Source organism: Myxine glutinosa, chromosome 10, assembly GCF_964187855.1.
Source record: "Myxine glutinosa chromosome 10, kmMyxGlut1.1, whole genome shotgun sequence".
Classification (NCBI taxonomy): Eukaryota; Metazoa; Chordata; class Myxini; order Myxiniformes; family Myxinidae; genus Myxine; species Myxine glutinosa.
The window spans coordinates 50116854-50188942 of record NC_136270.1 but is presented as its reverse complement, the minus strand read 5'-3'; the positions used below and the strand labels follow the sequence as shown (position 1 = coordinate 50188942).

The following is a 72089-nucleotide window of genomic DNA, read 5'->3' as shown; positions in this document are numbered from 1 at the left end:
AAGTTTTCACTACTGTGCCTTCGCACAATTTCAGAGCTGGGTCATGTGGCTCTACCAGCAGGTCTACCTACCTGTGCACCTCCGCCACTGAAGTCGCCACCCGAGCTTACCATGCTCCTTACCACTACCCTAAATCGGGGAAGCGCCTCCTGGCTCTCTCACCCCTCTGATGCCCTCTCTGGCATTGGGCTACCCGGGTCCTTCTCCTGGATCCTCGGGCCCCGCTGAACACTACTCTGACTGGCTCCCAGAGCCTACCTGCGGCCTCACCTGGCCGACAAACTACCAGTGGCGGAGTGCCCGAATAACCATACGTACCAATTAAGCCCACACGCCCAGCCATTTCCACAGACTCGTGCACCCATCTAAGCATTCCTTGCCACTACCTGCACCACAGATGCCAATATCCAACCACAATTTACCTATACCCTCTACCTAACTCTTAAACTACCCTCCCCGGGTATTCGTGATAGGGGTCCATCCTCCCCATACACTCCCTTCGCACCAACCACTCCACTCCACAGTTTCCACCATACTCACTCCACACCATCCATTCCATACTCCATATATTCCATACCATACATTTCATTCAACCATTCTCCATGCACCTGTTCGCTCACTTGCACACCTGTGCTCACACACCTGGTGCTTCCTGCACCCTCCTTCCTCCCAGGCTTCTTCATTCACTCAATACAATGCACAATCACAATTATTCCTCATACACTGCTCCACACACTTCCACGCTCAATACAACCCACAATCGCACTTTTCACCATACACTTCTAACTCTCCAAACCATTGCCTCAGGCACCCAAATTCTCCCATGCTCATACACACATCTCTCTCGAGCATTGCCCCTCAATTCCTCATTTGCTCAACATGCTCACCCGCAAAAAAAACTTCCATTCCAATTCCTCATCCAATAAACCACAAACACACCATCATCTAAGCTGACGACTCCCTTATGAAACTTGCCCTTCCCAGTCGCCCCTTATATTATCGCGCTCCCTCGTCGTTATAATCCAACGAATCTATTCTATGTCCTCGACTACCTGTACAATGTCGCTACTTACCTCTACCGTTACCTATGGTCATTTTTCTAGATCCCTATACATTATCCAAACCCTCCCTGGCTTGGTTTTCACTGCCATAACCCCATAACTAATGCTCATGTGCCCGGGGAGATGTGAGGGATGGTGGATTTACCATCCTTGCACATCGGGCATTTCCCACTACAAATTTTGCCCATCCAATTTTCTGCCAATCAAATTGGCCAATCATTTCTGCCAATCCTATTCACTATTCTCAATTTCGGATCCAAAACACTATCATCATCACAGTCCGCTATATCCGAGCCTCTCGGTACGTCATTACCTCATTAAAACTCGGCTTTGCAAAGCCGAGCAATGAATTCGGGTAGTTTGGTCACCTGCAGGTTGAGTCCGTCCGGCATTCGGTTCAGGGGAGGCGGCATGCTCGGCCCGAGATTCCATGCACCATCTCGGCGCGGATCCTTGCGGTCTCCGGCCCGATGGCTCAATCTCGCCCGGCCGGAACGCCGCAACCACAAGGGGGCACCGCTCTGGTCCCTCCTACCTGCCCTTGAACCGGACCGGTCGCCTTGCCCGGCAAGGCCCGGACTCGACCGTGCGGGGTGGGGCCAGGCCAGGATCGCGCACGACGCTTTGAAGAGAAGTGACGCTGCACCGATCCCCGCCGGCTCCCGCAATACCCACAGCCCGGCACGGACCGAGAACCCGCGTCGGCTAACCGTTGGTCTAACCGCCGCTCCGGTCCACGTCGATGCCTTACTCGCATGCTCACATGCATACGCGGCCCTTTTTACACTCACCAAGCCCGGCGTCTCAGCGCCTCTCATGCATTCCACACACTCCATCCATTCCACCACCGCACTCCTTGTAACGCACCACACCTCTCGCGCACCTTCTTGCACACACTCGTCATTCGCACACTTCCTTAACACACCTCCTTGCACACCGTCTTGCGCACTCTCCCTCGGTACGTACTCTGTACCACACATGGGGGTGCACTCTTGCATCCACCCACTCACGCGCTCCGATGGGCCCTCTCGCACCCGCGCCACAACCAACTCAGGTGTGCGTTCTCGCACACTCTCAACCATTCCAAGCGTGCATTCTCGCACCCGCTCCTCATCCATTTCACTCTCCTGATCACTCTCATCACCGCACGTACTCCGTATCGCTCTCACTCTCTGTGTCGCATTCACTCTCCGACGCACACTTTTTTCTTACACGCAGGGTATTCTTTCTCACACCACGCACCCCGGACCTCCCACAAACGCCCGGGTGCCATGTCGACCCCAATCGCGCAACAATTCTTTTCGCGCCAAACACATTGCCGAAAAACCTCTGAGCACCATACACAGCCCGTCTCATCTTCGGGGTTCTTCTTCCTCTGTGCTCCAACACCTGCAAATCTTTATTGGGGTTAAGCACGGCATCAAGGTGTGAGCACGGACTTTGCACATTATCCATCTCTCCCTGCCGCGAGTGCTTTTCTAAGTCCCCGGTCTCTCCAATTTCAATTTCCACTATTGCTTCGAATGATTCAGACTTAATTTCTTTTTTCTTTCCCTCGACGACCGCTGGTCCGAATAAAATTTCCTTTTCTACCTCGGCGGTCACCGGCTTTTCCATACCCCGGGTCGCGATGTCTACCCCGCTCCAGTTACATGTGCCTTGCTCCGACTCGCTCAACCTGCGCTCCTCGATTCGCGTTACCTCATCGTGCACCCCAGCAACCTCTTCGCTCAACCTGCGGTCAACCTCCCTCTCGGCTTCCCTTACCTCATGTGCGGCTTGCCCCCTTGCCAACCCCTCATTAATTTATTTGGCTTGGCCAATTATGCCCCCCAGTTTGTCCCCTAATCTGCTTCCGAATCCCTCCAATTTGCTTCCTAACTTGTTTCCTACTCCTCCCACTTTGCTGTTTAATGGGACATTTGTTGAGGGACATTTGTTGTCTAAACCCTCTAATTTGTTGTCTAATCCCTCTAATTTGGCTCCTAGCCCCCCCGATTCGATTTCCCATTCACTCCCCCATTCTACTTCCCAAACCTCCAATTTGGTTTCCCATGTCATTCCTCAATTCTTTGAAGCTATCCCCTGTTTTTGCCACAAAGGCCATCATCTGGTTCACAAATAGGCCCCAGTTTATTGGCGCCTCGGGCGTGGCTGCTGCGGTCACGTGCGCTGCGCCATTTGGTGCTGCTGCAACCTCGTGTGCGAGGCCGCCATCTTGTGCGTCTGAAACCTCCGCAACCCAATGCATATTGCGCTCCTCCTCCATCTCTCCCATCTCCTCCCTGGGGTCCTGGGTCGACTCTACCCCTTCTTCTAACTCCCCTACCGGCATCCGGTCGCCTTGATCATCCATGGCACGATTTTAAAATTTAGAATATTAAATAAAAATTTGGCCACTCGTAATTTTGAGTGCGTTAAGCGCACTTCGGGTCCGAATCCCACACCTGACACCAATTGTTACGGATCTGGGGGACGGCTCTCCCGTTAGCAAGGGGGGTTAATCCCCTTGTCCTGTTAAGCTGGCCGTCTCCGCCGGTCCTGGTACTTGTAACGCTCCTTTGCGAGGTGGGATTTATCAGGGTTATTGGTCAAGGTGTTCTCCCGAATACCTTCACCAATCCCTCCGCAAAACAGGGAGACAAGTACCGCTCGAATCCCGGTTTTAGATGTTCTCGTTGCCGAGCGGTTTTAGCAACACGACGTTCGAGCCATTAACAAAGACTAAACCCGATTCTGAGCGTTGGCCAAATCGTGCCACAGGTGTTCAATGATGGAAAAGACAAGGACGATTGGACGAGGAAGAAGAAGAAGGCAAAGGTAGGAAGAACAGAGATTTATTAATTATTTACACAACCACAATCAAAGAGAAGAAAAGATAAGAAATGTAATTTACAGGGAAAGATGGACACAGAGCTACTTATACTTATACAAACTTACTTAAAACCCCAGACAAGACAAACAAAACAAACTCACATACATGAATGGATGGAATGGCAGTTATGGTATGGGAAGGGAGAGAAGAGTCCAGGCAGATGGTAGCGTCGTGGTCCGGCTTCAGCTCGCGGTCCATGCTCTGGGGTCAAGGCAAAAAACCCGGCAAACAGCCGGGAGCTTCAGCCGGCAGCTCCACGTATTCGGCTTCACCGGCAGCGTTCTCCACCTCCTGCGTCTGTGAAACTCCGTCGACACCCACGGGACTCTTGTACGGTTTCTCTCCCTGCCGACTCTCACTCGTCTCAAGCACCTCCCCTCACTCGTCTCAAGCACCTCCCTCCACAGAACTGAGGTGGGGGTTTCCCGCACTCGGTTTTATAGGCCTCACCTTAGAATCTTCTTGAACCTCCTCGATGTTTCTTGCTCCGCCCTCTCAAGCCAAACCCACTCCTCGGTTGGTTGGGCGGGGCTGGCTCACTCCTCCTCCTGATGACGAGGTGGGGCCATGCCCTTCTTCCCCGAGTTAGAGCACATGGCATGGCGGCGAATGCAGTTGGTAACGGGGCAATGCAGTTGGAAATGGAGCAATTCAGTTGGAAATGGAGACATGCAGTTGGAAATGGAGCAATTCAGTTGGAAATGGAGCAATGCAGTTGGCAATGGAGGTTTTGGGCAATTGAAAGGGGATCTATCTGATTTGATTTGGTGCAACGCAATGAACTCGTGGAAAAACAGAGCCTTATACTGACATATAATAATGAGATAACTATTGAGGGAAGCCTACTATTTGCTATGTGATGCGATGGACTAACTAAGGTGCAAACAATTAACAGCCAATTAAGGGGAAATGTACACGGGGAGTTATTAGGGATTTTAATACTAAATTTGATAAAGTGAAGGTTCTAAAAACCGTAACAATATATATAATATGATACCAAAATAAAAGCGAATGCGTTTACTCGTCCACAAATTGACAAAAATTTACACAAAATGTCATGAAAGATTCAGATTCCAACACAGAATATCTTGAAATGGGAAATATTTTGCACGTTTGGATTATATACAGTCACGTGAAAAAGTAAGTACACCCCATGTAAAGTTTTGACTTTTTCAACATATTTCAACATACAGCTATTTGATTTTCATTTCAACAATATTGAAAGATAAAGGTGATATAATATAACAAATATCATTAAACATTTACACTTTGTAGTCCATTGTATAATTTAAATAAACATAAATGCAAATTTCTAATGTGGAAAAAGTAAGTACACCCTTGGCTCTAATAGGTGGTATTGCCCACTTTGGCAGAAACAACCTCAAGTAGGCGTTTCTTATAACTGTCTACCAGTCTCTGACATCAACTGGGAGAAATTGTTGCCCACTCCTCCATGCAGAATTATTTCAGCGGTGTGATGTTTGAGGGTTTTCTTGCATGCACAGCTCGTTTCAAATCCCCCCACAACATCTCGATGGGATTTAGATCCGGGCTTTGACTTGACCATTCCAGAACCCTCCATTTCTTTCTTTTCAGCCATTCCTGGGTGGATTTACTGGTATGTTTAGGGTCATTGTCATGTTGCAAGGTCCACCTTCGGTTGAGCTTTGACTTTCCGACAGATGGCCTCACATTATCCTCAAGCACCCTCTGGTACAATGAAGAATTCATAGTGGATTATATGATGGTGAGCTGCCCAGGCCCTGATGCAGCAAAGCTGCCCCAAACCATAATATTTCCACCACCATGCTTTACAGTTGGTATCAGGTTCTTGTGGTCAAATGCTGTCTTTGGTTTTCGCCAAACTTGTCTTCTGGTACTGTGGCCAAATAGCTCTACCTTTGACTCATCTGTCCAGAGCACATTGTTCCAGAAGTGCTGGTCTGTGCCTCAGTGTTCATTGGCAAACTTTAGTCTTGCCCTGATGTTCTTTCTGGATAGCAAAGGTTTCCTCCTGGCACACCTCCCATGTAGATCAAATTTGTGCAGCCTCTTTCTAATGGTAGACTCGTGCACTTTGACATCAACAGTGGCAAGAGCTACCTGTATGTCCCGTGATGACATTCTGGGGTTCTTCGAGACTTCTCTCAGGATCTTGCGGTCTGCTCTCAGGCTGAACTTCCTGGGGTGCCTGGCCTGAACAAGTTGGCAGTTGTTTGGAATCTTCTCCACTTGTAGATGATCTTCCGGACAGTCGAATGATTGATTTCAAATTGTTTGGAGATCTTTTTAAATCCCTTCCCAGACTCATAGGCATCTATAACCTTCTTTCTGAAGGCCTCAGAGAGCTCTTTTGATCTAGGCATGGTGACGCCGCACACTTCAACAACAAAGAGCAAACCAAACTAAATGTCTGAGGTTTAAATAAGACAGGTTCCTCCAAGATCCTCTCCAACGATGTTCTAATCATTTGCACCCGAGCTGGTGCACCTGATTCTAATTTTAGGTATTTGAAGTCGTGATAAATGTAGGGGTGTACTTACTTTTTCCACATGCGAAATTTGCATTTATGTTTATTTAAATTATACAATGGACTACAAAATGTAAATGTTTCATGATATTTGTTATATTATATCACCTTTATCTATCAATATTGTTGAAATGAAAATCAAATAGCTGTATGTTGAAATATGTTGAAAAAGTCAAAACTTTACATGGGGTGTACTTACTTTTTCACGTGACTAATTTATATAAGCGTAGTGCATAACCGAGGGCGCACCCCCAGCTAGGAGACCATGTGACCTCCAGTTAAACGGCAATAAGACGGAGGGCACTGGGCCACGTGGTTAACTAATTGGCATTCTCGGTTGCGTAGCAACCCGCCATGACACTAATTTATTTGTGTTTGGTTGCCTCAATCCCGGTAAGTTTGAGGGGAACCGAGGATCCCCCCTCCCAGTGGACCCAAACCCTTGGCTGTAACAGTATTAACTGGAAATGGTATGAACCCGATTCCTCACATCCACGGATATTTCTCTAATTTGATATATTTCCGTATTTGGTTGTTATCTCCACATGCGGATTTCATAAGGTGGAACGGAAACGCCCCCCCCCCCCCAGCTCCACCCTCCCCCGCAAGTCTCAAAGTATCCACCACCAAAATGTGTGTGTCTGTGTGTAGACTTAAATGTTCACATCAATGTATATCGTATACTGAACATTTTTCGTTAGAAAATTGCCAATCATCCAGAGATTACAGACATGTGCAGGACACTGCGGAACACAACTAGAAATGACAAAATTTAATGGGGAAAGGTGGGGCCATCAGCCTTTAGCCTAGCAATTATAATTAAAAAACAAGATCGATAGTCTTAACAACGGCGAAGCCGGGCTTGGATCTGCTGAGTGGAGGATCTGCGGTCCCCCTATCACGTGACCAAATCCTCAGCTCTGATTAGTGAACGTTCATGAGAGACATACATAAAACACCGGACGGACAGACAAACACTGTTCCAGACAGCATTGCCCTATGAGTTATGCTGTAAAAATATGGCTGCTGGACAACGTAACTGATGACGTCATCCAAAAAAATTATTGACCAATTTATCCACAGATCATGCTCAATAAATTTATACTGATTGGATCAAGCATTCTACTTGTCGATTTATGACATCATAATGAAGGCACACACCTATGACATCATCATTAACATATGTCATTCCCCATTGGGGAGTACTTTCCAATGAGCTGCCTTTCAATCTTTCCATGACGCGGTTTCGGAGATGTAGAGATGCAAAGTTTTTCGGTCTTTCCAAGATGGCGCCCGTACCCACGTGACCTATGACGTCATAATTATCATTAAAAAATCTTAAAGGAAGAGGTGCTCTTAGGGTGAAAATTTCATGTCAATTGGACCAACAGTAGCAGAGAAAACAATTATTTTAAAAGCGAGTAAACCCGCAAAATGCCGGCGGAAGGGACATACATACATACATACATACATACATACATACATACATACATACATACATACACTGGACGGACAAACGCTGTTACAGACGACATTGGCCAATGGGCTGCACTGTAAAAATCACTCCTTGAAATTTTATTTTAACTTGGCATGTTAATGCTCAAGTACCTCATGTCCAGATATCGAATTATAAGTAGAGCAATTTTGTAGCCGAACTAGTGGCTCAGGATAGTAAGGATAGTAAAAAGGAATGGATAGTGCAAAGGGATGGATAGTAAAAAGGGATGGATAGTAAAAAGGGATGGATAGTAAAAAGGGATGGATAGGAAAAAGGAATGGATAGGAAAAAGGGATGGATAGTAAAAAGGGATAGTAAAAATGGATGGATAGTAAAAAGGGATGGATAGTAAAAAGGGATTGTAAAAAGGGATGGTAAAAAGGGATAGTAAAAAGGGAGGGTAAAAAGGGATAGTAAAAATGGATAGTAAGAAGGGATGGTAAAAAGGGATAGCAAAAAGGATAGTAAAAAGGGATAGTAAAAAGGAATAGTAAAAGGGGATGGTGAAAAGGGATAGTAAAAAGGGATGGTAAAAAGGGATGGTAAAAAGGGATGGTAAAAAGGGATAGTAAAAGGGGATGGTGAAAAGGGATAGTAAAAAGGGATGGTAAAAAGGGATGGTAAAAAGGGATGGTAAAAAGGGATGGTAAAAAGGGATAGTAAAAGGGGATGGTGAAAAGGGATAGTAAAAAGGGAGGGTAAAAAGGGATGGTAAAAATGGATAGTAAGAAGGGATGGTAAAAAGGGATAGTAAAAGGGGATGGTGAAAAGGGATAGTAAAAAGGGATGGTAAAAAGGGATGGTAAAAAGGGATGGTAAAAAGGGATGGTAAAAAGGGATAGCAAAAAGGGATGGTAAAAAGGGATAGTAAAAAGGAATAGTAAAAAGGGATAGTAAAAAGGGATAGTAAAAAGGGATGGTAAAAAGGGATAGTAAAAAGGGATGGTAAAAAGGGATAGTAAAAAGGGATAGTAAAAAGGGATAGTAAAAAGGGATAGTAAAAAGGGATAGTAAAAAGGGGTGGTAAAAAGGGATGGTAAAAAGGGGTGGTAAAAAGGGATGGTAAAAAGGGTTGGTAAAAAGGGATGGTAGAAAGGGATGGTAAAAAGGGATAGTAAAAAGGGATAGTAAAAAGGGATGGTAGAAAGGGATGGTAAAAAGGGATAGTAAAAAGGGATAGTAAAAAGGGATAGTAAAAAGGGATGGTAGAAAGGGATGGTAAAAAGGGATAGTAAAAAGGGATGGTAGAAAGGGATGGTAAAAAGGGATAGTAAAAAGGGATAGTAAAAAGGGATGGTAAAAAGGGATGGTAAAAAGGGTTGGTAAAAAGGGATAGTAAAAAGGGATAGTAAAAAGGGATAGTAAAAAGGGATAGTAAAAAGGGATAGTAAAAAGGGATAGTAAAAAGGAATGGTAAAAAGGGATAGTAAAAAGGAATGGTAAAAAGGGATGGTAAAAAGGGATAGTAAAAAGGGATAGTAAAAAGGGATAGTAAAAAGGGATAGTAAAAAGGGATAGTAAAAAGGGATAGTAAAAAGGGATGGTAAAAAGGGATGGTAAAAAGGGATGGTAAAAAGGGATAGTAAAAAGGGATAGTAAAAAGGGATAGTAAAAAGGAATGGTAAAAAGGGATGGTAAAAAGGGATAGTAAAAAGGGATAGTAAAAAGGGATGGTAAAAAGGGATGGTAAAAAGGGATAGTAAAAAGGGATAGTAAAAAGGGATAGTAAAAAGGGATAGTAAAAAGGGATAGTAAAAAGGGATAGTAAAAAGGGATAGTAAAAAGGGATAGTAAAAAGGAATGGTAAAAAGGGATGGTAAAAAGGGATAGTAAAAAGGGATAGTAAAAAGGGATAGTAAAAAGGGATAGTAAAAAGGGATAGTAAAAAGGGATAGTAAAAAGGAATGGTAAAAAGGGATGGTAAAAAGGGATAGTAAAAAGGGATAGTAAAAAGGGATGGTAAAAAGGGATGGTAAAAAGGAATGGTAAAAAGGGATGGTAAAAAGGGATAGTAAAAAGGGATAGTAAAAAGGGATAGTAAAAAGGGATAGTAAAAAGGGATAGTAAAAAGGAATGGTAAAAAGGGATGGTAAAAAGGGATAGTAAAAAGGGATAGTAAAAAGGGATAGTAAAAAGGGATAGTAAAAAGGGATAGTAAAAAGGGATGGTAAAAAGGGATGGTAAAAAGGAATGGTAAAAAGGGATGGTAAAAAGGGTTGGTAAAAAGGAATAGTAAAAAGGGATAGTAAAAAGGGATAGTAAAAAGGAATGGTAAAAAGGGATGGTAAAAAGGGTTGGTAAAAAGGGATGGTAAAAAGGGATGGTAAAAAGGAATAGTAAAAAGGGATAGTAAAAAGGGATAGTAAAAAGGGATGGTAAAAAGGAATGGTAAAAAGGGATGGTAAAAAGGGTTGGTAAAAAGGGATGGTAAAAAGGGATGGTAAAAAGGAATAGTAAAAAGGGATTGTAAAAAGGGATAGTAAAAAGGGATTGTAAAAAGGGATAGATATTCTACAGCGAAAAGGGTTTGGAGTGTGGGAGAAAGGGTAAAGAAGGATATAGGAGTTGGGAAAGGCAAGTGGAATGTATGGAACAACAAAAGGAAGCCATAATATCCGCGTACGTAATAAATAGATAACCACAAACTGTTCCTTTGCATTTCTTGCAAGCATGCGACCTGCTTAATGAGAACTTTATCTTGTTAAAAATAAATGTTTGCAAGAAAAAAGAAAAAATACGAACGAATGTCTCACCCACTTGCGATGACGCCATATTTCTTCTGTGGTTTGCGATTCAACAGAACAGGAATGACGTCAGTGGAAAATGACGTAGAATGTGCCTTTTGGAGCTTGCGCTTTAATTTGGCGGTCCTACTGTGCGTTTCCACTCCCTAAGTAAATTTTATGGTGGTAAAAAAAACAAAAAAAAAAACCATCATTACCTCCGTCACCAAAGGTGTATGTAGGTTAAGTTTTCACCCTTGTCTGTTTGTCTGTCTGTGAACAAAATATCTCGAAAAGTTGTGGACGGATTCGGACGAAATTTGGCAGAGATGTGGCGAATGTGACAAGGACGAAATGATTAAATTTTGGTGAAGATCCGGATTCGGATCCGGCTACGAGAATTTTAAAAGTGATTCTTCACCATTGGGAGATAGGGCCAAAAACGACACATAGCAGGATATCTCAAAAAGTTGTGGATGGATTTGGACGAAACTTGGTGGACCGGGTGGGTGTCTGACAAGGACGATTCGATCCAATTTTGGTGAAGATCTGAATTTGGATTCGGATATGAGAATTATTTAATTTTTAAGTGATTCTTCACCAATGGGAGATAGGGCCAAAAACGATACACAGCCGGATATCTGAAAAAGTTATGGATGGATTTGGACGAAACTTGGTTGACCGGGTGGGTGTCTGACAAGGACGATTCGATTCAATTTTGGTGAAGATCTGAATTTGGATTCGGATAAGAGAATTATTTAATTTTTAAGTGATTCTTCACCATTGGGAGATAGGGCCAAAACGATACATAGCAGGATATCTGAAAAAGTTATGGATGGATTTGGACGAAACCTTTTGGATATGTGTTTGTGACAAGGAAAAATCGATTCAATTTTGGTGAAGATCCGGATCTGGATCCAGCTAGTATAATTTAAAAGTGATTCTTCACCATTGAGTGAAATGGCCAACCAGGCTGCGGTATGCTCTCTACTGAGTGCCGTTCTAGTTTACAATGTATATATATAAAACACAGTTTGTGTGTGTGTGTAATGTTACCGATAGACTCCTAAACGGAGAGGCTCACGTGCTTGATATTTGGCACAGACATGGCCATTGAGCCTGGGAAGAACATGGCCGACCTAAAAAAAATTATTTCATAATATTTTTTTACCATATTTTTACCTCAGCGCATTTCAGCGAGGAATATTATGCACGGAATCTGAGGCGGTGGCAGAGCAGCGCGCTGATTCGCTCAGAGCGATCACGTGATGTTCCTTGCCACCATAAACTCACAGTTACGCGTTCGCACGTAATTTAGAGCGAAAAGCGATTGCGTTTTTTCACATTTTAGCGAGGAACATTGCCATTCACACCACATAGGTTTTTTTTTCTTTCATCTTTAGATCCATATTTTTTTTCAGCGAGGAATATTATACATGGAATCTGAGGCGGTGGCAGAGCAGCGCGCTGATTCGCTCAGAGCGATCACGTGATGTTCCTTGCCACCAAAGTAGCATAGATTTTAGCATGATTAGCATTTAGCATGATTTAGCATGATTTAGCATAGACAGTAGCATGTTTCACATCGATTTTTTTTCAGCGAGGAATATTATACACGGAATCTGAGCCGGTGGCAGAGCAGCGCGCTGATTCGCTCAGAGCGATCACGCGATGTTCCATCCCCGCCGCCAGACCATTGAACATAAAACACAGTTTGTGTGTGTGTAATGTAATGTTACCTCCCCCTCCCCCCCTCCCCCCCTCTCCCTCCCCCCTCCATCCTCCCCTTCCCCCTCCACCCTACCCCCTCCCTTCCCCCTCCATCCTACCCCCACCCCTTTCCCCCTCCCCTTCCCCCCTTCCCCCCTCCCCTTCCCCCCTTCCCCCCTCCCCTTCCCCTCCCCCTCCCTCTCCTCCCTCCCCCTCCCCCCTCTCCCTCCCCACCCCCCTCTGTCCTCCCCTTCCCCCCTTACCCTCCCCCTTCCCCCCCTCCCCCTCCCCCTCCCCTCTCCTCCTCCTTCCTCCCCTCCCCCTCCCCCTCCCCCTCCCCTGGGAAACCCGATTACCGGCGTTTTCCCCCTCACTCGCCATTTACGTGGACCGCAAGGTTTTGCTTCTGATAAATGGCGTGTGCGCTTCCTTATTTTATTCATAAAAAATGGTGGGAAATACTGGACTCCAGTTCTGTTCTAAACTAAAATCTGTCGATATATCTGTATTTATAGTTTTCATTCCCGGGTGGTTCAAAATCCAAACCAAATCCAGACTTGGAAAAAACAGGATTTCAGTACAAAACACTGAATTTGATCCGAGACTGATGAATACTTGCAATTATTAGTTGTGAAAGGAAGTGTGTGTGTGGATTACTTTCCTGGATCAGCCAAACCAACAGAAGACCAATGAACAGAACGCTTTCGATATGTATGAATGCCATGGCAATAGCTGCTGATAGGTCCATGTTTGGCAACCGGACATTATTCTTAAAAGCCGAAGTTTTGGTCCACCATTGTTATTGTATCAGCGAATATTAAAAGTAAACAGAACTCAATGTGACATAGGTTTCTTTATTTGACTCGTATCAGTGCGTACATACGAAGGTTTACTAGTTTAGAAATCATAACATGATTCATCATGTATGTCCGATCAAGTATATTTAAGAAAAAAACATATTGTGCATTGAATAAAATCCATTAAAATTTCACTCTGAAAAAAAACAAAAAAACCCCCCCTCCCGACCCACGTTTTTGAAAAAAAAAGTGATGATATAAAACAGGAAATATTTTTTAAACGAGCCCAAATTCATTCCCATTTGTTTGTATTTGAAGTGAAGGGTGGGAGCGCTCCAATGGAGGGGTTTAGTGATTACCGGCGCGTTCTTTTCCTGTCCCGCTATTTATTGTAAATAAATCCTTGTATTATTTTCTTTTATATTCAAAATCCTGTGTTCGTGTGAGTTCATTCCCTGCAGGATCGGAGCTGCCGTCGGAGCGTCAGGTAAGAGCTTTAGCTTCTTCTTCTTCCTCCCGTGCTGCCGAGTCAGGTCCGCGATCGATCGTCGGATTCGTCGCCTCGGAGTTAAAGCCCGTTTGGCCATCCGCGAGCCCACGGTATTAACCGATGGCATTCGCGCGACAATATTGTACATTTTTGTGCTTTATCAGAAGTAACGAACTTACCTTGGAGCCGTCTTGCTGTGGTCCCATTCCCGACCAACACCGCCCGAGTGTTGCTGATCGCGAGCACGGTGTTTCATCCTAAAGTTAGTAATGTTGGGAAGCATGAGCTGCACCGGTTAAACACCCCACGGTGTCTTTTCTGAAGAGTAGGCGAGTTTTCGCTGGCACTGAACAAATGACAAATTCCCACGCAAACCGGCGACATTCGAACGTCAAACCTGTCCACCTGGTTCGTGAAAGACATGGGCCATAAAGTTCCCCCAACGCTAACCCCACAAGGTGGGATAAATTGGGGCCATGAAAATAGTGGTCGTTGTGTAGTCGTAACGACAGCCGAACGGAACTTCTGGGAATGATAAACACGTCGGTTCAGTCGACATCGGTGTGAACCTTGATGGAACAAATCATTAGCCCCGGTTGGACTTGGTCTGAAACGGGGGCTTATGGATTGGGTTTCGTGCGTACGTGCGTGCGTACGTACGTCCACAACCATTTCTCGACATGCATGGACCGAATTTGTTCAAACTTGGCGCAAGCACAATAATGCACGAGAGTAAACGTATGCAGAACATTTTGTTTTGTCATCCGACCAAAGATGGCCAACTGATGGACTTTGAGTACAGCAAAATTATTAAAACCAGGGGGGCGATGACATTTTATGTCTTTTTTTCTTCTTCTTCAATAGTCAGATGTACATCGACACAGGGAGCTACAGTTTTCATTTGCATCCAATTTTCCATGCAAGTGAATTGGGGAAAAGGAAAAGAGAGTTTGTCCATCCTCCCAAAATAATCCCATTCTCCTCCCCATCTTCGTATCACATCAGTTTGGGATTGAAAACCTTTCTGACCATCCACCCCCTATTTCTCCCCATCTTATCACCTTAACATATCTACCAATCTTCATGTCTCCTCCCCATGCCAAGTCTTCTCGGTATCTAAACGACACTTCAATTTATTAGGCCAAGTTACTTTACCAGGGCAGAAGGAGGGATTACCATTCATGAGTTTAATTCATCAGATAGAAGCTGGTCTGAAGAAGAGATACAGTGAGGAAGTTGTAGTACAAGCTGAAAATGAGGAGCTACCTGGAAAATCAACCTTCTTTAACTTTTTCAAATCTGAGACGAATTCCGAGATGCCATTATCACGAAATATCCTACTCAACTTTATCAGCTGCTTAGTTCGGCGAAGCAAGAAACTAAAGAAACCCCAAAGGATTTTCTTATCCGGGTCCACAAACGGAGACGTGTATATTTGCTTCCAAAGAGGCAGATTCCCAAATAAAATATGATCCTGAACAGGATTAGAATGTATTGAAACGGTTGGCAAATACTTAGGGTTTGAAGGATTAGAGGCATTCTCAGCCAATAGTAAATACAAAATTAATGAAATAACTAGACCGCAAGTTATCGCATCAACGAAACAATTTTTACTTAATATGACCTCTGACGTTTGACCCCAAAATCTCAGTTCATGTATACATCATGTTACATACATGGACCAAGTTTAATTTAAATCTCTTCAGCCGTTCTAAAGTTATCACATTTTTACCTGACGACCTCTGACCTCTTGATGCCATAATCCAATCAGTTCATCTTTGCATCATATATACTGTCCTGTGGACGACTCCATGACGACAGAGTCCACGGATGGCAATCGAGCTTAATGAGGCATTATCCAATTCAATGGCGGATCATACGCGAGCAGGGGGGTTTGGGGGGAGAATGCCGACTTACCTTCACGCGCTCAGGTGTCTTCAACCTGAAAATCAATAAATCAAACCAGACAGAAATTATGGTACAAAAAGTAAATGCGGCTTTATTACCGGACTCCGAGAACAAAGAAACGCGACGATAAATAAATGTCCTAAATCGGGACGCCCCCCACACCTCACTTCAAATACAATACAATTGGAAAGGACAAATAAAGAAACCGTTGTGTGTGCATTTGTGCTGGCTTATCTGTCTGGATGTCAGGAATGGTCCGGCTCTGAGCTCGGCGTCCGACCACAGCTCCGGCTTGCGCGGACCGCTCGGGCATTGGCGCAAACAGGCCTCGCTACAGGGTCTGTCCCACGCCACACAGCACAGCACTCACACGCAGGCACCAGGCGAGGATGAACGTCGGCGCCCCACCGTCTTTTCAACATCCACCAAAGTCTGAAGGCAAGTGAAGGTCCAGCGCAGAGGGACAGTCCAGAGCAAGAGGGCAACGGTCAGAGACAAAATGCCGGCCAGCGAGAGGTTTTACTCGCCGTCTCGTGACGTCAGCCCTCCTCTCCTCCAACCAGCGCGGCACTCCTTGACCTCTCGAATCTTCTGATCACATCCGTCCCCTCTGATTGGCCGAGCGACTTTGCCCTTTGTCATGCCATCGGTCGGTGGCCAATCAGTGTGCCGCTCCTGCCAATCATGGGGAGGATTTCTGCCCCTCCCCCCTGACCAATCACACATCCTTCCCTACTCTGCCAATCGGTGGCCTGCTCTTTGTTCGCCCCTCCCCCCCCCCCCCCCCCGAGAGTCATGAGCCTTCCTGGGCGTGTCTCAGCCTGCCTGTTTGATGTCTCATCGCCATGGTGTATCACTGCGCAGCTGCTTGCTGTCTGCTCTTCCGGTCAGTTTTATCGTCTTGTGGCGGAGGAGGATTGAATTAGTGTGTGTACTAATGGATCTATCTAATGTATGTGATGTATGGCCATACGGGACACCGGAATGATCACAGAGGTTTCACACACGCGGGAATTAGCATAGACCCGAGAACTATTTAACATACCCCATTCCTCGTAATGGGGACGAAGATACACCTTAATATAAACAAACCGCCTAAACAGAACTTATTACAGGTGAGGTTCTCTTGCACGACAATCGAAGCACGATACCTATTCAGATCTACCTAAATCTATATATGCCCCTACCCCAAAATTCATAACAATACTTTTACAAAGTTTGTTAAAAATCCCATCACCGGTTCACAAGTTCGCCGGTAACATAATTTTTACTCAGCATGACATCCGACCTTTTGAGGCCAAAATCTAATCAGTTCATCGTTGACACAGATGCAGTGACTGCTGCTCTCTGTCCTGCCATCTGATCCATAATGATGATCCGTCGGCACAGCCTTTGATCTTAGGGCAATGTTTGTGCCTCCGCCAGTGACTTTGTCTGACCGAGCAATCTGCCTTGATGCAGTCCATCCACCTTTTTGGTGGCCTTCCTCTTGATCTGGTGCCATTTACTCTTTCTTCTGTGAGGATTTTTATAAGCCTGTTCAGGGGCATCCTACGAATGTGCCCAAAGAATGTAAGCCTTCTTTGTGTTATATTCTCTGTTATTGTACGTTTTACTCCGAGGGTTGCCCTTATTATAGTATTCCTTATTTTGTCCAGTCCAGTTAATCCTATTATTTTTCTGAGACCATTTCAAAAACATGGGGGCAATACCCCGGCACGCACTTGGTAGAATAAACAGTATACTTCACTGACGAAAAGTATTTTAAACCGATTTCAATGGTTGCTAGAAGACAGGACAACATGGAGAATCATACTAAACTAACATAATCATGAGACTTTAAACAAAAAAATACCTATTTTGGGGGGCAAACCTCCCCCGCCCTCCCCAGACCCCAATTTTTCTAATGCCTTGAACAAACATTGGTACATCACGGGTGGTGAAGGTTGTGATCAAGTTTCATCGAAAGTGTGTAGTTTCAGAGAAAAAAGCAAATACCTATTTTGGGGGGTCAAACCTGAGCCCAAAACTCCATTTTTTTTTCATGCCGTGAACAAACTTGAGTTGCAACAAACCAAATATCATTTTAGCCAAGTTTTGTCACAATCCCATCAGCGGTTTCCAAGTTTCAAGTGTTTACAGACTAACGATCGCCATTCCATAAGCTCCCCGGAACTACGGTCCAGGTAAGGAAGCAAGGAGTCGATGTTCATCTTCTTGCTTTAATGTCCAAGTTTCTAACGCATACATCGATATTGTGAGAATCAGAACTCTTATGTAGTTCAACTTTCATGTTATGATGGATGCCTTTTGCCATCCTAATACTTTGTAGCCGTTGAAATGCTCACAGCGCTTTCCCAATTCAATCTTTGATGTATTCGGTGCAAGTTCCATCCTGTGATTATGGTACCCCCACAGATAAATAGTGCATTCAAAAAGTATTCAGACCCCTTCACTTTTTTCACATTTTGTTGTTGCAGCCTCATGCTGAAATCGTTAAAATTCATTTTTTCCCTCATCAATCTACACTCGATACCCCATAATGACAAAGAGAAAACAGGATTTTAGAAAGTTTTGCAAATTTATTAAAAATAATAAACTGAAATACCACATTGACATAAGTATTCAGACCCTTTGCTATGACACTTGAAATTTAGCTCAGGTGCCTCCCATTTCTCTTGATCAACTTTGAGATGTTTCTACACCTTGATTGGAGTCCACCTGTGGTAAATTCAATTGATTGGACATGATTTGAAAAGGCACACACCTGTGTATATAAGGTCTCACAGCTGACAATGCATATCAGAGCAAAAACCAAGCCATGAGGTCGAAGGAACTGCCTGCAGAGCTCAGAGACAGGATTGTGTCGAGGCCCAGATCTGGGGAAGCTTACAAAAAAAAATTCTGCTGCATTGAAGGTTCCCAAGAGCACAGTGGCCTCCATAATCCTTAAATGGAAGAAGTTTGGAACAACCAGGACTCTTCCTCGAGCTGGCCGCCCGGCCAAACTGAGCAATCGGGGGAGAAGGGCCTTGGTAAGAGAGGTGACCAAGAGCCCGATGGTCACTCTGGCTGAGCTCCAGAGATCCTGTGTGGAGATGGGAGAAACTTCCAGAAGGACAACCATCACTGCAACACTCCACCGATCTGGGCTTTATGGCAGAGTGGCCAGACAGAAGCCTCTCCTCATTGAAAGACACATGAAAGCCCACAGAATCTTGTTTCTCAGTCTGAGTCCTTTAAGTGCTTTTTTGCAAACTCCAAGTGCAAACTAAGTTATAACATAATATCACAATTTTGTTATAACTGATTAAGTAAAACACTGAAGACCATTTGCAATTATTTCAGGTCGGCATTGCACAAAATTTAAAATATAAATACAAATATTTAACATCAACTGGCAGGACCAGTAATGGTAAAATATATACAGTAAGTCATACCAATTTGCAAGCATAATACAGTACCGAGAACCTTCACAATACTGATAGCATTCAGTACAATACAGAGCTTTGAGAATACAACAAAGTCTGCCGAGAAGTTAACAGTGAACATGTACGTGTTATCTTGTGCACGAGAAGTGTATATCTGCATGGGAGATGAGTAGTTGCCAAAATGCCAACATCTCCCCCCTCATGGGTAACCTTAAACCTGTGCAATGTACAAGATACATTCAGAAGCCAACAATATGATATACATCTTCACCAAATGCTAGCTGTTTGTACAACAAGATCCTTTGCAGTTTCCAAAAACAGGAGTACACTCAACATCGTGCTTCTTGCATGTGCACCTCACGCTGCTGCAGTCGGTCTGGCAGTTGCACCCGATGACCTGCAGCAGCTCCTCAGCAGCAGGAGCTAGGTCTGTCTGGAGATGGACAAGCCCCTCGTCACTCTGCCACCATCCCCACTTATAGAAGGAATCCATTCCCAGACCCCTTCCACTCTTGAACCTGAAAGTACACATGGAGGCTGTGGTACTTTGCTGATGTAGGTGTACGTGTCACATACTGGAAACCACCTTCTCACAGAACCACTTGTGCCACAGAGGGTCTCACATTGCAGAGGATCACCAAAGTTCTCTCCTGCAGCTACATCATCACCGGTAGAGCTGAATGGGCATCAAACACCTTGGCTTGCTCAGGGAAGTGACTGTTGGTCTTGAATTTATTGAGGGAAGCTTCTTTCCTGATCCCATAAAGACGAGATGAGTCACATGCAAGGGCAGCATGGAGAAAGAGTATGGGTTTGCATATGTCTGGACCAAGCTGTTCCTGATGTGAGGGTTCTTTGTGTTCTTCTTAGGCTCTGGGTAGAACAGGTCATGAGACCAAGCTTGCATGGTAGCACAGTCGGACGAGGAGGTTTGCGTCAGCCGACCAGCACACTGTTGGTGACCGTAGCAGATTCCACAGCCTTCTGCACGAGATCGGCTTTCCTGGGACAGTATGCCCGACAGTTCAGTTCCTTTCATCTGATTTCCCACAATCCAAAAATAAATAAATAAATAAACAAATCAGGTCTTTCCCCTCGCAGGGTTTCTTAAGACTTTCTGGGGTGCATTTCTGAATGTCTCCATTTCATCATACAGAGGGGGGTGTGTGTTCAGACATTTCTGAACACATCCTCTTCTGTATGATGAAAGGGAGAGCTTTTGTTGCAATTTGTTTGAGGTCATGGTACATAATGCCTGTACTATAGCTAGGAAGTGTACGGTAGAGTCAAAGGCTTTCAATTCTGAGAAATGTAAGAAATTTAGGTCTACCAAGGAAAGACTGAACACACACAAATAAATAAGATTGTTTTTTTGCAGGTCTGTCTGGACCATCTTTCGTGACTGAACACAATGCAAGATGACCAGTCTGCGGCAGATTGATACACTGTGCCCAGGAAGAGTCGAAGCTGATGATGAGACCCAGAACATTTTCATGTTCGGATTGTGGAAATAAGGTGATTTCACTTGGACGATTCAAGTGCCAGCTTGAGAATGTGAGATCCATCTGGACTGCAAGTCCAGTATCCATTTTACAGGTGAGCAGCAAAGGAAGTCACCCCTCCTGGTCTGTGGAATTGTACAGAGTAGTGTCATCTGTGGGGGGTGTGGGGGCAGACAATGTATTGGGTTACTCTAACCACGATAGGGAGAGATGAAGAATCTGTTGACAGCAACACTGCCTGAGAGGAAATAAAGCCAAAAGAATGTGACCTTGTACTCCAAAGGCAGACAGCTTGGCAAACAGAGCTGGGTGCCAGATTGTGTTGAATGTCTGAGAGTGAGACGTCTGGGGAGAGCAAGCCTTGACCGACTGCTTGACGTTCAGGACCTCTAAATTGATGAGAATATCCAAATGAGTGGCCAGGTCAGAGATCAGGCCGTTTGAGAAATCCCGAGAGCTGTAATAGACTTCACTTGTAATTGGAATCCAAGAAAACCAGCCTTGACGCCTTGACACCTTGATCACCAAATCATAGTTTAGCGTGATGCAAATCAGGTACCATTCTTGTGTATCAGTGATGTTGAGAGTTTAAACCAGATGGGAGGTGACTGAAGTTGATAGATGGCCTGAAGGAAGATGACATACGAGTAAGCGAGGCAATGAAGGATCTGGGAACGCAGACAACAATACCATCTGGCCTTATTCAATGTGGAGTTGAGGCTGATCAGAACTCCCTCCGCCTCTTCTCAGGTGAAAACAAAGTATTCAGGAGTGAGTGGTTATGAAGGGACCATTTGGAGATGGAGGGCAATGTCTTTTTTGCATACATAGTTGAGGCTTGTGGAAAAGCTCGAACACTAAACAGATCAAGACGACAGAAAAAAAGGAACAGTAGAGAGGGGGAAACACCAACAGCAGAATGGAAGGACAAAATAGATGGAGACGTAGACAAATGATGGTCATCGGGAGGAATGAAGGGAAGGGAGGACACATGGGGTGGAAAAGATGGATACGGAAGCAAATTTTCAGGAAGGATAAAGTGAAAATTTGGGGGGGGGGGGGGGGCTTTGGGGTTAAAATGGGTCAAAAAGAACATCGTTTCAGATGGGGGATGGTGGTGAACCGCTGATTGAAGACCTAGGGGTAAGAATGAGATTGAAAAGAATGTGGAAGATTGTTCCACAGGCAGGAAAACAAATAGGAACAAATAAGTGGAGGTGAGCAGTGATTGTTTTTTGGGAATTTCACCAGAAGGGGGTTGATGGTAGAACGTGTGCCGTGCAGAAACCTGGGGGATGGGGAGGAGAGGGGTGATTGTGGACAGAAACCTGTTGTATGCAGGGTTTGGAATCGATCTGAGTAAAGACATTCGTTTCAAATAGAGTCAGCCGTTATGCCATTTGATACGATGCAGGGGTATCGAAGTGCAACACCAACCAGCGACTTCAAGGCGTCACGAACTGGAAACGACTCGTCGTCTACAATGAAAAAAACGCAGATTTCTGGTTCAAAATCATTTCTATTTTACACTTCCTGAACTCCAAGTCAGCGAAGGGGAATTCCAAAGTTTATTAGAACAATGCTCACAGCAGACATTAGCGTACTGACCTTTTGAAACAAGGTCGACACATTTGGATGTATTCACTTCAAATCAATTCAGTTGATTTGAAGGAGCATGACATGCGATGACATGCAATGAAAACCAACGCAACGTATTCTCGTCACATGGAATCTATAGCGAGTTTGTGCAGTACGAACAGGGTGAGTTCAATCTTCAAAACTGCTATAGAATCCATACACGGGTCAAAATTAAAAAAATAAAAATAAAGAACTTGCTGTATCCATATTAAATCGATTTGGGAACAAAATTAGTACGGGGGAAGGAAGTTTGTGGGGGGTGAGTAGGGGGGGGGGAGCTTTATACAACTAATGTAGATGCAACTACCACACAACATTCCATGCAAGAACCATTCCTCAAAAGAAGCAAAAGGTAAGAATTTTATTTAAAAGTTGAAATTAAAATTTGTACCATATTCCAGTGAAATGAAAACTAACTTCCTAACCTCTCAACCTCTACAACCAAAAAACAATTATATAAAATAAAAAGAAATCAAAAACAATGGACACAACCAAATCCCCACATCAAATCTAATCTACAATTTGAACAGCAGCAATGAAATAGCACAAATTTTTTTATTCAAAGTAAAAACGCTTGTAGGTTATACAAAGTGAAGTGAAATCATAAAAAAAAAAAAAAAATTAGTAGTAAAGACGAGGTGGCAAAAAAACCAGACCATCTTGCTGGTCCGAAACAAAAACAAAATAATCAATCCCTTTCTAATGATATTCCGACAAGCACTTGCTCATCTCACGATACTACAGTTCACATTGGTGTTGAACCAAACCAAAAAAGGAGTTTTACCAACTAGACGCAGAAAAAGCGAACAAACCTCGTAGTGTACAAAATGCTAGCTCAGTTGGAGCTGGCAAACAAACACGTTCATGTTGAAGGTTTCAATGCTGTGCAAAATTAAGGGGGCAGGGGGGTATAAATGGGGGGGGGGGGGGGGGGAGCAAAAATGTAATAAACCACACTAAATGAAACGAATTTTTTTCCCCCTCCCCCCCGAGAGATTCGACAGTGATGAAGCCAAAGGAAAATAGTACGGTAATAATAAAAGAACCAAATATTTGTACACACTGGTTAAAATCAACCAACAACAGCAATGATTAAAACTCTCTGGTAGGCACTTGAATGAACCACATGGCCAGGAAGGACCAAACAGGCAGGATTTAGTGCATGACAAAAAAGAAAGAAAAAAAAGATTTTTTTTTTTTTAATTCCCCCCAAAATAAACGGTAACATCAAGCTTCTCCTCCCATCACCTTACGCTTCAAAAGACACCTCAGACTTGTACCCACGACGCACCGCTCCAGTGAGATGGATTACATAAAAATGTCTTACCAACATGTCCCCCAGTGCATCTGGAGGAGGCAGCAGGTTCACACAGATAGGCAAGAGCAATTTTAGACCATTCAATACAGTTTCCCAAGCAAATGCTAGCCAGCTAGCTTCAAATTGGGGCAAAGCTACTTAGGAAGACGGTTGACCTCATTGAGGATCAGGAGTAGAAAATGAGCATTGGAGTCATGTTTGAGCCGTGATTAGGATAAAACCACTACATCTTGCATTGCATAATCTTAAAAATTTTAAATCATGGACGCTGGAGGATGTCGCAGTTAACGGTTGAGTGAAGGAGGCGTGGGAACATTAGATCATGCGGTCCCATTGCCATACATGTCTGCGAGTTTGCGGAAACGCGGACCCCAGTCCTTCAGGTGGTCATACTCCTGGTTATTATCACTTGAGCCAGAATTGACAGAGCTGAGAGAGCCAGCAAACGAGCCAGCACCCTCACAGTCAAACACGAGGAGAGAGTCGTATGGTGGAGCTGAAGGGTCATCATCTGCAGCTTTTAGACCCTAAGAAAGAAAAAAAAGAAAAAAATAGTTCATGGCCAAAAGGGAGTTGAAAGGGGAGGGAGTAGTGGGTTGAAGAGTGCAAGGGTGAGATATCATAAAGAATCGTAAAAATAAATTGCAGAATAAACTCCCCCACCAAAAAGAAATTATCGCGTATTCTCACCTCATCGATAAAATTCCCAATGTCATTAGGAGGCTGCGCCCCAGTCCTTGGTAGGAAACGAGGAGCTGCCATATTCATGACAGGCTGGTCACGCCGCACCACCACTGGCTTGTAGTCAATAAAGGCACCTGGGTACTCAGTTGCTGGCTGCAGCTGACTTGGGTCATAGTCCTGCAGAAAGTAAAGATATATCATTAGCTCAAAGTATAAGTGTCTGGTGAAGTTGCCTCTTTAATTGCTAATTAGTAAGCCAAACTCAAAAACACCCCCAAACATTGAAAGCCCGAAAAATAAATATTTTATTTCATGATTTACCAGTCAAATCATTTATCCAATGCTTACAAAGATGGAGATACTTGATGAAAAACCACATGATACATTTATCGTGGTTATTTTTATTTTTTTTACACCTGTCTGTTTGTGAGCAGGATATCTGAAAGGTTGTGGACGAATTCAGACAAAGCTTGGTGGACAGGTTGGGTGTGTGACAAGGACGAATCGATTACACGTTGAAGATCCGGATCCAGATACTATAATTCAAGTGATTCTTCGCCATTGAGATGTGGGGCCAAAAACAATACATAGCACAATATCTCAAACGGTTGTGGACGGATTCAGACGAAACTTGGTAGATGAGTTGGGTGGCACCGTGTGACAAGTACAAGTCTATTGGATCTTCATCGAGGTATGGATGCCAGATCCAGCCCATCAGTGGAATACAAAATGCAAACCGGTCAGCCTGGCGGAGGTATGCGCTCCGCCAAATGCCGTTCTAGTTTTCCATGCAATGGGGGCAATGGGGGCAATGGGGGCAATGGGGGCAATGCAACATTTCCATGAGAAGTTCAACAACCCCCAGCATGGTTCCTGTGCAGTCCAGATTCAGTGGCAAAATAAACTCAGCTGGAACTCTTAAAATCCCAGCCTATAAGGCTTGCTCATACTGTTTAAAATAAGCAATCTGGTGACAATAATTATCCAATACAATGTCATCTTGTTCAAATCGACTCATCGTACGCACTTACTCACCCAGTCATTAGGCAATGGTTTGCATAATAAATGGGGTCGTGCCATGTTCCAAAACAGTGGGTCGGGGACAGAAGGACTGATGGCTGCGGCGACTTCCTAGTTCACGCGAGTCAAAACCACTCCAGCTCTCTCAAATGGGTCTCAATTGGACCTAGTGTCCAGTAACCATGGTGATGCTTTCACCTGCAGCAGCCGCTGATTGTGCTCATCTCAAACCAAAGATAGCATTGGAGGAGTTTACACACCAGAAATGAATGCACAATATAAAAACTTTCAAAACCATGCATGGCAGGCAGCCTTCGACTAAAACCGTTATTTAATCAATCACCTGACATCGCACAGTAAAACATTTTAAGCCAACTGTCTGGCTGGGTAGATAACATGGGATGGAAATAACATGGATAAGTGAATGCCAAAGGATTTCTTTACCCGTTAAATCCTAAACAGAACCTGTGTGCATGGCTTCAGACACAATTTTAAATTGTGACCCACATGTGTAAATAATCATGGACCTCAGCCTTATTGAGGTGCAAGGAATGCTTGTAATGACAAGTACAGCTCATTCTGCCTCTTCCCTAAAATTAATTATGGCCCTGTGACAAGGGACATGTGCGAACATTAAAATGGAGATAATTAATCAGGAATTGTAACAAACAATGCTGTTAGGTTTTGCCATTATTATTATTATTTGAATTTTCCCATTACCTGATCCTCCTCTCCTCCTCCTTCCTCATCATACTTGAGAATGTTGTCCCTTAAATCATCATCTTCATCTTGTCGAAGAAGTGGTACTTTTCCTTTCGCTTTCTTCATGTACATCGCAAGGACCAGGACAAGTACTGAAAATGAGCAGCGTCGTTCAAATGAGCCTTTAACTTAGAAACACGCGCAAATAACCGAGCCACACATGTATGCATGCGCAAATAACCGAGCCACACATGTATGCATGCGCAAATAACCGAGCCACACATATTTATGCATGCGTAAATAACCGAGCCACACATGTATGCATGCGCAAATAACCGAGCCACACATGTATGCATGCGCAAATAACCGAGCCACACATGTATGCATGCGCAAATAACCGAGCCACACATGTATGCATGCGCAAATAACCGAGCCACACATGTATGCATGCGCAAATTACCAAGCCACACACACAAATAACCAAGCCACACTCGCACGCGAAAACAGCCGAGCCACACTCGAAAACAGCCGAGCCACACTCACGCGCAAATAACCGACACACACACACACACACACACACACACACACACACACACACACACACACACACACACACACACACACACACACACACACACACACACACACACACACACACACACACACACACACACGTTATGGAAAGAGTGAAGAACAAACAAGGATTACCAATCAAAAGGATCAAACACAGCAATAATCCGAGGATGCCGAAAGCACCAAATCCAGCTCGGTTGATGGCTCTTCCCCGCTTCGAACAGACTCCGTTGCCTTCACACTGGCACACAGTTAATATCATCGAAGAAGTCCCAGTACGTGCCGGTGTCCCCGAGTCAGAGATTTCCAATGAGATATTGTAAACACCGATTGGCAGCATATTCTTCTGCCTCAAGATGCCATGTTCACCTACAGAGAGAGCAGAGAGAAGATGAGTAGCCAATTATATTATTAATTGAGGTGAGTAATCTGTTCATAATCTATTGCCAAAATTGCATAGTTTAACAAATGTCAAGATAGACATCCAGGGCTCGTTTTTCAACTTTATCCAATATAGAAGAGACAATATTGTGGCAAATTCATTAACCCAGCGTCCAAATGCATTTTGAATGTCACCAATGGGTCTTTAACGTGCCAATGCTACTCCAAATACTCACATCTGCTATTTTGACCCCCATCCCTCAAATATGGAATTAGGGTGAGTGGTGGGCATCACAAAAAAAACAAACAAACAAAAAAAAAACTTTACTCAGGATACACATGGAACGTTATAGCTTCCAAATGGGGAAGTATTTCATTCCAAGAGGTGTAATCATTGTGAGACATTGAGCCATGAGCAGAGGGGACTGTTTCTACATCATGGTCACGTCCAAAAAAAAGTTCAATGGTACTTTGTTGTTGATTAAATGAAACAAAGCAGCACAAAGGTTATATTGCCAAAACTGTTCATTCTTTATAGAAGGCAGAACTCGCGTTGCTGGTGAAGGCTAGTGTCTATCCATGTCGGTGGACAGGTAGAACAATGGACGACAACAGGATGTTTATGGAGGTATGCTAAGCCTACGTGAGCAGTAAGAATATATTTCAGATAGTAACTCAGAGTACCGTATTTTCTGGTGTGTTAACTGCACCCGTTTTTCACCCTCAAAAAAAAAATAATTAAAGGGTCCGGTGAAGCTTGATGTCGGACTGGAAGTGCATACTTTTATCAGCTGTGTCATCGGGTGGACGTTGGGAGATGTGTGTGCGACGTCAAACCGACAGATCAAGGTGTGCCATGAACCTGCAAGGCCACCAATGGGCTGGTCGTTAAGTCCCCAATGTTCATCCTCCTTAGCTAAGCTCCTCACCTTCAGCTTGAGAGCAAGAGTTGCAAATGAAAAACGTGTAAATTGAAACTAATTTTCCATTTTAAGAGGCAGAGGTTAGGGTGAGTGCTGCCTCAATCCTAATCTTATCGTCAGATTTTATCATCAGTGGTTTATTGTATTTTTATCTAAGGCTAACCCCCCCCCTCCCCCCCCCCCCCTCTAGCAGGGAAAATGGCCTTAAAATGCCTGTTTGTTGTTGTAGTGGTTTATTTTACTTAAATTATAAGGTTTAGGATGCACTAGGCATTCATTCTCCAGCAGTGGAAGGTCCTCATTTGAGAGCTCCTCCCGGTACGAGTCCAGCAACTCCTCTACGTCACCCTCCTCAAAGTCTTGACCATTTCGACTATGTTATGTTGTGTTTAACACATTATTCCGGTTGAAACCCTTAAAGCCGTGAACAAATTGAGGGCAAAGATTCCCCCATACACCATTCATACAGGAACGGACGACTTGCCTCCAACACTCCTTAAAATGATATAGAATATCCCTTATTCTAAAGGCATTCCAGAATTCCTTTACAGTCATCTGATCATTATTAGTTGATTTCATCTACAAATCATTAAATCATTATCAGGTTTGCAAATGCTCGTTGGAGATAATACACCTTGAATGTAGCAATCACTCCTTGTTCCTCATATCACCTGTACGATCACCTTTTTCATAGTCCTAAAACATCCATTTTTACTGGTGTGACTACTAATACAGAGCACTTCTAATACAGGGCACACAATAAATGAATGAATGAATGATCGTTTTAAGGCCATTTCTCCCCGCTGGAGCGGGGGTTAGCCTTGCGGGCCCCATGACAATCATGGTTCCCTGTTTGAGGCAATGTTTTTACGGCCGGATGCCCTTCCTGACGCCAACCCTTATTCGCCTGTTGCGATGCGCGGGGATAGTGTGTACCTATTCTAAACCGGGGTACACACCGGGATCATTCATCCCAGCAAGCTGGTACTCAATTTGCCGACCTCGGAAGGATGACAGGCTGAGTCAACCCCCCCGGGCGTTAATTCAGTGATCGACCGGGATTCGAACTCAGGATCCTAAGATCCCAAGCCGGCACCCTAACCGCTAAGCCAACACCAGGCTAATTACACAGTATGTAATTAATAGACAATCACAGCTCAAGTTTCCCGGACGTATTTTCGTCCAAAATAATCATCCATCTTTCATACCGTCCTAAAACATTGCTGGCCTGGCGCCGAGGCGCCATAGTCAACCCGGTCCTGGAGACCAGGTGGGTTTTCCTGTCAATCATTCCTCATTCCTGTTTGTCAATCAGAATTGACAGGAACGTGATGACATGTTGGGGTTATCATGCATGACTCAATGGATAAAAACATAGAGATCGCTTGTACGTACATCGTATATGTATACAAACATACATATACACACACACACACTGAAAAACACGGTCCGTGAAGCCGTCCGTCCGGGAAGTCGTGTGATTAGGTCTATTAATTACATACGGTTTGCCCTGTATTAGAAGTGCCCTGTATTAGTAGCAAGCTTTCAAAAGTACCCAGGTATTACATACATTGCAAGAAAGGTCATGAATCGTTGTTTGGGTTGACATCAGTTTAAACTCATTTGCATACACGTCTCGGCCCGACGCGCTTTAGGGATTAAACAAGGCATGCATTTGATGAAAATATGAAAGCCTCTGTATAGGTTGCCTATAATTGTTGTTTAAGGGGGCCCAGATGAAGGGGGCCTGACACTCGGTATTGCCCTGGGGCCCATTCTGGCTATCTGCGGCCCTGATTGTGACATGACCTCCATTACTCCCATTAACCCATTTTTAACTTATTGATTTCAGAGTTTCTTCCCATTTTTTTTTTTCTCTCGTTTTCACCTTGCCGGTTGTGCCCAATTGTTGCCCCACGTCCCCACCGTCGATCTGACCCCTTGCTCTTTCCACAAGCCTCAACCGTGTAGACCGAAAAAATAAAAACTGCTTAGATTGAACATTACTTACCAGATTTGGCAGTAAGAGTCCAGTTCCGTTTCAAGTCGGGGTGATTGTCGAGCTTGAAAATGAAAGGGCTCGTGTTTGGGGGAAGGTCTTTATCGGTGGCCGAGATGTTTATGCTGGCTAGTGATCCCTCACAGACATCCGCTGCTTCAGGAGACACCACAGGGTTGTTGTCATTCACGTCGCTCAGTTTCAGCAGCAGTGTTCCCGTACCAGTAGCAACGGGATTACCTGTGTGTGTTGAGAGCCCATGATAAAGAATACGTGAGTGAAGCCAGCACAAGTCATGCTTTGAAAAGTTCGAAATTAGACTTCAATTGACAAGAACAATCTCACCGTTGTCTATTGCTAGCACTGTGGCCTTGTAAACATTTTCAACCACACTCTCATGCTCTCGGTCTAGTGGTGCCTGGGTCGTCACAGCACCCGATATCGGGTCAATGGAAAGCCAGTACAAGGGGTCAGACCGCATTGCATACCTTCGGAGGAAACAAACATTCAGGTAAACAAAAAAATTCTTCAACTATGATGGATTTTGTCTCGACAACGGAGGTCTTAGGCAAAGATTCTAGCTGGTTGTGCTTGTCGTTTTAATCATTTTGAAAAACATGAGCATTACTTCAATGACCCACCTGATTTGTTGCGACATTGCTTTATCAGGATCTCGTGCTACCATTTTGATAATTTCCTTGCCGATGGGGACATCTTCCGACACAGTGACCGAATTTGGAGAAGGATCGAATATAGGGGGTTCATTAAGATCAGTGACTGTGATGGTAACGGTGGCAGTCGATGATTGTCGCACACCACCTTGAAACAGTGGGATCAGGTTCTCTGCTTGGACCACCAATGTAATTTTGTCTCCAGCCTCAAAGTCAAGTGGCTGAAGGATGGGGGCAGAAAATGAGAAGCACAAAGTAGACAATTTGAGTTGGCAGCAAAAAACAAGTTTGACATATACAGAATTAAAACTTCAACAGCCGAGTTTTATCTAATTTCACCCCAATTCCACTTTTTTGAAATACCAACTTCTGCCCTGGAAGTCCTTGGTGTCCTTGTGTTTTATACTTCTCCCACCCCACGCCTCCTCCCCCCAAGCCCTCTCCCTCCCACACATCTCCCTGCTCTCAAATGTTGTGGTTGTGTGCTTCCCCTTCTCTCCCTATCTTGTCTTCCGCTCCCTCTTTTTATATATTTTGTTTGCCTGGTTGATTTGTTTGTGAAGTAAATGTTAGCTCTTTCACGAGCCTCGATTCAGTATAAAAAAATAATAATAATAAAAAAATATAATGCCTCCGGCTACTTTTTCGGCAGAGGCATAAAATAATTGATGCAACAATGCAGCAAAGGTCACTTTTTACTTTGCTTTTTTTGCCAGCTGATAAAAAACAGCTGCAAATAAAAGTCGAAATAGTACTCTTAGCATGACAACTCGAGTTATCCCAATAATGCCCCACAACATACCTTCACAACAGTAACCATGCCATCATTGTTGGTGGGATTTGTCTTTACAAGGAAGCAATCCTTAGGGTCACCCTGAATAACTGTGTATTTCGCTTTCCAGGCTGGAGAATTGCGTTCATCCGAGTCAGTGACGCTCAAGTTTGCCACCACCTTCCCGACAGTGTTCTCCTTCACTGTACCGGCATACTGGAAGGGCACATTGTACGATGTGGTGCGTAATCGTGCAAGCAAGGAGCAATGCAAGCATAGGGGTTTCATACCTTCTGTATTCCATGACATTTTAACGTTGCAGTTTACTCACCTGTGATGCAGTGAATTCTGGAAGATTATCATTGACGTCTGTTACTTTGACGATTGCAGTTGCAGTGGTAGCAAGACCGTGGGATGCTCCCATCATGTCTCGAGCCTCCACAATCAATTGATACTCGGCAGTTTGCTGCCAAAAAAATAAATAAAGATAATGGGCACGCTCCCACATCAACAATATCCAAACGGAATAGTTACAAACTATGGTGCTGGATTTAGTACTACCACTTGAAGTCGCAAATATCAACAAACTTACAAACGTTTTGCTGACCAACAGAAATATTAAATGGCACAAACTGCTAAATGAAATTTTTCACTTGAAAATATTTTATCACATTACCAATGATGTGCTCTCGAATTTGTTACTATTTTTTAACACCCTGCCGCTACTTGCTACAGTCAACCACAAGTCTGTTTACCACCACCCATAACTATTAGCTGTTCATGCACGAAAGCTGTATACACAAAAAAACAAAAAAACAAACAAAAAAAAAACCCAAAACCAAACAAACAAAAAAACAACAACCGTGTACGTCACCGAAACTCCGAAATTTACATTTAACAGTTACGAGTACACCCGTTCTCTACCGAAGCATCAGGAAGGGTCATTCCTCTAGAGTATATAGATTGCAGTAGATATTGTGTCGGACCTCAATAATTCTAGGGGTGTGTTCAGTTATCAAGTTTCTTGAAGAGCGCTCACCAGGTGGCTTCAGCATTCGAGCAAGTACTCCATTTGAAACCGTTAAGGAATGGCTGACAACTGAACACACCCAGGTTTCCTCCCTTTTAGTTTAAGGTTAAACACAGTGGTAGTCAAGCAAACAGCAGTACTGTTTCAAAAGGTAATCATACAGTGCATTCAGAAAGTATTCAGACCCTTCACTTTTTTCACCTTTTGTTATGTTGCAGCCTTATGCTGAAATCGTTTAAATTCATTTTTTCCCTCATCCTTCCAGAAAAACTTATCCATGAAATGCCACAATAAGCTATTTATACACATTAAATCATGCCCACATTTATATGCTCTAATTAAAAGCAAAGAACAGAGCATTAAAGAGGAACAAGGATATAGACTGCACATGAGTAGATATGTGGAAGAAAGGAAAAAGGTGTGTGGAGGGGTCATTGCAATAGGTAGGGGTGGGTGTGGGAGAAAGCATTCGATGACAACGGGGCAGTACTCTTGAAAGACTGGAGGGAGGAGCATGAGAAAGTCTGTCTCACAAGTAGATGGGTGTTCAGCTTAGAATTGTAAACCACAAGGTGTGGGCTTCTGAAGAAAACCGATGCAACCTGGGGGAGGATGCCGGCAGACGCATGGCCAAGACGATGAGAAGGTGGGCGGATATAGCCAAGAAGTGAGAGAATACAAAATAGTCCATCAACCTGCCAGTCGTGGGTGAAAGGTCGACCAGAGAACACTGCCATCAACTGCCATGGCATGCATATAATAAGCCTTAGTGTTACGTGGTCCCCTCAGTGCATACCAGGTCTCGGTGACCCCCGGACCGTGAGAGGACCTTCGCCAGCAAATAGTATTATATAGGCGCATTCGCCACGCAATCCATAGGAATTTCACCCAGGCGACAACTGATGTGCAAGTATATATTTCCAATGGTAATGATACCAAACACTTTCAAAGACACAACCACGGAGATTTTCCCCGAGCAATCAACAATACACAACCAGGCACCATCAATATTACAACCATGTGAACTCATCTACACAAACTCTAAGATGGCCATCTTAATCTTATACATTCCTCACGTGAGCCCCACTCCTGACTCCCTCCGTGGTCAATGTCTCTCCTCTCCGCACACGGGCGGTTGAACGAGCCCCGGGCGGACGTGCTCTAAACGTGCCGTCTCGGACTGGGGCCGCGGCTGCAGCGCACCTCCTTGCCAAGCCACGGGGCAAACCCAGCGCGGCGTCCAACGTGCGCGAGGCCCCAAGTGCGACTCTTACGCGTCCTTGTAGATGGGCAAAAACCCAGCGCGGCTTCCGACGCGAGCGAGGCCCAACGTGCGGACCCGTACGCGTCTTTGTAGACGGGGCAAACTGTCCCGGACGCTTGGTTTCGTGCACGAACTCACAGTGACTGGACGTGTCCAAAGGTATTTACCGCCCAGGTAACTCCTCTCGCCAGACGTTTCGCAACGGCGCGTTTTCCGCGCAGCGTAAGGTCGATTCCACCTTCTCGTCGTCGCGGGGCGAGGAAGAAGAAACACCGTCCTTTTCTCTCCTCGTGTCTTTTCCCTCCCTTTCCCGTCACTTCCGCTTCCGGCCACTTCCGTTTCCTGCCACTCTTTCAGAAGGGCTCCTGACCCTCCAACCACAACAACTACACAACAACTTAATATACTACACACGGAAGCAAACACCTGCATGGTAATTCACATACATTCACATAAATATGTAACACTCCCCCCCTTCAAGAAAGAAAGTTTGAACCCAGCGAAAACTTTCTTTGCCGGCCAATTTGGAGAAATAAACCAGATAACTCAACCCCCCCCACATTATCAATTCCCCCCGGGCACAGTTATCACTTAAAAATAAAGCCAGTTAAGCCACTCGATAGCACTTTTCCGGGAGGCCAAGCCGAGTATTCACTACATGGATGCCTTTAGGAACGCGGAGTTCACGGTTAGTCCGTGCAGGAAAGTTCTCTACATGGGCGCCTTGAGGAACGTGGAGTTCACGGTTAGTCCGTGCAGGAAAGTTCTCTACATGGGCGCCTTTAGGAACGGCGTTCACGGTTAATTCGTGTAGGAATCTTGGCTCGGCGGCTCCGCCGCCTTCAGTGCTTCAACTTCTCGGAACGTCCCTAATAATTAGGGTGGGACCACTGGTCCCTGTAGTCCCCTGAATACCGGTCTTCTTCTCGGCCACTACTTTGCCAATTCTTCCTTCGGGAGCGGCCGTAACTCAGGGAGCCTCCATAATAATATTGACTGCGGCCACCACCAAAACTACCGCCCAGTTGTCCTCTCCTGTAGACCTCTCGACGCCTACGAAATGCCTTCCCTACTGTTATGGTCCGACCCTCCAAATCCTTGCCATTCCAATTCTTCTCTGCCTCTCTGGCGTCTTTTGTGCTGGCAAACGTGACAAAGCCGAACCCTCTTGACTGTTGCGTTTCCCAGTCTCTTACCAACCGCACTTCCACCAGCGGCCCATATCTGTTGAAGACAGAGGTCAGAACTTCTTCCTCTGTTTTGAAGTTCAGTCCCCCTACAAATAACTTGGCACTTTTGTCACCATCCCGAGCTGGTGTGGTGTTATTTTCCCTGCTGGGCTCTTTCTCAACCCTCAGGTTACCATAAACTTGACCCCCGGCCAAATCATTCCCGAGAACCACAGATACACCCTCTACAGGAAACGTGGCTTGTAAACCGACGGTGACCGGTCCTGACACCAAATCGGACTCCAACTGGATGACCTGAAGGGGAGCACTAACACCGCCCCCGATCCCCTGTAAACGAACACTATCCCCCGTTGCCGTCTCCTCGGACCATGGCAAAATGCCTTCAAGCATTAAAGATTGATGGGCCCCTGTGTCTCTCAATATCCTAACCGGTCTCCGGTTAGTCGAGGCTCCATCCAGTGACACAAACCCCTCGGAAACAAATGGTTGGTAACCCTCTTGATGGCGATTTCTTACGCTAGCCATCGCATTCGGAGTTGTAATAGTCGGACTCCGCTCTGGGTTGTCCCTTTTCATGAGGTAACAACTGGACATCAAGTGTCCAGGTTTTTTGCAAAACGCGCAAGTAGGCCCGGAGGAAAAACTCGGGGTCTGCCTCGGGCCCCCCGAACTATAAGTTTGTCTTGGGCCCGCATCCCTCTGATTTCGAACCGGTGGGGTATCATAGTTGTCCCCATAATCATCTCGAGGCCGCCGCCATGTATGGTCGTTCTCCGCACCTGCTGTTCCCCACCTCCCCTGCGGAGATCTAGGCGAGGAGTTAGGTTCGTGGACCCCTATTCGGTGGGTTAAGGCATAATCATCTGCCATGGTGGCTGCGTCCCACAACTTTGGTACCTTCTTTTCCTGCAGGTACACTTTGATGTCCTCGTGGACACACTGCTGGAATTCCTCCACCAGGATCAAGTCCCGCAATGTCTCGAAGTCTTTCCCGACTCCTTTTGACTCACACCACCGATCAAACATGTTTTCTTTCACTCTGGCAAACTCCACATGGGTCTCACTCTCCCTCTTCCTGGCATTCCTGAATTTTTGCCTGTAAGCTTCCGGAACCAACTCATAGGCCTTGAGGATGTGCTTCTTCAGTACCTCATAATCTGCACATTGGTCCATTGGTAGCGCCGAATAAATTTCCTGAGCTTTCCCCACCAGCACACTTTGTACGAGTATGGTCCAAGCCTCCTCCGGCCAGTTTAATTGTCGAGCCACTTTCTCAAAGTGTGGGAAGAATTTCGCGACTTCCTTTTCACTGAACGGTGGAACCAGCCTCACATGTCTGCCCACATCCCAGGTTTTCTGGTGAGGTGTCGACCCCGTCAGCAAGGGTGGTGCCTCTCCCCGTTCTCTCATTAACTCCAGCTCCTTGAATTTGATTTCTTGCTGAAGCTGCATGTCACGTTCCTTTAATTCCCTTTCCGCTTTTCTCTCCTCTGCTTCGAGGTCCCTTGCAGCTCTCCTTTCCTCTGCTTGTTCCTTTTCTCTTCTTTCCTGGAGTTCTCTTTCCACTCTCCTTTCCTCTGCTTGTTTCTCTTCTCTCCTCTCCTCTGCTTTCCTTTCTTCTTCTGCTCTTTCCTTTTCTGCTTTCCTTTCTTCTTCTGCTCTTTCCTTTTCTGCTTTCCTTTCTTCTTCTGCTCTTTCCTTTTCTGCTTTCCTTTCTTCTTCTGCTAACCTTTCCTGGAGTTCTCGTTCCACTCTCCTTTCCTCTGCTTGTTTCTCTTCTCTCCTCTCTTCTGCTTTCCTTTCCTCTTCTTTTAACCTTTCCTGGAGTTCTCGTTCCACTCTCCTTTCCTCTGCTTGTTTCTCTTCTCTCCTCTCTTCTGCTTTCCTTTCCTCTTCTGATCTTTCCTTTTCTGCTTTCCTTTCTTCTTCTTTGATCCGTTCCTGGCTCCGTAATTGCAACTCCAGTTTCCGGAGCTCCACGTCTTCTGGTTCTTCGGGTAGCCACTCCCAGGCTAACTCGTCCCATGTTCCTAATCCCACCATAGATTGTATCACCGTGGCCTGCAACTCTGCCTTCCTCAAATTAGTTCGGACCTCCAAGTTAAAATGTTTGGCCAATTTCAAGAGATCCGACTTTAGCAACGCTCGGAACTGTGCCTCACTCGGGGTTACCCCAAAGTTCTGTGCCACAAACGCCATGGTGCCTATCGTTAACACCTGTTAACCTTCACCCCAAGACTTTCCCCAATTTCTCAAAAAAAAAAATATTACCAATTAATAATTAATTAATAAATTTTAATTACCAAAAATATTATTATTTTATTATTTTATACACTTTTAGATCCCGGACGTAGACCCAATTGCGAAACCGCAAATCGTAATTTGGACGAGCCCCCAATTCTGTTACGTGGTCCCCTCAGTGCATACCAGGTCTCGGTGACCCCCGGACCGTGAGAGGACCTTCGCCAGCAAATAGTATTATATAGGCGCATTCGCCACGCAATCCATAGGAATTTCACCCAGGCGACAACTGATGTGCAAGTATATATTTCCAATGGTAATGATACCAAACACTTTCAAAGACACAACCACGGAGATTTTCCCCGAGCAATCAACAATACACAACCAGGCACCATCAATATTACAACCATGTGAACTCATCTACACAAACTCTAAGATGGCCATCTTAATCTTATACATTCCTCACGTGAGCCCCACTCCTGACTCCCTCCGTGGTCAATGTCTCTCCTCTCCGCACACGGGCGGTTGAACGAGCCCCGGGCGGACGTGCTCTAAACGTGCCGTCTCGGACTGGGGCCGCGGCTGCAGCGCACCTCCTTGCCAAGCCACGGGGCAAACCCAGCGCGGCGTCCAACGTGCGCGAGGCCCCAAGTGCGACTCTTACGCGTCCTTGTAGATGGGCAAAAACCCAGCGCGGCTTCCGACGCGAGCGAGGCCCAACGTGCGGACCCGTACGCGTCTTTGTAGACGGGGCAAACTGTCCCGGACGCTTGGTTTCGTGCACGAACTCACAGTGACTGGACGTGTCCAAAGGTATTTACCGCCCAGGTAACTCCTCTCGCCAGACGTTTCGCAACGGCGCGTTTTCCGCGCAGCGTAAGGTCGATTCCACCTTCTCGTCGTCGCGGGGCGAGGAAGAAGAAACACCGTCCTTTTCTCTCCTCGTGTCTTTTCCCTCCCTTTCCCGTCACTTCCGCTTCCGGCCACTTCCGTTTCCTGCCACTCTTTCAGAAGGGCTCCTGACCCTCCAACCACAACAACTACACAACAACTTAATATACTACACACGGAAGCAAACACCTGCATGGTAATTCACATACATTCACATAAATATGTAACACTTAGATTCTATCACTTTCAGAGGAGTAAGATAGGAAGCAGCTGCATCGGCCCAGAGATGTTGGCTGAAGGCAATATACACTGCAATGAGATCGAGTGGCTTAGAATAGACCACTCTACGGAGGTTATCGAGGCATCATCTTGCTTTAGGTCCAGGTCAGTAATGTGGTCCAACAAACAGATCAGATCAACAGTGACAGATCAAGGCCAATGAGCTCCAGATTTGGGGTTCTTCAAAAGATGACTTTGGGTTTCCAGAATTGAAAGATGTGTTCCAGGTAGTTGACCAGTGACTTATTCAACCCCCACCCCTCCCACCACAGTTCCACTTGCCCCTCCAAATTAGAGATGGATGCTACAGCAACTTGCCTCTCTAAAGTAAGGTATCCTGTTCTGTAAGCGTGGCACCATCCACAAAATTGTACAAATTTTGCAGGGAAGCAGACTGATCATTAGTGCTTTGTAGACCATGGAAAAGGTCAGGCCGAAAATGCTGACATGTGGAATGGAAGCTTCAAGAGAGAGACTTGGAGATAATACAACAAGAAGATATCATGCAGAGCACGCTACTCGCAAAATCCATGCCTTCCCCCACCCCCCCCCCCCCAAAAAGGTTTGCCATCGATCCATCAAATTGTCCATTTCATCAAGATGAAAATTGACAAGATCAATTCTCGGGTCAGCAAGACGAAAAGTGACAATTTTTCAGATGAAAATTGATTTCAGAAGAATGAATGAATGATCGTTTTAAGGCCATTTTCCCCACAGAGCGGGGGTTAGCCTTGCGGGCCCCATGACAATCATGGTTCCCTGTTTGAGGCAATGTTTTTGTGGCCGGATGCCCTTCCTGACACCAACCCTTGGTCACGCTCTTACGATGTGCAGGGATACGGTGTACCTATTCTAAATCAGGGTACACACCGTGATCATTGATCATGATTTTAGAAGCTTGACCTCAAATTGACCTTGGACCTTTTGACCTCAAAAATTGTTGGTTTACCGATTTAGTGAAAATGTACAAATGCTGTTCAAATTAAAAGTCAATCGGATGAAAAATGGAGATTTTAGAAATTAGATCTCCACATGACCTTTGACCTCAAAACCAATCGGCTTCTCAATTGTGACGACCTCTACAACTCGGTGAAGCTTCATGACGATCGGTTTAGAATTGTGAACTGTAGGTGAGTGACAAACAGAATCACAAACACAACAGACCAATATACTTGAAAAATATTCGATTTTGCAAGTAATAGAGGAAGCTAGACATGCTTATATATGCACACTTTCACTTCCTTCTTTCTCTTGCTGTGATTTACCTTGAAAAGTACAGAACAAAAAGCTTCGGTTAATCTTAAGTCATGTTTGTTTTTGTGTATTTTAAAGTTCTGTAGTACCAAACATCCGCTCATTTTTTTCCTCTCCACAAGCACGCGATTCGTGGAAGAACAAGGTTGACCTGACAGTGGAGTAGTGGGGCAACGATTGGGCACGACAAGCAAGGGAATGAACGAACGGGTAAAGAGGCGTGGAGGAAACAAACAAGTAAGGGTGATAACACGAGGTGGTGGTTCACTACCTGCATGAGCCATGGAGAGAAGGAAGAATGGGAAAGAACCACATCTGGTAGGCGGTTATATTCCATCAAGGTTTATAATGCAAAGAGCTGACATTCTGATAATGAATTTAAATTTCAGATCAATTCAAGTGATACAAGGGCTGGGAGGATGGCCTAGGGGTACACGCAATCACCTCCAAGCTGTCTAGCCTCGATTTGAATCCTGACCCAGCTATAAACTGGCATCCTGGTGTTTCACGGGAAGGGTGATTCAATGTATGTGCCGTCCCTGGGTTGGTCGTTAAACTGGGCATCCCGTCTGTCAGAATTAGTTGGTGGACAGTAAAGATCGTACGGTGCCCTTTGTGAAAAGTAGGTGAGCTGTTGTTGCCACCCTAAACAAATTACAAATTTCGGCACTGACTTCCTGGGTTGGAGTGGCGACCTGACCAGGATTGTAACCGTAGCCAAGAAACCCTATTTTTTTTGCGACAGCAGAACCAATCTGTATAAAGCACGGTACGTCATATCGTGGCTGAGAAAAGAAAGGAGATGCTGGAATTCCAAAGAAATTCTAAAAACGTATTGTAACTCACCTCCCTGTTTAGTCCAGACTTCATGGTGCTGATCATTCCAGTTTCACCGTTAATGGTGAACATTTCCGGGAAAGGTGTTTGGGGCTTTTGCGACAAGATCGAGTAACGAATCATTGCATTTGCTGTTTTCGGATCATCCTTGTCCTCAGCTCTTACAGCAAAGACGTTTGTACCTTGGAAGGAAACAATCACAAAATTTAATTCCGGTATGTACGACGAGTCAAATACAAGGTTAGAACTTTAATCGAGTATAGGACAATCACATTTTGCCAAAAGATAGTCGATTGTGGAATATCAACAATACCCAAGACAATAAGGTGGACATCTAGCTTGGATGTCCTATAGGGACTCATCTACATTATCTTACTATAATTCACCAAATGTCCGTCCGTCCGTTCGAAGGTACCGCAAAAACGGCTCAACTGATCGCAATGATATTTTGGGTGGGTATTCCTGGGACACCTGGGAGTAAAATAGGCTATATTCTTTTTCCAATTTTTCCAATTTTCCAGTTTTTCCAAACACGATGGAAGAATATTTACCGATATGAACAGTGATATGGCTTTTGTTGAAATTCTACAAATACTGTTTATTCTACGTACCAGGAGAGAGTGGATCGATTCCTGATGAACTCTTCCTATATAAACGTGCGGCTCCGAAGTAACATGGCAGCGTGTGCAAAGCGACTGAGAAACAGGTGTAGCGGCCACTTCTGTTTTGCAGAATTCAATCATTTTTCAAAATGGGCGCCATGTACTGTTTAGATTTTGATGATTTGCGTGTAATATGATTCAACAGATGTTTATATCAATTGTTTAAAATTTTAAAAAGCCTTCAATTTATGATATTTTGCCTTTTCATTTGGGCCTCCCAAATGAAGCCCCGCCCATAGAGCGGGTACCGTTGCTAGTCATATAAAACGGAGAAAGAGGGAAATGGGTATGATGAGAAAAAGGAGAAGGTGGCATATGCCATAAAACAGGTGCACTGACCAGGAACACCACCACTACTACAAATGTGAGACAAGTGCCTTCAAGTAGGGCAACAATTGAAGAAATACTCATGTACACCATTTTAAATAAAAAATCATGACAAATGTGAACTGGTAGAGAGCAAACACTGACATGGAACCCTCCAATAGCTTCTGTACAGTAGCAAGGGACCAGAAATCTCATTCTTCCCTCCAGGGATTCAAGACAGCTGTTCAATACCATCTCAGATCATCCACCATCCATGCCCATGACCTTTCCGACCTTTATATACCCTCCCCAAGCACACCTTTCCAGGTTTGGCAAATGCCTCTCCATCCCCCATCCTTCCTCTTGGTTTTTATTTTTATTTTTTTTAGTTCCATTTCTGCTTCCCCAATTTTGCCTTACACTTGTGATCGAGCGATCAAATCTATACCCAGCTGGTTTATCCCGAGTGTCGTCCCTGTTAATTGGGCCTTGTGACCTGTTCGTTGTATACTCAAGCTTATGGTAATGCGATTTATGATGACGTCAGCTCTGCTTGGTGGAAAGGACTTGCCTCACGTGACGCGCTGTGAAGCTTAATGAAGCTATTGCTATTGGGACTCCAGCGAAGCATCCTGTGGAATGAATAATCCATAAAGTGTTGATGAATATTCGGGGGGTGGAGGGATAATAGTGGTAAGTTGACGTGCAAGGAAGTTTGACTTAAATCGTCGCCAATTTGGTTTCTGGCCTGTGCAGCTAGGTCGTGCGCATTTCACATGTGCTTGCCGAAGTGGCACGCGGGTTTATAGTTTGACTTTTGCTATTTTATTGCTTATTCCTATTATCTGTAGAATTCACCATTTTTGTGCCATTCATTTTTACAATGCTCCTTCTTTGTCATTTATTTAACAGTTGACCATGAGGAACATAGCCATGTAGTGTAACTATGTGTGTTGAAATAAAAGTCATCAAGTTTGCTCATGCGTATTACAACCCGAACCCAACAAGTTGCCCTCTGAACGTACACTTCCCGTCTAAGTCTACCTCCATTTTGTCCATCTACCCTGCTTTTGGCATGTTCCCCCACCATTTTTTTATTGTTCGTTTTGTATGCAGAGTCGAGGCTCGTGTAAGAGCTAACACGTTAAACATGAAAACATACACAGACGCATAAAACATGCAATAAAGGGAGCGGGAGACAAGAGGGGGGGGGGGGAGGGGGGGGGGAGGAGAATACAAGCACAACAACTGTCGAGAACAGGGACGTCGGTAGATCTGTGGTAGGGAGAGGGTGGGGTACATGTTATAAAGCAAATGAACACTACCAGGGAGTTTAGGGAAGAAGTTAGAGATTGAAAGAGGCGGATTTAAGGTGTTTTAACGGGGGTAGAAAAGATCAAGGTTTTGGATGGGGGAAGATATGAGATGGTGGTGAACAGCTATTTTAAAGACCTGGAGGGAGGAGTGGGATTGAAGAGGGGTGTGAGAGTTTGTTCCTTAAGGCAGGAGTAAAGAGGAATGAAAGAGTGAAGGTGAGCAGAGTCTTGATTTTTGTAGTTTCACCAGAAAAGGGTTTCTGGCAGATCTTGTGTGTCCTGAAGGAATATTTGTGTGACAAAGCACAGAGCAGGGGCAGGGGGAGCTAGACCGGAGAAGGGTCGGCAGAAGAGAGAAAACCTCTTTCCACCATTCTTTGGTCTGTCCTGGCCCATTCTGTGTTATATCTTTTCCACAAGCAGAGACTATCAAATTTTTTTTTGCACCTAGATACAAAATTGCCATCACATGCCAGAGGGAGAATACAAGCTTGAGGAAGTTTGTAGACATCCAAAACGACCTGAGGATAATTCTGCTCTTTTCTTTTGGTTTCAGAATAGGTAGTGTAGCGCCACACGCTAACATTAGTCAGTTGGCCATGCTTTCACGTTTTTTTCCCCACACCAGCCAATTTTTAGCCATGCACAACGTAGGTTTCCCTAAACTTGTGTTGCGGCATTAGCCCACTTGCCATGCTTTCCAACTGCAGGTTGGCAAGGCAGAAATTTTAGCCTCGTCTACTTCGGATCTTTAACCAACAACTAATAATGACAGCAGACAGGACATCCAGTCTAAAGTCCATCCGAGGGATGGCACACTCATGATGCAGCATAGTGCCCGCAAAGCATCAATCCAAACATTTACAGCCAGACCAAGAATAAAGTCCAATCCAAGGATTAGTACACCTTCTCTGCACAATCCTATTGGATGGACAAGTTATTTTGCACTTTAGGCTTAGCTACAAACTGTAAAAAATAACCACCCATTGATAAAATGTGGGTCAGCATGAAGGCTTCAGACACCTTTGTGACAATGCCACACATCCCTTCCCCTTTTCTCCCAGTGGAGAATCAATCCACAGACATTTGATTGCCCCACCAATATCCCCTCCAACCCCCCTCCCCCAAACAAAAGAAAAGGTTGTCCTGGCAAACTTCCTCATGGGGTTATGATACAAGCATGCATGCACGCACACCTCTTCCTAAAAACTATAAACATCCAATCTTCCCACCTGGTGTTGATCCTTCCACCACAAAGCCGTCAAAAGTATTCTTTATGAACTCAGGCAAGTGATCATTGATGTCCAACACATTGATTATGATCTCCACTGGTTCTTCCGCTGTGCTCCCATCAACGCCTACTGCGTGTGCCTGAAGCTGGAGGGGGGATAGAAAAAATGATAATTTAAAATTGAAAGTGCACTTCACCCTCCAGGACAACACCTGCTCAGTCATGCCACCCAATGACAAGGTTATGATGAACACCCACATCCTCTTCCGCACATGCAAACCAAACATTCCCCATTACGTTACCTTGTATTCTGAGCAATGTTCCCAATCCAGCATCGCTGTAACGCTAAGTTTTCCTGTCTTCGCATCAACAATGAACAAGCCTTCAGGGTTCTGGTCAGCTCCAGGCCCAGTAATGCTGTACCTCACCTCGACCGGTTCATCAGATTTAAGCTGGAACAAGCATGGAAACGCTACTAAAGTGCATTCAGAGCACTTCAACATAGGCAGAACCAATAAAATGCATCTTTGTTTCTTTAAATCCATCACATTTTAAGATTGGCCAATTGGAGGGAAAATAAAGAAAACAATACACTGGTTGGCAATCTTGCACACAAACAATTTCAGACTGCCAATCATTAATTTGGTCCAAATCGTTTGATACATGCCTCCAATCCAAGAAGCACATTCAAGGAGCTCTATCGTACGATTATATGCTTGCTCAGTCGACAACTTCAAGTACGTAAATACTTACAGGGACCAGAAACTTTGGGAAAGGACCCATGGAATGCTCCGGTTCATTAATTGGCGGGATGACCCAACTACGCTTTTGCCTCCTGCGATGTTTGGAGTGCAGAACCACCTCATCAGTTTGATTAAAAACCACAGTTGGTGCGTCATGTCTGTGTTCCTATGAAAACAACAAAAACAACCAAAACAACTTCATATTCACCACCAATTTCAATGTCTTCCTCCCACTCCAACTATTAAAATACCAGCATATTTTGCACCTTTTCCAAATGATGTTTGTGATGTTTATTGTGGTGCCTTCGAGCCAGTTTCATGACCGCAGTCCACTGCATCTCGCCAGGTGACTGGGATACGTCCACAAACAAACGCAGGCCCCAAAGCGGCACCTCCAGAGTGGCCTTCGACACCAGCCAGCCGGCTTCATCCACCTTAAAGTTGTCGTCAAAGACTTTGTATCCAATGTTCGATCCACCACATGACTCAAATGGAACTGCAAATAACCAATGGCGGTTCATCAGGTCATTCACAACATTGACCACAGACAATACCAACTACCCACTTTTCAGAGCATCAGTTTTTTTTTGTTTTTTTTTTACCCCCAACATCCAATAACAATTTTAATGATTGATCACCTCCACTGTAGCTTTTGTGTTCAAGGAAAAGCCTGCAGGCCTTTGAACCAACCTACTCATATTAGTGGTAGGAGCACAGTATTGGAGCATGTGACAGTGAAGCATCTGAAGGTGGTAGTACATACGAGGGGCCAAGCAGCATCACAGTGCCAGGAAACTATAGGTAAAGCTAATATATGGTTTTGGGTTGTATTTAGAGATAAATTTTATGAAACAAAAGAGGTAGTGATAACTGCACATGATTTCATCGAGACCTCACGAGAACATTCTGTGCTGTTTTGGTCACGTCTTATCAAGTCCATAGCAGCCGTCGAGGGGGTTTAGTGTAGAGCAATTACATTCATTCCAGGGCTAGCTTGACTAAGCTATGAGAATTGGCTGAAGAAGACAGGGCTATGGATTAGAAAGGAGGCGATTAGATATGGATGTTTTAAGATAACTCGTGTGACTCGGCGCACACTGCGCGCCTCACCACACGTCGTTTCAGAGGGTTAGGCATCTTTGACTATTTCGGTGTCTTCATGATGTTTTGGATCTTCAGGGCCATTTAGGTCTTCAGTCTTTTGGATCCTCTGGCCCTTTAAGGGTATTTTGGATCTTTGGGGTGTTTTGGGTGTTTTGGTTCTTTGTAGTCTGCGGGGTCTTTTGGGTATTTTATATCTTCGGGGCCATTTGGGTTTTGAGTGTCTTTTTGAGAGTCTGGGCCTTCAAGAGTATTTTGGGTCTTTGGGGGTATTTTGGGTCTTCAGGGTCTTGGGGTAATTAAAGGGTCATCAAAGGTCTGAGGGGTCTCAACAGTCTAAACGTAATTAATAGGGTTAATTAAGTGTGAATTTTATTTGAAGAAGAAGAAGACGTTTGCGTCGCATATAAACAAACATTTAACGACATAACTACATAACCATATACGTTTATAATGAATGAATGAATACGATATATGAATAAGGCTTGCGATACAGTGTCATCCCTTGAAAACGATCAATGGACTCCCCAATATTCGCTGTGTTCACGGTTTCAATTATGCTGCGGTAATGTGGAACCCTGGTGTTGGGCTAGCGGCTAGGGTGCCGGCTTAGGATCCTAGGATCCTGGGTTCGAATCCCGGTCGATTGCTGAATTAACGCCAGGGGGGTTGACTCAGCCTGTCATCCTTCCGAGGTCGGCTAATTGAGTACCAGTTCACTGGTAATTCCCTGTTTGTCGTTAAAGGCGGCAAAAAGGGTTGGCGTCAGGAAGGGCATCCGGCCGTAAAACATTGCTTCAAAAAGGGGACCAAAAAAAACAACAACAACCACGGTGCCCGAAAAAGGCCAACCCCCACTTGCGGGGAAAAATGGCCTCTAAAGGTGGTTATTTAATGTGGAGGCGTTTCATGGATATGAATCATGCTTACAATATAGTGTCAGTGTACCCAGAGGTAAAATGTCAAGTGTACCCCGGAGTGATGTGAACGGAGTCGGCAAGCACGATATGTTCCTGGGTGTCATGAGTTATCCACCGATTGCGTTTCTCGTCACAGTGAGGTCGAAAGAAAAAGAAACGTATCCAGAGGTGTGGGAAAATAACGTTAGGCGGGAGACCAAAACTGAAAATTCTGGAGACCAAAGCTGAAATTGGAAAAACAATATAGCCTATTTTACTCCAGGGGGTCCCAGGATTACCCACCCAAAATATCGTTGCGATCGTTTCAGCCGTTTTTGCGGTACATGGGACCGGACGGACGGACAGACGGACATTTGGTGAATTATAGCAAGATGAATGATATGAACAAAAGTGCAGAAGAGTTACTTAGCAGAAGGAACAGCGATAGGACCATGAGGCCACAGCCCGAGTGTAACGAAGAGGTGAGTTAGGACTATAGTAAGGCAAGGGTCCTTTCACTCATAAGTCAATGTTGAGAAGAGTCTTCCTGGAAAGGTAGTGGCAGTAGAAACAGTAGATTGGTTTAACCTGTACTAATTAGGTACACACAAGAAGCATTGTGGATGAAGGGGTACGTGAACTGGGAGGTAGCTCAAGTATGGATCGGTGAGCAAGTGCAGTGACTGATGTCTGCGAAAGTCTCGTCAAAAAAATGAATGTAGCTGTTTGATCATCCCTTGGCAGACAACCAACATTTGGTGATGACCCTAAACCTGCTGCGCGCACACACACCCCTCTCTCTCTCTCTCTCTCTCTCTCTCTCTCTCTCTACTGCTCCTCTCCACTGCTCCTCTCCCTCCCTTATCCGAGTGAAATAGAGTAGATAAAATTATAGATTTCAAAATGTAGTGTTTACGAGGTGTCAAATAGATGGGCCAAATGTCTTCCTCCCATGTCCAAGTTCCTCGCATATATCAAAGAATCACACAACTGTGTGACACTTCAATTTAAATGGTCTGAAAGTGCTAAAAGCATCTCAGTCACTGGGTTTATGACTACAGCTACCTCTTAAAAGCAATTGGAAGAAGATTTGCTCTGTTGCAGCTTCGAAAACAATCGACTTTCTGTAACAACTTGTGTGCAGTCACAAGAATAAGCAGGAAGTTAAAGCATTGGGCAGAGAAAAATAAAGATCACGATGTAACTAAAGCAGCATGGAACCATACTTACTTCCATGCCAATTATTTATTTATTTATTTTTACACGCACATTTTTTTTTTTTTTTTTTTTAAAGAAAGCCAAACTTTTTGAGAACAAGCTAGTTTGCTTCCTCAGAGGCGTTAAGAGCAGTGGTGACCGCGTTACATTACGTTACCTTCCCAGCTCTCAAATTCTTCAAGCAATCTGTCCGAGACACAAAGGTCTGTCCCTCCATTGCAGACCCACACCTCTCCCATTCCAACAGGCAATATTGGCCCTACATTTTGTTGAGTACCCCTGCAACTGTTCGTGTGTGCATTTCATTTGGTCTTCATTGACTTGTTTAACATTTGTCTCGAATACATAGTTAGGTGAGGTTAAAGTTATGTTAGGGTGACATAAAATATGCCATGGGAATGCATAGCTCCACCATCCCACAGATTTACACATTATATCGATGGGAACATCTTTGTTTAAAGGTGCACTTTCTAGGAACGCTTCCACAACGCTTGCTGTAGTGCGTTTTAAATTAACAATTATACAATTTATTTCAGAAAATATCACTTTGCACAAAAACTTCATTTATGCAATTCAATGCCTTAAACCATAGGTTCAATGCAATGCTTTAAATCATTCTGATGCCAGTCGATATGCCTCTGTCCACTTTTTCTACATCATTATACATACTTATACCAAGTTTGATTTAAATCCCTTCAGCTGTTCTCAACACAATTTTACCTGTCATGACTTCTGATGCCAAAATCTAATCAGTTCATCTTTTCATCATAATATATTGTTGCGGATCTCCAGGAATGGGGAGGTACCCAAGGTGGGTGAGGCCTAGACCCCTTCTCAGTCCACGGGTCCGTCGACCGCGACTAAGCTCGCATTCGGCGGATTGCCAAGCAACTTCAGCCACTGAGCCCGCAGCTGCGAGTGGAAGGGTTGGCGGTCACAACCCGGATACCCTCGGACACCTGCAGCTGTGAGGACGGGGACTGAACCCTGCACAAGTCACACTTATTCGACGCCCGAGCGGTTGTGCGTTGCGTGACCCGTGCCGTTACACTAAGCATACTTCGGACCCAATTGAGCTGTTTTAATTCGGGCGATGCTCGGTCAATGAATGGAAAATGACAACGACGTTCAGGTTGGAAGTACCAAACACAGTATTTAATTACAGGTATGTACAGAACAGAGCCAAAGCACAGAACCTTAGCATCCTTACCTATATTCCCAGCCAAGGGCCCTCATTCGTTCGGGGAAGGGGGAAAGGGTAATGCGGGGGAAAGCACGGCCGCTTCTTGGCTCGGCCGGATTCGTGCAGCTTGCCCGGATGGGCTCAGTCGTGCAGCGAATGTGCGAGGATCGGCTCAGCAGACGCGCACACAGGGCTGCCCGCTCAGCCGATCAGCACGGTGGACGAAAACACCAGGAATCGCTCCAATCCAAGGCGCCAACAGTAGGAGACGATCGCGGCAGGAACGAAGAGCGATGACGAACCAGGAGCAGGAACCAGAGGACCGAGCACGAGCACGAGCAAGAGAGTAGGAGCCGGACCCGAATGTCTTATGGGCTGGGTTTTTATAAACACCCAAACCCCTTCCTGAATGTTCCATGGGTCTCAATTGGTGGCCAGGGGATGATGTGACATGTGACAGCTCCTCATTGGCCACCCTTGGTCACTCCCCCCTGCCTTCCCTTTAGCTCCCATTGGTTGCTTGCTGCCCCCTCCTCCCAGGAATGTCTCGTTTCTCCTTCAGGGAAGGTTCTGTTCCTCCTTCGGGCCTGCAGGGCCTCGTCTATTCCCATGACGAGGCAATGTAGGCTGCAACGAGGCCTACAATCATCCTGCCTGACAACGCATTATTTGCTTTCTTTCTAAACACTGGAAAGGGCCTATGCTTTGCATTTAATAAATAACTAACTACTGGAGGCTACATGTTGTGGTGTAACTAACTATAGGGGGGTTGCCTTTATTCGCAAAACCGTAACAATATTGTTGCGGTTTTGAGAGTGTACATATAACATCATTAAAGGCTAAAGGTTTGCCCCCTAGTTAGTCCACAAGCAACACGTAGGCCCATTTAGGATATTAGTTATGTCATAGTCTATGTGAGTATAAGGCCATTTCCCTAGTAACATCTGCGGTGTAAAAGGAATAAGATAGGCCCCTTTCATTTTGCCTCCACCCTCCAAATCTACCTCGTTGGGCAGAATCCATCCCGTGCCCCATTTTGGCTACTGCACCTCGCATTAGAATGCTCCCTAGTCAAATGACACGAGGTGGGCCTGAGAGAGGGAGGAGCGCGGCGTCGAGGTTGAAGCGGGGGAGACAGCAGTGGTAAGGGCCCCCAGCCAATCAGGGCCTGGGTGACATGGCGTCAGGGGCGTGGGAAGGGCGTGCCTATAAAAGCCAACGCACAAAGCTCTTGAGAGGACTTGCACGATTTGCGCTTTGTATGAGGAATGGTTGAAGCAAAGGGCTGAGGACTTCTGCGGGAGAGGCGCTTTGTGAAGGACTGGAAGGAATTGCGCCTTGCATACGAACTTGTATTGGGAGCGCATATAGCGCCGGTCCAGTTATTACGTATGCAACCACGCCAGCGTAACCACCAAGCCCAGCTTACCTTTTGCCCCGCATTTAATTCCGTGTGCGCCAACGACCCGCGGGGAGCTTCTGCCACCCTGACCATCTTCGCGGCGCGAGTCGGGGACAGGGGCGAACTGCCTGGACGCCATTCCTGGACCATCAACCTGACCATCTACAACCCCGTGTGAGTGTGAAACGGGCCTGTTGTCCTGGGATAAGTATAAGACTGTATAAGGCTGCACTGTGTGTTCTTCTTCTTCTCATTGTACATAGTGTAATAAACCAACTGTTATTCCTTGTTTCTTCCTGATTCAACCGTATCAGTGATTTCCTCCATTGGGTAAGCGTGGCAGGATAGGAACCGCTCGGATCGGGTTTAGCCATTGATAACGGCTCGGGTCACGGTTCGCTATCGCTCGGCGTTTCCACCTATAACCGTGATTCGGGCGGGGCTTATTTCCTTGCTTCCTAGGCGGCGTTGGTACTTAGGTAATAGGAATTCGGCCTACAACCCTATTTAACGCCGCCCGGAAGGAACGTCATAGCCCCGGATCCCGTCGGCTAGTCAAAGACAAGGGGACTAACCCCCTACCCCCCCCCCCCCCCGGGAAAGGCAGACGGTGAGATCCGCAACAATATACTTGTACCAAGTTTGGTCAAAATCCCATCACTGGTTCACAAGTTAGTGCAGTAACAGAATTCTTACCTAATGGGACCTCTGACCTCATGACCCCAAAATCTAATCAGTTCATCGTTGTGTCATAATACATACCTGGACGAACTTTGGTCAAAATCCCATCAATGGTGCACAAGTTATCATGGCAACAGGATTTTTACCGAGCATGACCTGACCCCAAAATCTCATCAGTTCATATTTACCTCATGATACATACCTGCACCAAGTTTCACTTGGATCCCTTCAGCCTTTCTCAAGTTATGGCGGAAACGAAAAACTATCACTGATGCACGGAGGGGCAACGCAAAAACAATCCCTCTGGCGTCGGCAGAGGCATAAAAAGTTGAACTGCCACGGGGATTTGTAAAACTACACAAACACCAACAGCTTGGCCCCACATAATGTCTTCGATCAAGTGGGGAACAGATTTGCTACAAGTTGCTGGTCTCTAATCACTCAAAACAAAGTCACCAATTGTTACGACAGACCTTTATCAGAAGAAAATAGACAGTCCAACAGTCTTTGGATAAATTCTTCAAAGTCGAACTAAAGCAGGAAAATAAGTGACAAGAGTCTACACATCGTATTACCTACAGTTTCATCCAAGGATAATTTGGTCCCACAACTCCACCGCACTACAAGCATGCTTCACAACCATCTGATTATACATGAAAGGGTGGAGCACTAGCCTTTATACATTTGAAGTCACATTTTCCAGAAATGCAACTCTCAAGTTCAGCAGGCCAGAAATGGGTAGCTATATGGCCATAAAAGCGGTAGTCTGAAAATGTCCTCAACGGGGGAAATAAATATATATTTGTAAAACCTGGACAGCAGATGGCGACAAAAACAAACTAGAAAGGCACTCAGTAGTGCGCATACCTCTGCGAGGCTGAACAGATTTGAATGAACAAAAGTTTACTTTTTGTATGCCACCGATTGGATTTGACCTGAACCAGAATCCAATTGGCTTGTTCTTTCCACCTAACAGACTCATCCACTTCGTTTTGGCAAAATCCTTCCATAACTGATATATCGTGTTATGTAATCGTTTTTAGCCCCGTCATTCAATGGTGAACAATCACAAAAAAATTATCGGATCCCCATCCGGATCTTCACTAAAGTTGAATCAATTCGCCCTCGTCACACACCCAACCTGTCCACCAAGTTCCGTCCGAATCTGTCCACAACTTTTTGATATATCCTGTTCACAGACAAAGACAAACAAACAAAGTCAGGGGTGAAAACAACCTCCATCCACCTTCTGTGGCAGGGGTAACAAAGAAAATCATTCTGAATTGATATAGAACAGTGAGTGAACCCTTTTGCCACATCAGGTTCTGACTAACAGAGGATGCTTGTTTGCCACAGTTGTTGCCAACAGGTACGATTTCACATGATGAAAAAGACTGGCCAGGGTCATCAAGGAATGGGGGAGTTGGGGGGGGTTGGGGGGGAAGAAGGGACTGCTGGTTAAGTTTAAGGCCAGGGTTAAGAGCTGCTACTTTGCTCAGCATTTTAAAAGGGTAGAGCATGGACAAACAACCATAGGTTGGCATTCACAGCACAGGCCTTTTATGGGCCCAATGTTTCCTCCCACATCAACGCTCATTGTAGGGGAACTCGTTATTGTTACAAAGCGTGCTTACTCGTCGCTCCGCTGATGCTTTAATCAAGAGATGGCGTGTTGTAACTCAAACAATATTGCAAGTCTATATGTTAGTGTAAATGAGAATGTAAAATGAAAAACACAATCACTTTGAGAAGTATTGTGTAATTTTCAAAAAAAAAAAAAAAAAAGGGTATAAACAGCAACTGCGAAAGATGACCCGTTACCAATTATTCGGTGAGTATGACAAGCTAGCCTGTTAGAACACTGCAACTATAGACAATCTAGATGGTTCAAGACATGTTTTGTTAGTCAGGATCCCATTGTAACAATGGTGGAAGAGAACTGGATCAAAAAGAGCAAGCCACACTCATGTATTAACCGCACTGGATGGTTTAGACAACAAAACGTGTGAATAAGCCACAGGTTACAATTGGGAAATTACAGTACATCAAATTTTGTGCTTCTCCCATGTCCTTCTAAAGGATTTCAGTCAGAATAATATGCGTTACCACTGGAACGGCTGCATTAAGCTCCCATTCCCACTTCTTCCTCGATCATGGAAGGACGATCTTTAAAAACAGGTATCTTTACGATGAAATGGGCACTAATTTTTGTTTGAAATAAAGCGATCATTAGCTTTCCAATCACTACAATTTTTAAATTGATATATGTGGGAAAAATTACATGTCCAGGCCAGGAATTGAAACCAAGTCCTCTGGAAAACCGAACCACTGCTCTGCCATCTGAGCTATCTGGGTGACCCTGACTGAGCATGCAAATTCCGCACACATATGGTTGCCACTCTTTCCGTCAATGCTTTTCTTTTCAATTCCTTTCTTTCCGTCAAAGCACTCGCTTCCAACCATAGGAGCAACAATGGCCTGAACACGAGAATGTCTTCCTCCAATGGGGGGGGGGGGGGGGGGGGGGACGGACAAATCAATGTCCTCTATTATAAACACCACTGGGGGCGTAGTGAAGCAATTACATTAATGAGCAGGATTAAATAAATAAGCAGCGAGTGCACCGGAAGCATTGGCGGAAAGAGTGGCAATTCTATGTGGGAAAATTGCATGCTCAATCAGGGTCACTCAGATAGCTCAGATGGAAGAGCATTGGTACAGTTTTCCAGAAGACCTGGGTTTGATTCCTGGTCTGGGCATGTAAATTCCCACATATATCAATTTACTTATTTCATCCTGTTCATTAATGTATAATTTATATCATTCTACGACATCAGGAACCCTGTGGAATAAAATCTGACAAGCACTTATTTTAGTATTAGATAAAGGCAGCAGCCTCAGATTTTACTCGAGGAGAAACCAACATTTTTACCAGCGCGTGCAGCAATCTCCTCATCCAATATCATTCTGGATGTTTACGAACGAGGGTACAGAAAGCATCAGTCAAGTTGCTATATAGTCTGGACAGGGAGACTACTTCGGTGAACGACTGGTATGCTGCAAATCGGAAATGCGCGTTACACACTCATACAAACTCGCTTTAATTAAATCCTCCATATTTAACTTGAATCGAGCCACTAATGGAGCTTATACCTGTGTCAAGACCCATCACCCACCCTGTATGCAGGATAAAGGTGGTTTCACCATTTCAGCCAACACCATTGTTTGAGTTTGTACAACGGTAACTGTTTATTGGGGGATGGGGTGGGGAGGTGGGGAAAAGCTACATTAAACTAGAATGACACTCGGTAGAGCGCATACCTCCGGTAGAGCGCATACCTCCGCCTAGCTGAATAGGTTACGTTTTGTATCCCACTGATGGGCTGCATCTGCATCTGGACCTTAACCAAAATCAAATTGGCTTGTTCTCGTCACCTAACCAACTCATCCACTTAGTTTTGTCATCAAGTGTCCACAACTTTTTGAAATATCACGCTCTATATCGTTTTTGGCCACATCTCTCAATGGTGAAGAATCAGTTAAAAATTGTCGGATCCGAATCTCCACCAAAATCTAATCATTTTGTCCTCGTCACATACCCAACCTACACCAATTACGTCCAAATAGTTTTGATATCTCCGACTCAGACAGACAGGGGTGAAAACGTAACCGTCGCCCGTACTTTGGTGGGGGAAATAACAAAAACATAGTTTCAATAAAAGCAACGTTTAAATGGTTAATTCATTTTCCCCAGATCCGATAGCCAACGGGGGATCATTTATATCAATTCCACACAGGTTGATGGGGTTTGTTGGGGGATGGAAAGGAGAATGGGGTAGATCCATATTGATCAAAATTAAAGGAAATTTCAGTGCATTTTTCTACATGTTAAAAACAAAAGGGACATTTAGTACAGCCTCACTTCGTGTAAAATATAGATTACAGTAGATCTGAGAATGAACGATCTTAATTACACAGTATTGGTGTGTTGACTCACTGACAAGTGATCAAAAATAGCAAGCAAACAAAAATATATATATTAAAGTAGCATAAAAAAAAAAAAAAAAAAACTGAGGAAAGTGAGGTCGAATGATCAAAATAACAGAACACAACAGAAGGTTTTATGCCAGATTCTAATGCAAACTGAAAACAAAAAATTCCATGGCTGTGAATGTCACTGCTGAAAATAGCACGTCAACACTTGAAAAGCTTTGTGCTTCAAGTTAAGTTTCACTGCACCCAAGATCCTCCTCTAAAGGAAAAAGACCATCATAAAAGGGTTCTTTCTAAAAATAAAATTGTCAAGACCCTCTTAAAATACCATTTGCCCCAAACTAGCGCAGCACGAAACTACTACTACTACTTCAACCACACAGACTGACTACAAGCTACAAGAGTGGAAAAAAGCTGACCACAACTTTCAATGTGAAACTCAAAACTAAAACAAGTTCCTTGGAAGTAACAGCAAACAAGGAAATAAAGCAAAGTAGAAATATCCACAAATGACATTTTCCCACAAATATTAACGGCAACAATCTCCAACGAATTACAACAAAATGGCGAGCTAGCTAAAAAATTATTTATGTGATCATTAAAGTTAACCCAAGACTTTCACCCCAAGGACCAACATGCCTGGCTTACAGTTTTAGCTGTGTGCCGAAATCGATTATGACCGAAACACACAAACACAAACACACGGAGGTTCACATGACGCTTGAATTTCTGAAACAAACCATGGATCACCTTGAATGTTTGAGCACTGGACGGTCCCTCACCTCCCTCTCGTTATTTTAAGTCCCACCATTGTGACTGTGCTTTCATGTGAATCATGGTCAAACTCGAGGCCACGTGGCTTTTTATTTATTTTTCTTTTTTTGTATACAAGATCGAGGCTCGTGTAAGAGCTAACATCACAAAAAAAAAAAACCCGACAAAAATACAATAAAGGGAGCGGGAGACAAGATGGGGAGAGAGGGAAGCTCCATCCAAACACTTAAGAGCCTCTCCCTATTCTCCATCACCGAGTCTCTTCCCATAGTGATTTTAGTACTACCTGAATGGGTCACACATTCTACACACCTTGATTATGCATCTGCATTAACGGGAGTCCCAGACTTATGAACGCGTTATGTTACTTTCCGTTCGCAAGTCGAGTGGTACACAAGTAGGGAAATACTGCCCATGATAACACATCCAGTTTCGTCTCCAATGTTAAGGTTCTGTGTTTCTTAATTTATCAATCCAATTTCTGTGTTTCTTCAATGTTTATTAGCCAGCAGTAGTGTTCGTCATCGCGGTAACATACGTGGCACCATGATTACAGCTGCGAGCAGTACAGTACATGGGATACTGTAGACCACGCGAAGCTCAGACTTTACATCTCGCGGAAGAAAGTCACGCTTTGCCCAAACACAGAGTCCTGAGTTGCCCCATACACAATTGGTTCGTATGTATGCGTGAACGTTCATATAATCGGACATTAAAAAAATAATACCGTAATAAAAATACCTCATTGAGGTTGGTTCATACGTCTGTGTTCGTAAGTCGGGGACTTCCTGTGTTGAAAATTGTTTGTACAGTCGATGGAGCTAGACCTTGCACATGACAAGTATCCACTGAACACTCACCATGCTCATGCCTTTTTAACCACATCTAATTCGGTAATACCACAGCTAAGGTAATAGAGTGGAAGGACCTTTCACCACAAGTGCTCAATGGAATAGACACAGGTCGTTTTCCACTCGGATTGTAGGGAAAGTTTTACAAAAATTACTCAATGAAAGTTACTTGACGCCACCTGATTATGACGTCCAAAGTACAGTACGACGTGCAGATTTAAAAAATAATAATAATAATAAAACCTGTTTAATTATATCGACCATTTACAATACAATAAGACTATTATATTCATACCTTTGGCTTTACAATGGAATAATGACCTTCCCTCATCCTCGAGAGCAAAAACGCTTCCCCTCTACCACTTTCTGAAGGTCTTGAAAATATGTGGGGAAGTGTGAAAAAGCAAGTTAACCTGGAGCGCGTATAGCGAGGAGCGCCTGTACATTCACACGCAGTCATGAAACCATTTGTGGCCCAACTAGGAACATTCCACTATCTGCCAATAAACCACCTTGACTGGAAACAACCCACCACTTTCCAACAATCTCACTTGCATCCACATCCAACGTGGGGATTCTCTCATCAGTCATGTCAGCCAGTGGTCATGTCGGATGGGGAACGTTGGAATACATTTTTTATTTATTATATTATTCACCGAACAAGTATAAATATTTGCTTTTCCTTCATCCTTCGCACCATAAACTTCAAAGCTCGCTCATAGCTGCTGACCGACTCATTTATATAACAGGTCTACCATCAAGGCCCTTTCACTGTAATGACACCTGGAGGTCCATCTGGACTTCAAGGGTTTCTTGAAAAAAGAACGTCTTAACCCAAGGATTTTGAAAAGTTTAGGAATACCCTTTGAGGGCACGGGGCTGCGCTGGTGGAAAAGTCTCACACAGTTCGCTCCCTTGCAATCAAATACCTAATACCGTCGACCTTCTAACATATTGGCCGAGAAATACAGGGACAAAGCACATTATACTTCAAATCTGCATCAGTGGTTCTTCGTGTTTTGCATCCAGGTTAAAAATGCCATCGTTTCTGGATCACAGATCAAGCAAGGCAAAGGGGAAACAGGTTTGCCACTACACTCGTGGTAACCAAATATCGGTGCACGCTTGCTGGGACATTTCAAATTGACAAAGAAAATGTCGACTGCTGGCAAAAAAGCCATTTGAAAATAATTATAGATCAAGGCAGATGAAGGCCAATAAATATGAACAAACCCGTAGATCACAGTAGAACGGCACGCAGTCTTCACGTTGCACAAAAACAGGAAAATAATAGCGCAACTGAAAAATGGAAACTGCAAGACATCATAAAACCGATTGTTTGTTATCTCTCAAATTCCCCCTGTAAGGTACGCTGCTCCTTCACTAGAGTGCAACGCACAGCCCACAACAACACACCTACAGCGGTCACTCAACTGGACGCATTGAAACAATACGTGTACAGGATGTGGTGCCTGCAATGATTAAGCTGCCGCACGAGCCCATTATTATTAATAATAATAATAATAAATTATTATTATTATTATTATTATTATTATACTCGATGCATTTTCCTGTCACCATTACAGTCGTAAAAGCCCTCAACACTTCAGCAAGACGGATAAAAAGCTGAAAAAGCATCGTCTACCGGGACGTTTGAAGTTGAACAAGGAAGCAGGACATTAATTTGCCTCAAATATCAGTTTCAACCAACGTTGGGATTACAAACGACAGTTTACAACATAAAAGCACAATGAAGGACAGACTGGAACATCACGTGATACGTATTTGCTAGAATGACATTCTGAAACCTCGAGTTAAACAATGTAAAAGGAAGGTGACATATATGTATTAAACACATGGTATCAGGTGCCCAAACAAACATGATAAATGAATATATATATATATACAATTGCTCATTTCATTTTGACGACTCCTTCAATGACCATCTAGATACAACAACAACAACAACAACAACAACACCATGCATTTTAAGGCCATTTTCCCTACTAGAGCGGGGGTTAGCCTTGCGGTCCCCATGACAATCTTCTCCATTTTTCCCTATTTTCTGCATCTCTCCTTGTTAACCCCCTTGCACGCATTTCTTCTTCCACCACCTTTAGCCAAGTCTTTCTCGGTCTTCCCCGTCCTCGACTTCCTTCTACATTCATTTCCATCACTCTTCTCAACCAGTCACTTTCATCCTTCCTCAACACATGACCAAACCATCTCAACCTGTTCCTCTTCACAGCATCCATCACAAGCTCTATTCCCATCATCTTTCGCAATTCATAATTTGGCTTCCTCTCTCTCAACGACACTCCGCACATCCGTCGAACCATTCGCATTTCCACCCTTTCCAACCTTCGTTGCTGCTCTATGTTCATTACCCATGTCTCGCTCCCATAAATCATAACACTTCTCACACATGCAGCATACACCTTTCCCTTCAGCTTCAACGACACTCCCCTCCTCATCAGCACGCCACTCAGTTCCCGAAACCTCTTCCATGCACATCTCACTCTAGCAACCGTTGCCGAGTCTGATCCACCTTCTCCATTCAGCATGTCTCCTAGGTAACAAAATGTTTTCACACCTTCCAGCTTCACGCCGTCTCCAAGATCTAACTCAACATTTCCTCCATCTGCAGCTCCCTCTGTGCACACCTTACATTTGAATGTAGCTGCCACACTTGTTAATGACCCTCTCAGACCACTACATTTTTGATGAACCCACTCAGCACACATTGTACATTGAATGGAGTTATTTAGATTGACCATCTAGATAAGGCAAACAATGATGTTTCTTTTGATTAGCAATACCAACTAATACTGGCTTCCACTTTCTCTTCAATCTTGTCCTTTCCTTCCTTCCAGGTCATCAAGACAGCTGTTCACCACCCTCTCCGATCATCCACCATCAAAACCCATGATCTTTCCTACACCCATTACACCCTCTCCCTCCCCCTCCCCCTCCCTCTCCCCCCTCCCCTCTCCACCCACCAACTTTCGCTTCTGTATCCATCTTGTCCACCCCTTGCGTTCTCCACTACCCCTCATCGTTACCGCCCTTATCCCTTGTTTGTCCGTCTCCATATATTTTCTCTCTCGGCCCTGATGTGGGCATTCCCCCCTTCTCTTTCTGCTGTTCCTTTTATCATGTTGAATCCTGATCCATTCTATGTCCGAGCACAACCACAAACATTGACTGCATTAAACTTTTTTTATTTAAACCAGAACTACTCATTCTACAAGGCCTTTAACCATAGCTCAATGGCGGATTGCTCCTCTCCGTGGGCTGGCGCCTCAGCATCACATTCGTTTATCCCAATCTGTGGAATCTAAAGCTTTCAACATGAATGGAATTTCCCACAACAATGCTGAAGCATAAGGTCCATCAACGTCACATTGCAGGAAGGTCGGTGGCCTCTCTTTCAAACGGGCTCCTTCCTCCAGTCTAGCAGACTCTGCTCTCAATCCTCGGACTGACCCAGCAACTCGAAGATGCACACGTTCTTCCAATAACTGCTATTGGTTGCACTTTCAAATTTCAGGGTTGCTGCACACCTTCACTCATGTGTTCCTATTTTTCCACATTTGGAATTGAAGAGCCTCATTTGCACACTTCCCTCTCGGGCTTCACAGGCACGAGAGTACACACTACCATTTCAAACCACCCCTTCACCCTATCCACAATCTTTTCCAACCACCCCCACCCCTGCCCACCCTGGTAACCAGGGATGTAGACTCGGACTGGAGTCAAAATTTTGTGATTTGAAATTCGAACTAAGGACCTAGGATTTACTTGCGAATCGAGTTTACAATGACAATTTTCAGAAAATAATCATTGAAGATTTAATGAAAACGAAAAAAAAAATGGTATTGATTCAGTTATGTGCGTACGCAGTGTCTTCAATGACGACCGTATACCGTGTACATGTATACTGCACAATGGCAGCATGCCAGCGCTCATGGCCGCCACCAAGGTTAAAGGGAGCGTCCACTCTCCAGACAGCACAGCACATCAAAATATAAAGCACCAATCTTACCCACATGAGAAACATCCTATTCAAACAATGAACATTTGTCAAGAGTCGAGGAAATCTGACAGATAACCCCGTGCAGATCTTAACCTGATAAAAAAGATTGTGATGATTAAAATGTCAGGTGACTTGGATTATTTAAACTTCGTCAAAAATTGGAAATTATATCACGACATGTCTTTTATTATTTTTTTTTTTCAAGGAAAACATAAAAAGTACAGGATCTTAAAAGACAATTTAACAAGATACACGTTTCATTTTAACATACATAATATACAATTAAATTGTGAAAAATCTCCTGTCATGTTCCACATGGAATACTTTGGTTCTTTATGTAAACCATTTAAACACACGCCGAGGTTACCGACTATTCTTGAGTACACATGTTGAAGTTGGTACATAAGGTACGAGAAGTAAATTTAACAAATTTGTTTTGCCGAGAACAAAGCAAACTAGAACAGCACTCGGTAGAACGCATACCTCCGCCAGCCTGAACAGTTTACATTTAGTATCCCAGTGATAGGGTGTTGGGCTAGCGGCTAGGGTGCCGGCTTAGGATCCAAGGATCCTGGGTTCGAATCCCGGTCGATTGCTGAATTAACGCCAGCGGGGTTGACTCAGCCTGTCATCCTTCCGAGGTCGGCTAATTGAGTACCAGTTCACTGGTAATTCCCTGTTTGTCGTTAAAGGCGGCAAAAAGGGTTGGCGTCAGGAAGGGCATCCGGCCGTAAAACATTGCTTCAAAAAGGGGACCGAAAAACAACAACAACCACGGTTCCCGAAAAAGGCCAACCCCCGCTTTGCGGGGAAAAATGGCCTCTAAAGGTGGTTATATCCCAGTGATAGGCCGGATATACATCCGGAACTAAAACAAAATCAAATTATTCCTCGTCGCACATCCAACCAATCCACCAAATTTCATCCGATTCCGTAATTCAGGAATACCACGGTGACTTTAGAGTACACTTGGGAATTGCCCTCAGACTTCTTGACATCTCTGCCGTTAACTCTACCCAACTGGGTCCTCTTACTGGCAGGTTATAGTTTCTAATCTCTTTTCCTCGTGTCGAACCAAGAGACTTGATAAAGTAGTAGAGGAGAGTTTTAAGGAAAAGCTTGATTGCCTGCATTTTGGATCATACCCCTGAAAAACAATTTAAAATTTAGAGACTTCTCTTTCATGATCTAACCGGGGAAAAAAGAATCATTAATAAAAGAATGCAAAATTCTTCTCTTCAATGTCATTTTTCCCTACAGGTCTTCAAGGCAGTTCACAACAATCTCAGACCCCCACACCCCCCCCCCCCCCCCCCCAAAACATGGCAACAAAGTCAAGAGAAGAGTTTCACCAAAGTTGGAAAGGTGATGAAAACGAAAACTGTGTCAAATAAATCAAATAAAAACAACATGCGAACTTCACTCACCTTTGAAAATGCGTTCTCCCTTATGGAGAAACTTTGGCACAAATCGCTTAATCAACGGGGTCTCTTCAAAGCCAGGCGTGCAGTGGTTTCCGAACACGACGCATGCCTGTGGACAAAATCTATCAGACATTGCCGAACGAGAAACGAAGATCACTTCCAGTATCTTGTAGTTCACGCAACACGAGCCCCAAACACTAAACAGAGAAGCTCAACATTCACGACGTGGACTTCAATAGATCACATTGACTGCCTGGGACTGTTCCGATTCTGATGTACCAGCGTCCGTTAGAGCGTCTGTGCCGCTGAAGCAGTTTCTTGGCAAGGGTTATACTGGGTGGTTTGCCATTGCCTTCCCAGCAGTAGTTGAGGCAGGAATTTGTATAATCCTTATTATGAACACACCAAACCTCGAAAATATGCAATATATTACGTATATATGTAAAACTCCGCCCATATATTAAAATGCAAGGAGCTATTGGATCAAGATTAGCAGCCTGAACTGTGACAGATTATAAGAAAATAAATCCCTATTCGTCCACAAATTCAAAGCAAAAAGTTAACTTGGGTGTCCCTCAATAAACCACTACCCCTCCCCATGTGCGTCCCTCAATAAACCACTACCCTGCCCCTTGTGCGTCCCTCAAGAAACCACTACACCTCCCCATGTGCGTCCCTCAATAAACCACTACCCCTCCCCTTGTGCGTCCCTCAATAAACCACTACCCCGCCCCTTGTGCGTCCCTCAATAAACCACTACCCCTCCCCATGTGCGTCCCTCAATAAACCACTACACCGCCCCTTGTGCGTCCCTCAATAAACCACTACTCCTCCCCATGTGCGTCCCTCAATAAACCACTACCCCTCCCCCTTGTACGACCCACACCAAACCACTACCCCTCCCCTTGTGCGTCCCTCAATAAACCATAACCCCTCCCCTCATGCGTCCCTCAATAAACCATGACCCCTCCCCTTGTGCGTCCCGCAATAAACCATGACCCCCTTCCCTTGTGAGTCCCTCAATAAACCACTACTCCTCCCCATATGCATCCCTCAAACCGTGACCCTCGCTCTTGTGCATCCCTCAATAAACCGTGATCCTCCCCTTGTGCATCCCTCAATAAACCACAAACCTCCCCTTGTGCGTCCCACGATAAACCATGACCCCTCCCCTTGTTCATCCCTCAATAAACCACTACTCCTCCCATTGTGCGTCCCTCAATAAACCATGACCCCTCCCCTTGTGCGTCCCGCAATAAACCATGACCCCTTCCCGTGAGTCCCTCAATAAACCACTACTCTCCATATGCATCCCCCAAACCCTGACCCTTGCCCTTGAGCATCCCTCAATAAACCGTGACCCTCTCCTTGTGCATCCCTCAATAAACCACTCCCCTCCCCTTGTGCATCCCTCAATAAACCATAAATCCTCCCCTTGTGCGTCCCTCAATAAACCACTACTACTCCTCCCCTTGTACGTCCCACACGAAACCACGACCCAAGTCTCCATATACCCATCCTACCTCACCTCAATCGCTTCCCATTGTCCACCTCGCACCCAATAACACGATCCACTCACACCCCTCCCCCACCATTGTCTTTCCAATACCTAACACGCCTCTCCCTTATCCATCCCGCACAAACACCATAACCTGTCTGTCCCACACAAACACCATAACCTGTCCGTCCCGCACAAACACCATAACCTCTCCGTCCCGCACAAACACCATAACCTCTCAGTCCCGCACAAACACCATAAACCTGTCCGTCCCGCACAAACACCATAAACCTGTCCATCCCGCACAAACACCATAAACCTGTCCATCCCGCACAAACACCATAAACCTGTCCATCCCGCACAAACACCATAAACCTGTCCATCCCGCACAAACCCCATAACCTGTCCGTCCCGCACAAACACCATAACCTCTCCGTCCCACACAAACACCATAACATATTCGTCCCGCACAAACACCATAACCTGTCCGTCCCGCACAAACACCATAACCTCTCCGTCCCGCACAAACACCATAACATATTCGTCCCGCACAAACACCGTAACCTCTCCGTCCCGCACAAACACCATAACCTCTCCGTCCCGCACAAACATCATAACCTCTCCGTCCCGCACAAACACCATAACCTCTCCGTCCCGCACAAACACCATAACCTCTCCGTCCCGCACAAACACCATAACCTCTCCGTCCCGCACAAACACCATAACCTCTCCGTCCCGCACAAACACCATAACCTCTCCGTCCCGCACAAACACCATAACCTCTCCGTCCCGCACAAACACCATAACCTCTCCGTCCCGCACAAACACCATAACCTCTCCGTCCCGCACAAACACCATAACCTCTCCGTCCCGCACAAACACCATAACATATTCGTCCCGCACAAACACCATAACATATTCGTCCCGCACAAACACCGTAACCTCTCCGCCCCGCACCAAAACCATAACCTCTCCGTCCCGCACAAACACCATAACCTCTCCGTCCCGCACAAACACCGTAACCTCTCCGTCCCGCACAAACACCATAACCTCTCCGTCCCGCACAAACACCGTAACCTCTCCGTCCCGCACAAACACCATAACCTCTCCGTCCCGCACAAACACCATAAACCTGTCCGTCCCGCACAAACACCATAAACCTGTCCATCCCGCACAAACACCATAACCTGTCCGTCCCGCACAAACACCATAACCTCTCCGTCCCACACAAACACCATAACATATTCGTCCCGCACAAACACCATAACCTGTCCGTCCCGCACAAACACCATAACCAACCTCTCCGTCCCGCACAAACACCATAACATATTCGTCCCGCACAAACACCGTAACATCTCCGTCCCGCACAAACACCATAACCTCTCCGTCCCGCACCAAAACCATAACCTCTCCGTCCCGCACAAACATCATAACCTCTCCGTCCCGCACAAACACCATAACCTCTCCGTCCCGCACAAACACCATAACCTCTCCGTCCCGCACAAACACCATAACCTCTCCGTCCCGCACAAACACCATAACCTCTCCGTCCCGCACAAACACCATAACCTCTCCGTCCCGCACAAACACCATAACCTCTCCGTCCCGCACAAACACCATAACCTCTCCGTCCCGCACAAACACCATAACCTCTCCGTCCCGCACAAACACCATAACCTCTCCGTCCCGCACAAACACCATAACCTCTCCGTCCCGCACAAACACCATAACCTCTCCGTCCCGCACAAACACCATAACCTCTCCGTCCCGCACAAACACCATAACCTCTCCGTCCCGCACAAACACCATAACCTCTCCGTCCCGCACAAACACCATAACCTCTCCGTCCCGCACAAACACCATAACCTCTCCGTCCCGCACAAACACCATAACATATTCGTCCCGCACAAACACCATAACATATTCGTCCCGCACAAACACCGTAACCTCTCCGCCCCGCACCAAAACCATAACCTCTCCGTCCCGCACAAACACCATAACCTCTCCGTCCCGCACAAACACCGTAACCTCTCCGTCCCGCACAAACACCATAACCTCTCCGTCCCGCACAAACACCGTAACCTCTCCGTCCCGCACAAACACCATAACCTCTCCGTCCCGCACAAACACCATAAACCTGTCCGTCCCGCACAAACACCATAAACCTGTCCATCCCGCACAAACACCATAACCTGTCCGTCCCGCACAAACACCATAACCTCTCCGTCCCACACAAACACCATAACATATTCGTCCCGCACAAACACCATAACCTGTCCGTCCCGCACAAACACCATAACCAACCTCTCCGTCCCGCACAAACACCATAACATATTCGTCCCGCACAAACACCGTAACATCTCCGTCCCGCACAAACACCATAACCTCTCCGTCCCGCACCAAAACCATAACCTCTCCGTCCCGCACAAACATCATAACCTCTCCGTCCCGCACAAACACCATAACCTCTCCGTCCCGCACAAACACCATAACCTCTCCGTCCCGCACAAACACCATAACCTCTCCGTCCCGCACAAACACCATAACCTCTCCGTCCCGCACAAACACCATAACCTCTCCGTCCCGCACAAACACCATAACCTCTCCGTCCCGCACAAACACCATAACCTCTCCGTCCCGCACAAACACCATAACCTCTCCGTCCCGCACAAACACCATAACCTCTCCGTCCCGCACAAACACCATAACCTCTCCGTCCCGCACAAACACCATAACCTCTCCGTCCCGCACAAACACCATAACCTCTCCGTCCCGCACAAACACCATAACCTCTCCGTCCCGCACAAACACCATAACCTCTCCGTCCCGCACAAACACCATAACCTCTCCGTCCCGCACAAACACCATAACCTCTCCGTCCCGCACAAACACCATAACCTCTCCGTCCCGCACAAACACCATAACCTCTCGGTCATGATAACTCCACTTCATTCCAAACATCCTCTCGCACAATTAAATACTTTCCTGTAGCCTGACATTCCATACAAGAACCGGGTGGAAATAAAATTCCAAATCGTCAGAAGAGATAAAGTGCAAGATCGGAGATAAATAAATAACATATAATAACACTTCATTAACGCTCGAACTAGAATGTGATTCAGTGAAGAGGATAAAATGACTCCAAATGAACACGAACAAGTTCAAGTGAAAACGTGCGGCGAGATTTAAACCAAATCTCAAACAAACAAAACGACATTACACGAGAAGAAGCGACAAACAAGGGCCGACCCCGCCCAGCTACACCTGGCGACGCCATTGCACAGATAGACGCGCTTCAGCTCGACAAAACCACTCAAACCACCTCACAGAGGTACACACCGCTTACCTCAAACAGCACAAGCACGAATGTCCGCGCCACAAACGACTTCATCTCCTCAGACAAACTGCAAACAGATTCTGATCACACGCAAGACGCCACTGAGCGTCCAACTCCGCCCAACACAGCCCAAAATGGAGCAGTGGCACCTGTACACGCAACTTCCGGTAAATTCCCCCTGTGTGCTCCGCCCCCTTAGTCAAGCCACGCCCACACCCACACCCACACCCACACCCACACCCTCAACTCACAGGCGGCTCATTCGCTTAACGATCGATCGCGAGCGAATTTGCATGGACGAGCTCCGCTTTGTACAATTTGTACAAACTCCGTGAAGCTATTCAAGTCTCTTCTTCTTCTTCTAAGTAGCAATTTTATTACGTCACTCATTATTCTCTTGTTTCGCTGCGTTACTCTTCACCTCGTGTCGCCCTCCGGGTCATCACGTATCCATAGCAACGGTCTCAGTTCAAAAAATAATTAATTAATTCCTGAAACTCAAGCAAACTCCTTCGGCAGAACCGACGCTCCGCAAAGATCATGGTGTACGAAGATTATATGAAGAAGAAGAAGATTGATTTTTTCTCACCTTGGTGATTATATGAAGAAGAAGAAGAAGAAGCTGAGGAAGAAGATTGGTTATTCCCACCTTGGTGATTATATGAAGAAGAAGAAGATTGATTATTCCCACCTTGGTAATTATATGAAAAAGAAGAAGATTGGTTTTCCCACCTTGGTGGTAGTCGGTGTATTTTTTGTAGTTCGTTCAGGGTGCCACAGTTCACCATGGACACCGCGGGGTTTTTAAAGTCCGTGCGTTAGTGCGAACAGACGGGACACCCAGCTTAATGTCCGTGAACTTGAAGCACCAATCGGACAGTTTATAGTGTGGTCAAGGGACTCAGGTATAGAACTCAGAATCGCAGGTAAGTGCGCTTTACCTAATGCAACGCATCGGTTCTGACCCCTGATAAAATATAAATTTGAAAATAAATTACTCACGAAATTATGGAGGTGGAAATGTATACAGTATATGTAATTAAAGGTTAGGAGATAGGGAAGAGCACGTACGCTGATGTTAGCCACGCCCATGTCCTTATAAGGTCAATAAAGTCCTCGAGGCAAGGCCACCGACACTGCTCGGGATGATGACGCAAAGGTTCGTGCTTTGTCAGTTCACATTCTTGAATTCATGTTCATCCGTCCCTTTGTGATCTCAGATCCAATCCAAATCCTTCATTTCAACTTCCTTTTGAGTCCCACGGATCCATGGGTCGTGTCCCTTCTTCCGTCCAATTCGAGCAATCTTTATTGGAAGAGAAAAAAACAAACACTTTAAACGTTGTAATTTCGTTTCTCCTTGTACGTTTGAACAACTTAAATTTGAAAAAGTTCAGAATTCCTAAATAACTTTGGAACTGTCAGGACAAGTTAGAACCCCAGGAGAGCTACTCCACAGTGATTTGGTTCCCTCTTTGGAAATCCTGTAAGCCTGGTGTTGGCTTAACGGTTAAGGGGGCTCCCTTGAGATCTCAGGGTCTTCAATTCAAGCCCCTGTCTAACCGTTGAATTAACACCACCTGGGTTGACTCAGCCTGTCAACCTTCTAGTCTAGTAGGAAGACTAGGTCCCCCTGCACCCCCCGGAGATATACTTCTAATCAGTGTTTCTAGATTGGAAAAAATGTGTAGAAAATGACTAGCTATGGCCCCAAGCTGAAACAATGTCCCACATACCATTTTTATGCAAATTACTGCTGCCATTATCAAAAAAACGATTTTTGACATATCTCAGCCAATATTGCAGATAATTGAAAAATGAAGGTGTCTAGACCCATGTTTTGAAGGGCATAGATCATGATAGAACTATTCATAACATGATTACATGTGTCTATGGTATACTAGTATGCATATTAATGCTGTAATTACAAAATAATCAGTTTTACAAATGATAAGGATACGTTAATACTGCAGATAACTTAACATGGTACATAAGGGGTCTAAACCCAGGTATTTTCAAGGTTAAATGTCAACAAGATGCTCCTGAGTCTTGCATAGGGGCGGGACATTGGCAGTAACATTGGTACCACTCAACTTTTCTTCCCACCATTGACTTTGTATTGCGAGAGATTTTCACTTGCTTATTTAAAGGTTTCTCACCCAGCCCACGTAAAATCTACCAACTCCTGCTGTTAACTCCCAAACATATTTTTTTATGTTATCCAATCACAGTGCAGAAATGACAGACTAGAGATCCAAATTAGTGCTGCTATAGCTGCCATTTTACATTTCCATCCATGTAACATGCGCGCTCGCGCGCTCGTATCAATTGGTAATGTCGCGCGCTCGTATCAATTGGTAACGTTGATGTTATTGAATACCTCAGTTGAAAGTTCAGTCTTCCATTCCATCTGTGTGTTGTTCTTGGTATTCATCCTCCAATCTAGCCAGGTAAGATGCTAACTATAATGTTACTCACACTCTTGACTTCAGTTTCTGCATGAAATCATAAACAGGCAGAATAACAGCTGAGCCAGCTAGCACCATGTTAGCTAACGTTAAAGCTAGCCTCATCTATGTACAGTATGTTCCTAATGTCGGTGTAACTTAAACTTTTGTTAATGCCAAACATGAGACATATCTGTTGACTTCTGTATATGAATTGAACCAGAAAGAGGCACGACAGCTGAGCTAGCTACAGTAACTTAGCACAATGTTTCATTGGCCTAGATAGCTAACGTTAGTGTGGAAGAATTTAGATGTTTTAGCTATTAGCACTTTTGATGCCACTAAACATGGTTTAGTCAGCTAAAAAGTACCCTAGTGTAGAACATGACTCAGAACCTCTGTTACCTCACTGAAAACTCAGAGCCTCCTTTCACAGGCACTTTTAACATCATTCGTGATTTCTTATTTGTCATTTAACAGTGATGGTAGACATCGACAGCAAGCATGCCCAAAAGAAAACGGAGTGTAGAACCTGCAGCCCAAAGCTCTCCTCCTACATGCATCCTTCATGTACCATCCATGTCTGATCATGGGGATTTCACGCCCCTCCGTAAAATTAAAGGATCTGCTTCAGAAAAACTGCAACTGCTTCAAAAGATCCGGGATAGACGTCTCAACCAACCGCATGACTCCCCATGTCGTATGCAATCAGTATGTGATCAGATCCCGGCAACTCTTCCTGATGACCTAGAAAGAGTAGGATATCACAGCAAGTGTTATAAGCACTTTGTCCGCCACTTTCATCGTCTGGGAGATGATACAGAACCAGGGCCATCAACCTCATCATGGCATCACTCTCCTCGTAAACCAGGAGGTTCTGCTGAACCCATCTTCCCGCCAGAGTGTATATTTTGTGAGAAAGTTGAGACCAAAGATGCTCATCGCAATACTGAGAGGCCTACAACCTTCCCATCCTTTAAAAACAAAGAAAATGCATGGGAGCAAATCGAAACACGGGCTGAGAAAATGGGTCTCTATCGACTCCATCGAAAGGTGAAAAACAAAGACCTCTTTGCATGTGAGGCCAAACACCATCCATCATGTTTTAAAGCTTTCCGCACAGCATTCTACAACTATGAGCGTGCGATTCACAGAGCCGAAGCACCAAAGGAGCAGGCTTGCATGTCAGCCGCCCATGAAAAGGCATTCAACTCAGTACTGGAACACATTCAAACCCAGGTCATCCAGCAGAATAAAGTTCTACAGCTTTCTTCCTTGCGCTTGCTCTATGTCGAGGAACTGAAACTGAATGGATATGAGAACTCAAATTATCGGTCAGAGAAACTACTGAAACGCCTACAGAATGACCCAATCAAGGAGCATATCCACTTCACGAAGGTTGATCATGACAAATGTGATGTCATTTCTTTCTGGCTTGTGCACAGCTCAAACATAACAGTTTCCAATGCTCTCGCACGAGCATTCACACTCGGAAGCACAAACAAGAACCAAAATGTTGCCCTCCAACTTCGCCAGGGTATTCTACAGGCTTTCAGAGAGTGTAAAGACCAACCATGGCCACCAACAGCTGAAGACATGGAGCTCAATCCTGAAGACATCCTACCTCCAGACCTTGTCCGCTTTCTCAGCGTGCTAATGACTGGCAAGGAGGGCATCGAGACAGAAAAGGTGAAGCGTCTGGTCTTCTCCATTGGACAAGATCTGTGCCGTGCAGTGTCAGATGGAAAATGGAAGTTACCAAAGCACATTCTCCTCTGTGTGACTGTAAGGCACCTGTTCCGAAGCAAACAGCTCACCACAATACTACACAGGCTTGGACACTCTGAGAGCTACGATTTCGCCTTGGAGTTGGAAACTGCTCTCGCCAAGGTCCTGGATGAAGTCTCAACTTATCGTACACCACAAATTGTGACAGGAGAGGGCAACCTTGTATTCCACTGTGAGTGGGACAACTTGAATAAAACCACTACCAGTGTGCACGGCAGCAACATTGTAAACAGTGCTGGAGGAATCATGGTGCAGGAGGTCAAGCCCGGGTTCGAGAGCAGCAAGGACCGAATGCTACCTACCATCAATAGGTCACAACAGCGTAGCCTGGTTCTGTACCTCCATCATGCTGCTACCATCGGATACAAGAACGCTGTAGTCAGAACACCGGACACAGACATCCTCCTGATCCTGCTCCACCATGCCCACAACATCAAGCTGACGGTGTACCTGGATACAGGGTCAGGGAAGCATCGCCAACTTGTCAACGTCTCTGAGCTGGCAGAATCCCTGGGAGAGGACTACTGTGCCACTCTCCTGGGGTACTATGTGTTCAGCGGAGAAGACTGCACCAGTGCCTTCAAAGGGAAGGGAAAAGTCGGGCCCTTGAAAAAGCTGGAGAAGAATCCCAGGTTTCACAGGGCATTCGGTGAACTGGGTGACAACTGGGATGCCAACCCTGAGGTGGAGAGGCAGTTAGAAAAATTCACCTGTGTGATGTACGGCCAGAGTCGCGAGTCATCAGTGGACATTGTCCGTGCCAAGCTGCTACGAAAAATGGTGGGAGAGGACAAGACCCTCACATCCAAGTCCAAGGTTGATCTGGCTCGCCTTCCTCCATGCCAGTCTGCCCTGAAGCCGCACATCCAGCGTGTGAACCACCGCGTAGCATTGTACAAAAGAGCCGATCAACCTATCATCGAAAAGCCAAAACCTTATGAGGAGCAAGGATGGATAAGGACTGATGAAGGACTGTTGAAACCAATGTGGTCCAGTGGTCCCATCCT

At 45.0% G+C, this 72089-nt stretch overlaps 1 protein-coding gene across 1 annotated transcript; it reads right to left on the bottom strand.

Annotated features, from left to right (window-relative positions):
* Nucleotides 1-22076: 22076 nt before the first annotated feature.
* LOC137434522 (cadherin-2) lies at nucleotides 22077-67036 on the bottom strand. The gene is made up of 16 exons (XM_078785627.1): nucleotides 66857-67036; nucleotides 62016-62121; nucleotides 44717-44946; nucleotides 44461-44616; nucleotides 44010-44159; nucleotides 43709-43853; nucleotides 40202-40374; nucleotides 31538-31672; nucleotides 31237-31422; nucleotides 30405-30655; nucleotides 30109-30251; nucleotides 29776-30003; nucleotides 26596-26829; nucleotides 25906-26039; nucleotides 24172-24342; nucleotides 22077-24008 (listed from the first exon to the last, which is right to left on the bottom strand). Exons 1-16 carry the CDS (start codon nucleotides 66899-66901, stop codon nucleotides 23802-23804), a joined length of 2694 nt encoding a protein of 897 aa, XP_078641753.1. The 5' UTR covers nucleotides 66902-67036; the 3' UTR covers nucleotides 22077-23801.
* Between the last annotated feature and the right edge of the window lie 5053 nt (nucleotides 67037-72089).

Coding starts and splice junctions, on each gene's coding strand:
- LOC137434522 (XM_078785627.1), bottom strand. CDS start 66,901: ATGAAGTCGTTTGTGGCGCGGACATTCGTGCTTGTGCTGTTTGAG. Junction 30,252..30,404: donor GCAATGTCGCAACAAATCAG/GTGGGTCATTGA, acceptor TTTCCTCCGAAG/GTATGCAATGCGGTCTGACC. Junction 30,004..30,108: donor AGTGCTAGCAATAGACAACG/GTGAGATTGTTC, acceptor CAACACACACAG/GTAATCCCGTTGCTACTGGT.